General features: G+C 40.3%; 2 protein-coding genes and 1 long non-coding RNA gene across 10 annotated transcripts; 1 reads left to right on the top strand and 2 right to left on the bottom strand.

Moving 5' to 3' along the window:
* Nucleotides 1-6940: 6940 nt before the first annotated feature.
* Nucleotides 6941-41576, bottom strand: LOC143017867 (putative methyltransferase-like protein 25). Of its 6 annotated transcripts, XR_012965717.1 has the most exons (9): nucleotides 41350-41576; nucleotides 40120-40232; nucleotides 32226-32343; nucleotides 30916-31064; nucleotides 27345-28247; nucleotides 26088-26246; nucleotides 9471-9604; nucleotides 9209-9355; nucleotides 6941-8611 (listed from the first exon to the last, which is right to left on the bottom strand). XR_012965717.1 is itself a non-coding variant. In XM_076172862.1 (8 exons), the coding sequence occupies exons 1-8, from the start codon at nucleotides 41564-41566 to the stop codon at nucleotides 8525-8527; spliced, it is 1893 nt and encodes a 630-aa protein (XP_076028977.1). In that variant the 5' UTR covers nucleotides 41567-41576; the 3' UTR covers nucleotides 6941-8524. The 6 variants fall into 6 exon arrangements, 5 of the variants coding, with proteins under 5 accessions (XP_076028977.1, XP_076028978.1, XP_076028982.1 ...); XM_076172862.1 differs by lacking the exon at nucleotides 9471-9604; XM_076172863.1 differs by lacking the exons at nucleotides 9471-9604; nucleotides 41350-41576 and adding an exon at nucleotides 40908-41307.
* On the top strand, nucleotides 26230-39662 carry LOC143017869 (uncharacterized). Its single transcript, XR_012965718.1, has 3 exons — nucleotides 26230-26347; nucleotides 26518-26685; nucleotides 39120-39662. It is a non-coding gene; the product is annotated as an uncharacterized LOC143017869 (long non-coding RNA).
* Nucleotides 41473-57600, bottom strand: LOC143017868 (uncharacterized). Of its 3 annotated transcripts, none has more exons than XM_076172870.1 (4): nucleotides 57470-57600; nucleotides 56178-56374; nucleotides 55677-55921; nucleotides 41473-41749 (listed from the first exon to the last, which is right to left on the bottom strand). In XM_076172870.1, the coding sequence occupies exons 2-3, from the start codon at nucleotides 56341-56343 to the stop codon at nucleotides 55692-55694; spliced, it is 396 nt and encodes a 131-aa protein (XP_076028985.1). In that variant the 5' UTR covers nucleotides 56344-56374; nucleotides 57470-57600; the 3' UTR covers nucleotides 41473-41749; nucleotides 55677-55691. The 3 variants fall into 3 exon arrangements, with proteins under 3 accessions (XP_076028985.1, XP_076028984.1, XP_076028983.1); XM_076172869.1 differs by lacking the exon at nucleotides 57470-57600 and adding an exon at nucleotides 57381-57465; XM_076172868.1 differs by lacking the exon at nucleotides 57470-57600 and adding an exon at nucleotides 57102-57340.
* Between the last annotated feature and the right edge of the window lie 14489 nt (nucleotides 57601-72089).

A 72089-nucleotide genomic window follows, 5' to 3' on the forward strand; every position in this document is an offset into this window, starting at 1 on the left:
TAGACGTTCTTATCTTCTGCAAGTGTGCCTTTTGTTTGGATAGCTTAGGCATGGCTAATATCTTCAAATATCTCTTCACTGAAAAATAGATGCGAATTTCACACGGCAAATTAGTGAATGCGGCAAGCTAACGTGTACATGTCCTTTACTTTGTAAGGCTCAGGCCACTGCCAGTCGTGCAGGCTGAACTTCCTCACACCACATACTCACGTGCATGCCGGACGTAAGAGAAAGCTTTATGAGTGTATCAAACGCAAAAAAAAAAAAAAAAAAAAAAATAGGGTAAAATGTGGCCAAAACGTATGTAAACAATGGTCGTGCGCAGCATGTGGCTGCCGGGGGGAGGGAGGGTAGGCCCTTTAAACCCTTTAAAAATGGCGGTACGATAAAAACACTTTACCAGCATCTAGAGCAAGATCCCTATTATGTATTTATGAAATAAAGAAAATCGAATTTTTCTTAAATCTGGGGGCGGGGGTCCCCCCATGTCTCAGTTATTCCTATCATATCGAGATTTTCGCTTTTGACATACGCCTGTATTTCTTGAAATTTGTTCCTAATACTACGAGCATTAAAATACATCATTTTAAGAAACTCGTGATTATTTCTTTTTGACACATTCTCACACAGAACATCCATTACCCCAAAAATATGGGTCCATTACCCCACTGGAGTAATTTACCCTGGGGTTGGGAAACACTGTTTCATTGTTTACCTATATGGACCTGTCCCATATGCGGGTGGCTCTCTCGTGTAGATACATGTAGGGGGGGGGGCAACTTCTTCGTGTAGTGCTTGGACTGTTTTTACGTCAGGGTAGTGTGTGTTTGTAAAGAGTTTGAGTGCTTTGTTTTGAAGTGCTTGCAGTGTCTGCATGGGTGTCTTCGATAGTGTGTGTAATGGCATTACAAGGTATGTCAGCGTGCTCCGTATAAGTGCGAGATGCGTTTTTTTTTTTTTTTTTTTAAAGAGAGGTTTTTCAATTCTGCAGCCTTTGTAGACCGAGAGATGCAAGCGCCTTCCAGTTACGCACATGGGCAGCCTCACCATTGGTGGTAATCGTCCAACCGAGTATCTTGCCCTTATCAGAGTAGCTGCGCCTGCGTCTCTGTATGGGAATGATTGTGAATTTATCTGTGTCCGTATCATGTGGTCCGCTTGTATGCGTTTATTTGCTCGACTGCTTTCGCAGTCTTTATCGCGAGCATTCGCTCCGAGGGGCCAGGTTGTACTACAATTTGTGTGATATCGGCTGCGTAAATTATGTTGTGACAGTGAGCGAGTGGTGTGGGCAGGTCTTTTATATAAATGTTGTAGAGATGGGCTTAATACGCTTCCCTGTGGTACCCCACAGAAAGGTGCGAAATAAGCCCCGTGAGATGCGTGTGCAAGTGGTTCTGTCTGTGATGAAGCTACATAGTGTTCTTGTGAAGGTTGGGTGCATGTTCATGGAGACGAGTTTATGCTTTAACCCAGGCCAACATACCTTGTCGAAGGTTTTGCTCACGTCCCGCAAAAACAGATTAACCTGCATTTTGCGGGTTTTAGCAACAGCAATCGCCTGGTATGTTGTGGCAAGGGCTGAACGGCAGTGTCTGTGCAACGTAAGGCTCGGAGGCCGTGTTGGTTATGATGCAGTGTGTTATTGGTTCTAATGTGTGTTTGGAGGTGTCGGGTAAGGATTCTTTCAAACACCTTCCCGTGGGTTTCGAGTAGTGATACGGGTCAGAGGTTGGTGATGGAGCGTATATTCGTGCCTGTCTTTGGAATGAAAAAATCATAACCGCCGATTTGAATGCGTCAGGGAAGTATCCAAGGGCAAGAGCGGCACTGAACATTTCCGCTAAATTTTATGTGATTGAGAGGATTAGGAGAGGAACAAGGAACTAATTGGTGAGGAACAGTGTGGATTTAGGACAGGCAGGGGTTCTGTAGATCACATTTTTGTAGTAAGACAGATATGTGAAAAAGCTTTAGGAAAAGGTAAGGATGTATTTTGGGCTTTTAGGGATTTGGAAAAGGCTTATGATAGGGTAGACAGGGAGGTATTGCAGATATATGGGATAAAAGGAAAGCTGTTAAAAGCAGTCAACAATTTTTACGGGAGTAGTAGAGCTTGTGTTAGGATTAGAAATGGAGAAAGTGAGTGGTTTGAGGTAAAGGTGCGACTTTGTCAGGGATGTGTTATGTCGTCCTGGCTGTTCAATTTATACATGTATGGGGTGGTGCAAGAGGTGAATGCATGGGCAGTGGGCGAGGGATTGGAGATGGTTAAAGAAAATGGAGAAAAATGGGAGATAAGCCAGTTGTTGTTTGCTGACGACACTGCGCTTGTAGCAGGATCAGAGGAGTGATTGGGAAGGTGTGTGATAGAAGAAAGCTAAAGATAAATGTGGGTAAATGTAAGGTGATGAGATGTACAAGGGGAGAAAGTGGCAGCAGATTGGAAGTGAGTATTAAGGGAGAGAGATTGGAGGAAATGGATAGTTTTAGACACTTGGGTGCGAATGTGGCAGGAAAGGGAGGAGTGGAAGTGGAGGTAGAATGTAGATTGAGAGAAGCGAGTAAATGCCTTGGGGGATTAACAGGTGTAATGAGAAATAGAAATTTGGGAATGGAGGCTAAGAGGAGATTGTATGAAGGAGTGATTGTGCCGACAGCACTGTATGGGGCAGAAACATAGGACCTAAGAGAGGAAGAGAGGAGTTTGAATGTGTTTGAGATGAAATGCCTGAGAATTATGATAGTGGTTACTAGGCTAGATAGAGTGAGAAATGAGGTGAGGAGGAGAACAGGGGTGGTAAGGGAGTTGGAAGATAGGGTTGATGAAAGAGTATTGGGATGGTTTGGACACATGGAAAGAATGAGTGAAGAAAGATTAGTAAAAGAGGTGTGGAAGGTAGAAGTGGAAGGAGTGAATATGAGGGGGCGACCTAGGATGAGATGGATGGATGGGGTAAAAGGGGCATTGGGAAAGAGGGGAGTGTCTGTTGAGGAAGGGCGGGAGAGGACAAAAGATCGGGGTGAATGGAGAATGGTTGTGTATGGATGATGATGTGATGCTTGAGGGGGAGTGGGTAAGGGATGGGGGATGAGGGAGTATGTATGAGAAATAAATTGATGCAGCCCGAAGGGATTTCTCCTCGTCTTCTCCTTTTCTGCATGAGGGGATGGAGAGGGGGGGGGTTGCCGAATTAATGAAGCGGCCTTGCTGTGGATGTGCCGTGCCCTGCAACACTGCTTCTTACCCAGGGCAATGGACAAGATACAGGGATGACCCCTCATCCAGGAGGTGCCAAGATAAGAGGGAAGGAAGAGAGTGGAGTGTGATAGGGATGCATTGGGTGGGAGTGGTTTTTATGCCTTTGTTTTTTGGTTACCTCCCTTGTAAGGGGGAAAAAGCCTTTGGTATATGTATGTAGCAGGTAAGATACTTAGGTTAGTTGGGTGTTATGTGGAGTGTCTGAAGAAGTGAGGTAAAGTAATAATGGACCGGCTGGTGAGGTTGTTTAATCTCTTCAATACGAGTCAAATTCTCATGTGCAGCATTGGATGCCTAATGTATGATGCATCACACTACTTGCATTATAAAATATAAAGTCACTGCTGTATTACTCATTCTCTTTCACTCTGAGTAATAATAAACACAGAAAATGTGATCAAACCTATTCACAGAATTCGGGGGTCACTCAGCTACAACTATAAAATAAATATAATCATGATGCCAACACTGGCATTCTCGTATACCTACTCACACCTCATGATGCCTGCATAGGCATCATCATATCGAAGAGGTTAATGTGTGTCTAAGGTAAGGTAGAGTGCCAGAGTACTGGAGGAGTGCATGTATAGTTCTGCTTTACATGGGAAAAGGGCACAAATGTGAATGTAGTAATTTCAGAGGGATCAGTTTGTTGAGTGTAGGTGGGAAGGCTTATGGAAGGGTTTTGATTGAGAGGATTAGGAGAGGAACAGAGGGGATAATTGATGATGAACAGTGTGGATTTTGGAAAGGCAGGGGATTGTGTGAATCAGATTTTTGTGGTAAGACATATGTGAAAAAGCATTAGCAAAAGGTAAGGATGCTTTTTGGGCCTTTATGGATTTGGAAAAGGCTTGTGACAGGGTGGACAGGAAGGCACTGTGGGAGGTTTTGCAGATATATGTGATCAGAGGAAAGGTGTTAAGGGCAGTCAAGAGTTTTTACAAGGGTAGTAGAACCTGTGTTAGAATTAGAAATGGGGAGAGCTAGTGGTTTGAGGTAAAGGTGTCACATCACCATAGCTGTTCAATATGTACATGGATGAAGAGATAAATGCATGGGTAATGGGCAGGGGATTAGATGTGATTAAAAGAAATGGAGAAAAGTGGGAGGTAAACCAGTTGTTGTTTGTTGATGACAATGCGCAAAGGAGGGATTAAGGGAGGCTCAGAGGAGGGATTAAGGGAGTTAGTGATGTAGTTTGGGAAGGTGTGTGAGAGCACAAATTTGAAGGTAAATGTGGATAAAAGTAAGGTGATGAGATGTGCAAAGGGAGAGGATGGCAGCAATTTGGAAGTGAGTCTTACAGGAGAGAGGCTAGAAGAAGTGGATAATTTTAGGTATCTGGGGTCACATGTGGCAGGAATGGGAGGAGTGGAGGTAGATTGGAGATTAAGAGAAGCAAATGAGTGCCTAATGAGATTAAGAAGTGTCATGAGACATAGGCATCTGGGAATAGATGCTAAGAGAAGAGGGTATGAATGGGTGATTGTGCTGACAGCACTGTATGGGACAGAGACATGGAACATAAGAGAGAAAGAGTTTAAATGTGTTTGATATGAAATGTCTGAGAAGTATGGTAAGGGTTACCAGGTTAGACAGAGTGAGAAATGAGGTGAGGAGGAGAGCAGGGGTGGAAAAGGAAATGAGAGATAGGGTTGATGAAAGAGTATTGGGATGGTTTGGACACATGGAAAGAATGAAGTAAGAAAAATTAGTAAAAGATGTCTGGAAGGCAGAGGTGGATAGAGTGAACATAAGGGGCGACGGATGATGAGGTGGATGAATGAAGTAAAAGGGGCATTGAGCAAGAGGGGGATGTCGGTTAAGCAAGGTGGGGAGAAGACAGAAGATAGGGGCAAGTGGAAAATGGCTGTGTGTGGATGATATTGTGATGCAAGGTAGAGAGTAGGTGAGGGATGGGAGAGTTAAGGAGTTGTTATGTATTTACCTAGTTGTATCTTACAGTAAGGGGAGCTGTGCTCGTGGTGTCCTGCCTTTGTATCTCACAGTGTCTAGTTTGCTCTTAAATTTGTGTATGGTTTTTGCACACACTATTGTTTCATCCAGTTTGTTCCAAGTGTCCACCACTCTGTGTGGAAAACTGTTTTTCTTCAGATCTCTTCTATAACTATCCTTTTTGAGTTTCTCTTCATGTCCTTTTGTGTTTCTCTTGTCCCAATTTAGTATGTCTTCTCTATCAAGTATTTCCGTGCCTTTCATGATTCTATAGTTGGTAGGTAGGTCGCCTCTCTCTCTTCTTTGTTCCAAAGTTGGTATTTCAATTTAGCCAGTCTCTTCATATGACAAGTTTGAAAATGCTGGGGCCATTTTCGTGGTTGCTCTCTGTATTCTTTCAATTTTCTTTATACAGTGAGTCCTCCTTATACGGTAATTCTTTATCCTGCAAATTCACAGTTATGGTATTTGGCAATTACTACCCTCGATTCTATTTACGGTAAGAAAAATTTACAGATATGGTATCCGCTCGTGTTTTGAAAAGGAAAGAGCAGGAAGAAGGTACGTCTGCCGTATCCTATTACTGTATTACATGATATAATGGGTTTGGTATATGGTAATTTCAATTTGCGGTAAGGTTTTCAGGAACACATATGTATTGTATAATGAGGACTTACTGTATTCTTTTTGGTATTGGGTGACCATAATGTTGCAGGATACTCCAGTCTAGGCCTTATTAATATTTCTCTAATCATTGATATTTTGATGTTTCTGCATGAGGGGGCAGAGGGGAGGTTGCCGATTAAATGAAGCAGCCTTGCTGTGGATGTGCTTGTCTTACTGCATTGCTTCTGACCCAGAGCAATGGGTGAGATGCAGGGATGATGCATCATCTATGAGGAACCAAGATGAGAGGGAGCAAGGGGTGGAGGATGGAACTAGAATGACTGGGGATGAAATGGGTGGGAGTGGAATTATACTGTTTGATTTTGGCTACCTACCTGGTAAGGGAGAAAATGCCCTTGGTATATGTATGTATTCTATTTTTATTGATTTATCTATTCGCCGAATTTATGAAGTGGCCTTGCTGTGGATGTGCTGTGTCTTGCAACACTGCTTCTGACCCAGGTCAGTGGACAGGATGCAGGGATGACCCGTCATCCAGGAGGTGGCAAGATGAGAGGGAGGGAGGAGGGTGCAGGGGAATGGAATATATAGGAAATGGAATGGGTGGGAGTGGTTTCTATGCCTTTTTCTTTTTGGCTACATGTAGGGGGGAAAAAGCCTTTGGTATATGTATGTATGTATCTATTCTAACTGTTGTCTTGAGTTTTATAAAGTGGAAAACCTACAGGCTTACAGTGGCAGCAGTCTTCTGACCCTCCTACAGATCTATGGGAAGAAACTTGGGACTGTTGTCTTTGTTGTATTAGGGTAAGACTGTATCTCTGTCACCCACTGAAAGTGGTGGGGGAGGGAAGTATTCATCAGTTGTTAGCTCTCCATGTGCAAAAATGTTAAGAAATATAGTTGAAATTGATAGAGAGTGATCTTGGGCCCAGTCCAGAGAGTGAGTGTAAGCTCCTCATGGAGTTGATGAGTTTTGAAAAAGGGCAGCTTTGCTGTCCATCTTGCAAGACTGCCACATGCAGGTACCCATCATTGATCCTTCTTTCTGATGTTGATATAATAAATGAAAAGGGAATTTAAGCACATTGGTGAAAAATTAAACAATTTTATTTTATGTAAAAATTTGAGACATCACATACCCTGCACAAACAATAATATTTGATACCAGAGGTGGGCACCATTAACCAAAAAGTTAACTTTGTTAATTCTTAATCCATTAACCAAAAAGTTATTTCATTAATCATTACTCCATTAATTTAAAAAGAATGTAGCTGGAGTTACCATTCATCTGTCACTCCACTGGTAGTAGCCATGATACTAAAAGACTCTCCAATGGTTTCCTGGCATGCTTTCTTGGGAGATGAGGGTGAAAATTAGCTCAACAAAGTGCAGCTACTTGAATCTAAGGCAGCCTTTGCCTAGCTTCCCCACAAAAAGAACCTGCCTTCACCCCCTCCTCAAACTGTACAAACTTGGCGGTGTGGGTTCTCTTCATGTGCTATTTGAGATTGTTCAGACTTGACATGTGCCTCTTAATAAGAACAGACTTAGGCAGACAAATCTTGTAGCTGAAAATCAATTTCCTTTCCTTGAGAAAGAAGAAAGAAGTCCTCCAATTGGGTTTCGCAATAAGACATGTTTTACAAAGCTTAGTAATATGCAAAAACAGCTGAAATTGAGATATTGCTGGAATAGAAAATAGAAAATAAAAGCCATACTGATGGTAAACCTTGATTTTCTGGTTTGAATTTTATGTGTATAAAGATCTACAATGAATATCAGTTGGAATTATTGTGTTTCCTAATAGTGACCATTGCCCAACTCTTACCTTAACAGGTGGAATCAGACTAATTGCATTTCTTTGTTTTAAATTTAAATATGTGTTACTAGAGTAACAACATAAATCAGATACAAAAAAAAAAAAATGGTTTCTGTAATAAAAAAAAAAAAAAAAAAAAAAAAAAAAAAAAAAAAAATTGTTTCTTTAAAAAAAAAAAAAAAAAAAAAAAAAAACACGAGCAGGGCACAAACTCAGTATCAGTTGAAAAAAAGACATAAAAACAAAATCACTACTGAGTGATAGACCCCAAGGCTAGAGATGGTGAAGGACTTTTTTTTTTCTTCTTCTTCTTTTGCTCTGAAGTTTTTGGATGAGGAAAGGGGGCATATATGTGCACAAATGCAAACTGCAATAAAATAAGCATTTGGGCAAAACTCACACCTTCCCCTATTAACATAGCTACCATATGTCAGGCCTAATAAGGTGAGCTTATGTCAGTGAAAAGGAAATGTGTCATGTGCTCCAACAGATATATATTTATACTCTTTTTGTTTATTAATTTTCTGTGACTTATTCATTGAAGCACAGAAAATCTGTACTAAAAATCTGAAAATAAGGGAAAGTTTATGTATTAAGTTAATGGACTATTAACAGAAGTTACCAATTCAATAGAAGTTAATTAGTTCATTAATGATTTTCAAAGTTAACTTAAAAGTTAACCTGTTAATAAAAATTCAACTTTGTTAATTAATGATTAATGGATTAACAGACTGGTGCCCAGTTCTGTTTGATACTACCTACTTTAGGGTATTCCCATTTCTAGAGCAGATATTCAATATTTTACACTTGTTAGTAGCTTTATTCTTAACTGTTTAGTCTATTACTACAGTTATTCAGCCCCTAAAGGCAAAGACTGCATGACATCGAGGTGAAGTGACTGGATTAAAGAGCCGCACCAAATATGCAGCCTCTACACTTGTCTGGAAATGGATGAAATGTGATTAAGTTCCATATAAGTAATTCTGTCAAGAGTATATGACAAGAAGCTATACAACTTTTCACTCCCAATAACACAGAAAAATTACTAACTATCTTAAAGAATTAACATGCAGAGGAACTAATTGACAAGATTTCACTATCTATATACCAAATGGCTTCTTCCCCTTATAAAAGAGGTAGCCAGCCAAGGCATGTTCCCACTCTCCACCCATCCTACATACATTTGTTTCCATTCTAAAAATCTCTTAGCTCCTTGTGGATGAAGAACTATCCCTGCATCTTGCTCACTGCCTGGGTCAGAAGCAATGCAGTAAGACACACAATCTCCACAGCTGGGCCCAACAGCCAAAGCTTTACCACTACCAATTTATTACACAGCAATTCTCCCTCCTCATCTACTCATGATTAGAATCCATCTTCCTTCCTAATTAGTAAAATATTCATTTGGAATGTAGGCCCACTCACATTCTCACACATCTATTTTCAAGATTATGATCTTCACTGTCTACATATTTCCAATATTCATCTCAATTCCTTATAATAGATAAAATATATATTTTGAATGGAAGACCACTCACCTGCTCACACAAGAAGACAAGCCTATCCAGGAGAATAAGGCCCTCAATAATTGGTGCAAGACTTGAACGAAGGTAAAAGAACCTACACATATGGTCTTCTTTTTCCATGTACTTTGAGTGAAGTGCTTGAATATCTTCTGAGGAGTACTTTAATGTGAAAAAAAAATTGTAAGAGACACTGCAGTATAATTGTACAGTTAAATTCAAAATACATATATCATGAATCACTCATTTTCTATCCATCTCCAGTTATTACATATACCAAGGGCATTTTCCTGTGGTGGGGGAAAAGAATACTGCCACCAAAGTCTTCCACTTGGATCGTAAGAGGCGAGAAGAAAGGGACGGGGATTAGGACTAGGCATCCTTCTCCTTGTAGCCTCACAGGGGACATTCCTAAACAAAAAAAGAGAAGGCATAAGAGGGTCTGGGAGTTTTCGGAACAGCACCCTAAGGTTTGGGTCTTTTAATGTGCGTGGATGTAGTACAGATGAGAGTAAAAGGAAGTTGAAAGGAAAGGATGAGTGTAAGTTTGGGAGTGTAAGTGGGAGGTTATCAGGAGTGAAGAGAGGGTGAGGGAGGGAAGGGGTGGCTATTCTAGTAAGTGAAGAGATAGGTAAACGGGTAGTGGAGTGGAAGGAGGTTTCCTCAAGGATAATGTGGATGAAGGTGAAACTGGGAAAGGAGATGTCGGTCTTTGTAAGTGCATATGGGCCTGGCAGTGAGAAGAGTGTAGAAGAAAGGGAGGCCTTTTGGATAGATTTAAATGAGTGCATAGAGGATTTAGGAAGAAATGTCACTGTAATAGTACTGGGAGACCTTAATGCTAGGGTAGGAAATGGTCCAATCGATGGAGTGGTTGGGAAATGTGGAGTTCCAGGAAAGAATCGTAGTGGAGATTTGATGGTGGAAATGTGTCTAGAGAGAGAGTTGATGATAGCAAATACAGTATTTCAGAAGAAAGTCAAGCATAAGTACACATGGGAGAGGGTGGTGGATGGAAGGGTGGTAGAAAGAGCATTGATGGATTATGTAGTGGTAAATAGGATTAGGATAGGAAGAGTTAAGGATGTACATGTGCTAAGGGGAGAGGGTGGGGGAATATCAGATAAATTTTTGGTGGAAGGTAAGTTGAGAGTGGAGGATAGATGGAGAAAGAGGAAAGGGACAAAAGGTAGGGAGGTTCTTAGAGTGAACTCTTTGAATGAAAAGGGAAAGGAGAAGGAGTACGAAAAGAAGCTGAAGGAGGAGTGGGAGGGAGTAAAGGATAGAGTGGAGCTGGGTGTGGAGGAGGAATGGAGATGGTTCAAGGAGGGAGTCATAAAGTGTGCAAGGATGGTGTGTGGAACAAGAAGGACAGGGGGAAATAGAAGGAAGGGTAGTGAGTGGTGGGATGAGGAAACAAAGAAGGTTGTAGGAGAGAAGAAGCGAGCTTTCACAGATTGGTTACAAAATAGGACGAGGGAGTCATATGAGAGGTACAAAGAAAAGAAAAGTAAAGCAAAAGGTAAAGGAGGCAAAGAGGAGAGCAGATGTGAAATGGGGTAAGAGTATGACAGAAAATTTTGAAAGTAATAAAAAGATGTTTTGGAAAGAAATTAAGAGAGGAAGAGGAGGCGAATCAAGTAGAGAAGAAAAGGTAAAAGGTGCAGATGGAGAGATGATAATGGAAGAGAAGCAGTAAGGGGAAGATGGGCAGAATATTTTAGGGAGTTGCTAAATGTGAAGGAGGATAGGGAGGGAAAGATAGCTGCAGTGGGAAATGGTAAGAAAATGAGAGTGATGAGTGAGGAGAATGGAGAACAAATAAGGAAGGATGAGGTGAAGACAGTTGTTAAGATGATGAAAGCAGGTAAGGCACCTGGTCTGGATGGATGCCATGCAGAATGTCTGAAAAAGGGAGGTACAGTGATGGTGGACTGGCTGGTGAGGTTATTTAATGTTTGCTGGAGAGAGGGTAGAGTGCCGGAGGACTGGAGGAGTGCCTGTATAGTTCCTCTTTACATGTGAAAAGGGGATAAGTGTGAATGTAGTAGTTTCAAAGGGATTAGCTTGTTAAGTGTAGTTGGGAAGGCTTATGGGAGGATCTTGATTGAGAGGATTAGGAGAGGAACAGAAGGAGTAATTGATGAGGAACAGTGTGGATTTAGGACAGGTAGAGGTTGTGTAGATCAGATCTTTTGTGAGAAAGCTATAGGAAAGGGGAAGGAAGTTTTTTGGGCTTTTATGGATCTGGAAAAGGCTTATGATAGGGTAGACAGAAAGGCACTGTGGGAGGTTATGCAGATATACGGGATAGGAGGAAAGCTTCTGGGAGCTGTCAAGAGTTTTTATGAGAGTAGTAGAGCTTGTGTCAGGATTAGAAATGGAGAGAGTGAGTGGTTTGAGGTAAAGGTGGGACTTCGTCAAGGATGCGTTATGTTGCCCTGGCTGTTCAACTTATACATGGATGGGGTGGTGCGAGAGGTAAATGCAAGGGTAGTGGGCAAGGGATTGGAGATGGTTGAAGAAAATGGAGAAAAGTGGGAGGTGAGCCAGCTGTTGTTTGCGGACGACACTGCGCCTGTGGGAGGATTGGAGGAGGGATTGAGGAAGTTGGTGGCAGAGTTTGGGAGAGTATGTGATAGAAGAAAGCTAAAGATAAATGTGGGTAAAAGTAAGGTGATGAGATGTACAAGGGGTGAAAGTGGCAGTAGACTGGAAGTGAGCATTAAGGGAGAGCGACTGGAGGAAGTGGATAGTTTTAGATACTTGGGTGCAAAGGTGGAGTGAAGGTGGAGGTAGAATGTAGATTGAGAGAAGCGAGTAAATGCCTTGGTGGATTAAAGAGTGTAATGAGGAATAGACATTTGGAATGGATGCTAAGAGGAGACTGTATGAAGGAGTGATTGTGCCAACAGCACTGTATGGGGCAGAAACATGGAACATAAGAGAAGAAGAGAGAAGGAGTTTGAATGTGTTTGAGATGAGGTGTCTGAGAAGTATGATGGGGGTTACTAGGCTAGATAGAGTGAGAAATGAGGAGGTGAGGAGGAGAACAGGGGTGGAAAAGGAGCTGGGAGATAGGGTTGATGAAAGAGTATTAGGATGGTTTGGACACATGGAAAGAATGAGTGAAGAAAGACTAGTAAAAGAGGTATGGAAGGCAGATGTGGAGGGAGTGAAGATGAGGGGACGTCCTAGGATGAGGTGGATGGATGGGGTGAAGGGGGCTTTGGGGAAGAGGGGAATGTCTGTTGAGGAAGGACTGGAGAGGACAGAAGACAGGGGTGAATGGAGAATGGTTGTATATGGATGATGTTGTGATTGCATGAGGTGGGATGGGGGGTGAGGTAGTATGTGTGAGCAAAATTTGACGCAGCCCGAAGGGATTTCTCCCCGTCCTCTCCTTTTATGAAATGGGGGGACGGAGAGGGGGGGGGTCGTCGATTTAATGAAGCGGCCTTGCTTTGGATGTGCTGTGTCTTGCGACACTGCTTCTAACCCAGGGCAGTGGACAAGGTGCAGGGATGACCCGTCATCCAGGAGGTGCTCAGATGGGAAGGAGGGTGGAGGGGTGTGGAGTGTATTCAGGGATGGAATGGGTGGAAATGATTTTATGCCTTTCCCTTTTTGGCTACCTCCTTTGTAAGGGGGAAAAAGCCTTGGTATATGTATGTATGTATTTTCCCCCCTACAAAGGAGATAGCCAAAGTCTGAAACATAAATCCACTCCCATCCCCATACACTCCACTCCCATTTACCACCTCTCCCTCCCTCCTTCAAAGGATTACAAAGGGGGAGCATGCCAACAAGAGACCTTTTGGTCCATGTCTAGGTCGGATGCGGAAAAAATCATAATAATAATAAAATAATAAATAAAAACTATAATAATGTAAATAACAAATAAAATACATGAATAAATGCATAGGTATAGATAAATAATAAGCAAACAGGTAAATAGTAAATAATAATAAATAAACATATAACTAATAATAAATGAAAATCAGACAGACAAATGATAACAAAACAAAAACAAATAATATAAGATAAATTATAATCATTACAGCATCTTGCTTAGGTGTTTATCTAAATGATTCTTAAAGCTTCGAACTGAACTACATTGCACTACCTGTGCAGGAAGTTTATTCCATTCATTAACTACACGGTTGGCAAAGTTGTTTCTACCTACTTCCAAATTGAATCTATTTCCGGACAGTTTGAGACCATTGTTTCTTGTCTGATTCTCATTCAATGTGAAAATTTTGTCACTTTTGATGTTGTCAATTCCCTCTAGAATTTTAAAGACCTGTGTCAAGTCACCTCTGAGTCTACGCTTTTTTAGGGAAAACAGATTCATATGCTTTGGTCGATTTTCGTATGATTTATTTTTGATATTTGGAATCAGTTTTGTGGCTCGCCGTTGTACTTTTTCCAGTGTGTCAATGTCTTTAATGAGATTTGGTGACCATATGGAAACAGCATATTCCAAATGTGGACGAACTAACGATTTATATAGCTTGTTAATGAGTGATGGACTTTCGAAATCAAAAGATCACGCAATCAGTCCTAGAATCTTATTTGCTTTCTCAGAGGCTGAAATACACTGCTTGGATGATTTGAGGTCATTACTGATAATTATGCCGAGATCTTTTTCACTATCCACTTTTGTTAACGAATTTCCAAATAACTTGTAATCGTACTTACCTCTTTCCTTTCCTTCTTTCTCCAATCATTACATACATACATATACCAAAGGCTTTTTCCCCCTTACAGGGGAGTTAGCCAAAAATCAAAGGCATAAAAACCATTCCCACCCATTCCATCCCCAATACACTCCACTCCCCTCCACCCTCTACCCTCCATCTTATCTTGGCACTGTCTGGGGTATTGGCTGCATGTTGTTGTTGCAAAGTAGCATGCAGTTGGTACTTTAGGGTCTCTATGGGGTGCCCCTGTGGACCAGAGCCACACATCATTTTGTCTGTGATAGAGGAGGACTCTGCACACAGAGAAATGATGAAACGTTTATTATACTGCTACTGTCCCTCTGTTATGCTGTTCCCTAACCCCTTGTTGCTGTCCTGTACTATTTCTCTGACTTTCATTTCCTTGTTTTGCCTAACCTGTGGTGGGGGGAAAAATTGCTGCCACCAAGTATTCCCCACTTGGATTGTAAGAGGTGAGAAAAACAGGACGGGGATTGGGACCAGGCATCCTTCTCCCTGTAGCCCCACAGGGGACATTCCTAAAAAAGGTAAAGGCATAGGAGGGTCTTGTCACATGTTCTGATGTTCATGTGTTTTCTTTCTTTGTAGTGATGGTCGCAAGTAGTCAACCAGCATGCAGTTTTCACCCCCCTCCCCCTTTTTATCGCCCAGCTGTGGACCTATTCCCTGTGGTGGGGGAAAAGAATACTGCCACCAAAGATTTCCACTTGGATCGTAGGAGGCGAGAAGAAAGGGATGGGGAGTGGGACTAGGCATCCTTCTCCTTGTAGCCCCACAGGGGACATTCCTAAACGAAAAAGTAAAGGCATAAGAGGGTCTGGAAGTTTTCGGAACAGCACCCTAAGGTTTGGGTCTTTTAATGTGCGTGAATGTGGTACAGATGAGAGTAAAAGGGAAGAGATAGGTAGTATGTTTGTGAGAAGAAAGATGGATGTGTTGGCTTTGAGTGAAACTAAGTTGAAAGGGAAGGGTGAGTGTAAGTTTGGGAGTGTAAGTGGGAGGTTATCAGGAGTGAAGAGAGGGCGAGGGAGGGAAGGGGTGGCTATTCTAGTAAGTGAAGAGATAGGTAAATGTGTAGTGGAGTGGAAGGAGGTTTCCTCAAGGATAATGTGGATGAAGGTGAAACTGGGAAAGGAGATGTGGGTCTTTGTAAGTGCATATGGGCCTGGCAGTGAGAAGAGTGTAGAAGAAAGGGAGGCCTTTTTGATAGAGGATTTAGGGAGAAATGTCAATGTAATAGTACTGGGAGACCTAAATGTTAGGGTAGGAAATGGTCCTATTGATGGAGTGGTTGGGAAATGTGGAGTTCCAGGAAAGAATTGTAGTGGAGAGTTGATGATGGAAATGTGTCTAGAGAGTTGATGATAGCAAATACAGTGTTTTGGAAGAAAGTCAAGTACAAGTACACATGGGAGAGGGTGGTGGATGGAAGGGTGGTAGATAGAGCGTTGATGGATTATGTAGTGGTAAATAGGACTATGATAGGAAGAGTTAAGAATGTACACGTGCTAAGGGGAGAGGGTGGGGGAATATCAGATCATTTTTTGGTGGAAGGTAAGTTGAGAGTGGAGGATAGATGGAGAAAGAGGAAAGGGACAAAAGGTAGGGAGGTGCTTAGAGTGAACTCTTTAAATGAAAAGGAAAAGGAGAAGGAGTACAAGAAGAAGCTGAAGGAGGAGTGGGAGGGAGTGAAGGATAGAGTAGAGCTAGGTGTGGAGGAGGAATGGGGATGGTTCAAGGAGGGAGTCACAAAGTGTGCAAGGATAGTGTGTGGAACAAGAAGGACAGGAGGAAATAGAAGGAAGGGTAGTGAGTGGTGGGATGAGGAAACAAAGAAGGTTGTAGGAGAGAAGAAGCGAGCTTTCACAGATTGGTTACAAAATAGGACGAGGGAGTCATATGAGAGGTACAAAGAAAAGAAAAGAGAAGTAAAGCAAAAGGTAAAGGAGGCAAAGAGGAGAGCAGATGTGAAGTGGGGTAAGAGTATGACAGAAAATTTTGAAAGTAATAAAAAGATGTTTTGGAAAGAAATTAAGAGAGGAAGAGGAGGCGAATCAAGTAGAGAAGAAAAGGTAAAAGGTGCAGATGGAGAGATGATAATGGAAGAGAAGCAGTAAGGGGAAGATGGGCAGAATATTTTAGGGAGTTGCTAAATGTGAAGGAGGATAGGGAGGGAAAGGTAGTTGCAGTGGGAAATGCTAAGAAAATAAGAGTGATGAGTGAGGAAAATGGAGGAGAAATAAGGAAGAATGAAGTGAAGGCAGTTGTTAAGGTGATGAAAGCAGGTAAGGCACCTGGTCTGGATGGATGCCATGCAGAATGTCTAAAGAAAGGAGGTACAGTGATGGTGGACTGGCTGGTGAGGTTATTTAATGTTTGCTGGAGAGAGGGTAGAGTGCTGGAGGACTGGAGGAGTGCCTGTATAGTTCCACTTTACAAGGGAAAAGGGGAGAAGTGTGAATGTAGTAGTTTCAGAGGGATTAGCTTGTTAAGTGTAGTTGGGAAGGCTTATGGGAGGATCTTGATTGAGAGGAATAGGAGAGGAACAGAGGGAGTAATTGGTGAGGAACAGTGTGGATTTAGGACGGATAGAGGTTGTGTAGATCAGATCTTTGTGGTAAGACAAATATGTGAGAAAGCTATAGGAAAGGGGTAGGATGTTTTTTGGACTTTTATGGATCTGGAAAAGGCTTACGATAGGGTAGACAGAAAGGCACTGTGGGAGGTTATGCAAATATATGGGATAGGAGGAAAGTTCTAGGAGCTGTCAAGAGTTTTTATGAGAGTAGTAGAGCTTGTGTCAGGATTAGAAATGGAGAGAGTGAGTGGTTTGAGGTAAAGGTGGGACTTCGTCAAGGATGCGTTATGTTGCCCTGGCTGTTCAACTTATACATGGATGGGGTAGTGCGAGAGGTAAATGCAAGGGTAGTGGGTCAGGTGATTGGAGATGGTTAAAGAAAATGGAGAAAAGTGGGAGGTGAGTCACCTGTTGTTTGCTGACGACACTGCGCTTGTGGCAGGATCGCAGGAGGGATTGAGGAAGTTGGTGACAGGGTTTGGGAGAGTATGTGATAGAAGAAAGCTAAAGATAAATGTGGGTAAAAGTAAGGTGATAAGATGTACAAGGGGTGAAAGTGGCAGTAGACTAGTGAGCATTAAGGGAGGGCGACTGGAGGAAGTGGATAGTTTTAGATACTTGGGTGCAAATGTGGCAGGAAAAGGTGGAATGAAGGTGGAGGTAGAATGTAGATTGAGAGAAGCGAGTAAATGCCTTGGTGGATTGAAGAGTGTAATGAGGAATAGACATTTGGGAATGGATGCTAAGAGGAGACTGTATGAAGGAGTGATTGTGCCAACAGCACTGTATGGGGCAGAAACATGGAACATAAGAGAGGAAGAGAGAAGGAGTTTGAATGTGTTTGAGATGAGGTGTCTGAGAAGTATGATGGGGGTTACTAGGCTAGATAGAGTGAGAAATGAGGAGGTGAGGAGAAGAACGGGGGTGGAAAGGGAGTTGGGAGATAGGGTTGATGAAAGAGTATTAGGATGGTTTGGACACATGGAAAGAATGAGTGAAGACTAGTAAAAGAGGTATGGAAGGCAGATGTGGAGGAAGTGAACATGAGGGGACATCCTAGGATGAGGTGGATGGATGGGGTGTTGGGGGCTTTGGGGAAGAGGGGAATGTCTGTTGAGGAAGGATGGGAGAGGACAGAAGACAGGGGTGAATGGAGAATGGTTGTATATGGATGATGTTGTGATGCATGAGGTGGAATGGGCGGGGGGATGGAGGGTGAGGTAGTATGTGTGAGCAAAATTTGACGCAGCCCGAAGGGATTTCTCCCCGTTTTCTTTTATGCATGGGGGGACAGAGAGGGGGTGTCGCCGATTTAATGAAGCGGCCTTGCTTTGGATGTGCTGTGTCTGGCGACACTGCTTCTGACCCAGGGCAGTGGACAAGGTGCAGGGATGACCCGTCATCCAGGAGGTGCTAAGATAATAGGGAGGGTGGAGGGGTGTGGAGTGTTTTCAGGGATGGAATGGGTGGGAATGATTTTATGCCTTTTCCTTTTTGGCTACCTCCCTTGTAAGGAGGAAAAAGCCTTGGTATATGTATGTAGCTGTGGACCAAGTTTGACACACCCAGTTTGTCAACAATGGTCAAACCAGCGGCATCTATTAGTAATCCCTTGCCCTCAGGTCAAGTAGCTGAGAGCATTGGGCAATGGGGCACATCTTGCCAAATTGTTTTTGAGTATGTTTTCTTTCTTTTTGTCTATGTACTTTTTTTTCTGCTTAGTTATGGATGGAATGTAGGCAGCATTCCATCAACTTTTGTGTATCTCTGTACCATATGATGGTAAGCAAGCCATACTCACAATCGTTGTAACTTTTATATAATTGATTGTCTTTGTATGGCAACAGTTCTCAATTGCCGGCCGACTGGCTGGACATGTAGGTGCGCATGTCAAATTGCCACTTTTTTTTTTTTTTTTTTGTAACCCTTTCTACTGTAATTTTGTGTTAGTATTAAGGTTTTTATTATTATAAATTCTTGTGGGTTTTAAGGTCATGTAGTGGGTTAGGCTTATATGCCATTTCCAAGTGGGATAGGGAAAACTCCCTATTTGTCCTTTTAGCCTTATTGACATTCGGTGACCACACCTCAGGTCAATTGTCGACCCTTTAAATAGGGAAGGTCAACCTTTCTCAGTGCTCTTTCTTCTTCTTTTCAATGAGTTGAGACCGGCCGTTTAGGTTTCCATTTCAGGGAGATGTCCCCCCTCACCTAAGGTATGTAAGGCACCTAGGTTTTTAAAACATAAGTGTTTTTTTGTAGGAAGTACATCCTAAGTTTGGGTGCGAGGGTTAGGATCCCCTTTTTTAAATTAAAATTTGAATCTGGTGTGTTGAGTTGGGCTTTTTGGCAGATTTCTTCCCTAGTCCCGTGGTTTTATTCCTTTGGGAGTTTTTTTTTTTTTTTTTTTTTTTTTTTATTGACATGTCAATTAGGCTTTTGTCTTTTCTTCTTTCTCATGGGTGACCTTTTTCTGCTATTCCCGTGGTTTTTAACCTTTGGGGAATAGGTCTTAGTCCTCTGGTTTCCAGTGCCTTTTGGGATAGATTTTGAGTTGGCGTATCTATTAGACTATCATCAATCTCTGTATTCTCCACCCTTTTTAATTTCCCATTACTTACGTGTATCATTACGGGGTTTTTACTAGTTGATAGGTCACCTTTTTGGGTTTATGAATTAAGAGTGTCAATCTGGCTTTTTCCTTTTCTTTCCCGTGCGTGATCTTTTAAATTACCTTTTGTTTTTACACAAGTGTTATTTTCACAAAAAAAATTTTTTTTTGTTAATCTTTAATCTTTTTCTGTTGTCTCACGTGAATTTTGTCTTATTTAAGTGTATAAAAAGTACATGTCTGTGATCAAATGTAATAGGGTTGTTTTGTAAATAAAAGTTTAAAACACACTCTCTTTTCCGAACCTGGATTGGATTGGCTATGGGATTGGGATAAAATAAAAACTTAAATTTCAAATCATAAAAACATCTTCCCTCCCCCTTTCTGTCACCATCCGTTACAGTCTCCAATTATTACTTAGGAAAATCTATAATGACCTGCCTAGCTAATGGATGTGAAAGATATATATATATATATATATATATATATATATATATATATATATATATATATATATATATATATATATATAATATATATATATATATTCATCCTACATGCTATTTCCTCTCATCATTGCTCCTCATGGATGACAGGTCATCCCTGTATCCGTTCCATTCTGCTGCCCTGGGTCAGAAGCAATGTAGCAATGTAGCAAAACATCCACAGCAAGGTCACTTCATTTCATTGGCAAAATCCCCCCACCCCATCCCCTACTCTCAATCCCCTTATGCAGAACATGAGAAGACAGGGATAAATCACTTCGGACTGCATCAAAATACCATTAACACATAACCACTCCCTATCCCCCATCCCCCACACCCCTCATTTCACCATATCACAGTGTCATCCGCACAGCCATTCTCCACTCACCCCTATCTCCTACCTTCTTTTTTCCATGCTCAACAGACATTCCTCTCTTGCTCAACATCCCTTTCACCCCATTCTTGGTTGTTCCCTCAAGTTCACTCCCTTCACCTCTGCCTTCCACACCTCTTTTACTATTCTTTCTTCATTAATTTTTTCTGTGTATCTAAGCCATCCCAATACTCTTTCACTGACCCTATCTCATTTTCCACCTCAGCTATCCTCCTCACCTCCTCATTTCTCACTCTATCCAACCTGGTAACCCCTACCATACTTCTCAGACATTTGATCTCAAACACATTTAACCTTTTCCTCTCTCCCACTCTAAGTTCCAGATCTCTGTCCTATACAAATCTGTCAGCACAATCACCTGTTCATATAATATCCTCGCATCCATTCCCAGATGCTTATTTCTCGTGACACATTTTAATCCCCAAAGGCATTTACCTGTACTTGTTTCTCTCAGTCTACATTTCACCTCCACCTCCACTCCTCCCTTTCCTGCCACATGCAACCCCAAGTACCTAAAACTATCCACTTCCTCCAGACTCTCTCCTTTAAGACTTCTTCCAACTCACTGCCATCTTCTCCACTTGTATATCTCATCACCCTACTTTTACCCACATTTACATTCAACTTTATCCTATTGCATACCTTTCTAAACTCCATCACTAACTGTCTTAATCCTCCCTCTGACTCTGCCACAAGTGCAGTGTTGTCAGCAAAAAAAGACTGGCTCACCTTCTACTTTTCTCCATTTTCTTTAACCATCTCCAGTCTCCTGCCCATTACCCTCACATTCACCTCACATACCACCCCATCCATGTACTCATTATACAGCTATGGCTACATGACACATCCCAAATACAGCCCCATCTCCACCTCGAGCCACTCATTCTCTCCATTTCCAATTCTAACACATGCTCTACAACTTTCAAAAACACTTGACTGCCCTTAGCAGCTTTCCCCCAGTCTGCAAAACCTCCCACAGTGCCTTTCTGTCTACCCTGTCATAAGCCTTTTCCAAATCCATAAAAGGGAGGTTTTGTGGATATACGGGATAGGAGGAAAGCTTCTCGGAGCTGTCAAGAGTTTTTATGAGAGTAGTATAGCATGTGTCAGAATTAGAAATGGAGAGAGTGAGTGGTTCAAGGTAAAGGTGGGACTTCATCAGGGATGTGTTATGTCACCCTGGCTGTTCAACTTATACATGGATGGGATGGTGTGAGAGATAAGCAAGGGTGGTGGGTCAGGGATTGGAAATGTTTAAAGAAAATGGAGAAAAGTGGGAGGTGAGCCAGCTGTTGTTTGCGGACGACACTGCGCTTGTAGCAGGATCAGAGGAGGGATTGAGGAAGTTGGTGACAGAGTTTGGGAGAGTGTGTGATAGAAGAAAATTGAAGATAAATGTGGGTAAAAGTAAGGTGATGAGATGTACAAGGGGTGAAAGTGGCAGCAGACTGGAAGTGAGCATTAAGGGAGAGTGACTGGAGGAAGTGGATAGTTTTAGATACTTGGGTGCAAATGTGGCAGGAAAGGGTGGAGTGGAGGTGGAGGTAGAATGTAGATTGAGAGAAGTGAGTAAATGCCTTGGTGGATTAAAAAGTGTAATGAGAAATAGACATTTGGGAATGGATGCTAAGAGGAGACTGTATGAAGGAGTGATGGTGCCAACAGCACTGTATGAGGCAGAAACATGGAACATAAGAGAGGAAGAGAGAAGGAGATTGAATGTGTTTGAGATAAGGTGTCTGAGAAGTATGATGGGGGTTACTAGGCTAGATAGAGTGAGAAATGAGGAGGTAAGGAGGAGAACAGGGGTGGTGAGGGAATTGGGAGATAGGGTTGATGAAAGGGTATTAGGATGGTTTGGACACATGGAAATAATGAGTGAAGAAAGACTAGTAAAAGAGGTATGGAAGGTAGATGTGGAGGAAGTGAACATTAGGGGGCATCCTAGGATGAGATGGATGGATGGGGTGAAGGGGGCTTTGGGGAAGAGGGGAATGTCTGTTGAGGAAGGATGGGAGAGGACAGAAGACAGGGGTGAATGGAGAATGGTTGTATATGGATGATGCTGTATTACATGAGGTGGAATGGGTGGGGGGGATGGGGGGTGAGGTAGCATGTGTGAGAAAAATTTGACGCAGCCCGAAGGGATTTCTCCCCGTCTTCTCCTTTTCTGCATGGGGGGACGGAGAGGGGGTGTCGCCGATTTAATGAAGCGGCCTTGCTGTGGATGTGCTGTGTCTTGCGACACTGCCTCTGACCCAGGGCAGTGGACAGGGTGCAGGGATGACCCATCATCTAGGAGGTGCTATGATAAGAGGGAGGGTGGACAGTGGAGGGGGGTGGAGTGTATTTAGGGATGGAATGGGTGGGAATGGTTTTATGCCTTTTTCTTTTTGGCTACCTCCCTTGTAATGGGGAAAAAGCCTTGGTATATGTATGTATGTATGTATAAAAGGGAGGAGTGGGGGTGAAGGTGGAACGTAGATTGAGAGAAGCAAGTAAATGCCTTGGGGGATTGAAAAGTGTAATGAGAAATAGACATTTGGGAAAGGATGCTAAGAGGAGACTGTATTCACCTAGTTGTATTTTACAGGATGAGAGCTATGCTCATAGTGACCTACTTTTGTATCTTTCAGCATCAAGTTTGATCTTAAATTCTTGTATAGTTTTTGCACTCACTGTTTTCTCATTCAGTTTGTTCCAGACATCTATCACTCCATGTGGGAAGCTATTCTTTTTCAGATCTCTTCTGTAACTATCCTTTTTAAGTTTATTTTCATCTCTTTAGTAAATAATTTCTATCAAGGACTTCCATTCCTTTCATAATTCTGTAGATGTTTAATAGATCTCCTCTTTCCCTTCTTTGTTCCAGGATTGGTAGTTCCATTTTGGACAATCTTTGTTCATATGTCAGTTTGGAGAGTGTTGGTGCCATCTTTGTCGTTGCTCTTTGAATTCTTTCTAATTTCTTTATGTTCTTTTTAGTACTGGGTGACCATAGTGTTGCAGCATACTCCAATCTTGGTCTTATCAATGTAACTAATACTTTCTTTACCATTTCTTCATCCATGTTGTAAAAGGCCATAAGTTATTCCTAGGTCCCTTTCTGAGTTGACTTTTTTAACTTCCTTTGTACCAATTTTATATTGTCCTCATATTCTATTTTTGCTTTTTCTGAATTCCATTATACTACATTTCTTGATGTTGAAATTCACTTAACACTTCTGACTCCATTTCCAGACTTTGTTCAGGTCTTTTTTGAAGTGATTTACAAGCTTCATCTGTACTTACTCTCTTTAGTAGTTTTGCATCATCTGCAAAGAAGTTCATATAACACTCTACACCTTCATCCATTTCATATATATGGCAAACATTATCAGAGCCAATACAGAACCTTGTGGGACTCCACTTATCATTTCTTCCCAGTTTGAGTTCTTGTCTCTGAGTACCACCTTCATTTTTCTCCCATTCAAAAAATCTTTCATCCATTCCAATAACTTTCCTTGTACTCCATCTATTGTTTCAATTTTTCTTAGTACCGTATTTTTCGGACCATAAGGCGCTTCATACCATAAGGCGCACCCGTAATTTACTATTCCCCGTCCTTACATAAGGCGCATCTGACCATAAGGCGCACCTGGTCTCATCATCGGATAATCATGCATGATGACTGACGACACGAGGTCGATCGATCCCGCATCCACACAAGGCAGGCCGTGGACGACAGAGCTGTCTGGCTGGCATGACCAAATGGCACAATAAAGTACTCTAGATTTTAGGCTATCCCAACAATTATTTAGCACTTTTTAGTATCGCATAGCCTTACTTAAAACTTTTCATCCATCATGTCCCCCCATCCACACTGACTGCATCATGCATCTCATACGGTTTACCATGTTTACAGCATGTATGACATGTATGATGCACAGCATCTGTTGTCGTCGTTGTTTGCAATTCCACACATTACGGGGATTGTGGGGAATAAAACCAACATTAGCAGTTTTATTCCCGGAATTCTTGATTCACTTGAAAACACAAGATTTAAGATTTAACAAATGACTACAGTCTGAGTGGAGCGAGACTAGACCAATGCAAAATGGCTGTCTGTGTTGTGGACGCTATCATGTCATAGCCATGATAGCGTGAATGAATGTGGTGGCATGGACTCGAAAACTGTCGAAGTTTTCGCAATTTTCTTGTCAAGATACATGCATCTTGGTTATAACTTGGTTGTAACTTTTGCCAGGCCTATGCACTGTCGCTGTCAGCAGGCTGGCTACGAAATGTGTCAAAATAGTATGTCACTGTCCGAAGCATTTTTTTGCACTGAAGCCACACATAAGGCGCACCACCCGATTTTAGCCAATTTCAAGGGATTTTGCCCATGCCTTATGGTCCGAAAAATACGGTAGCTTTTTATGTAGTACTTTGTCAAATGCTTTTTGTAAATCTAAGAAGGCACAATCTGCTCATCTGTCCCTTTCTTGTATTATTTCTATGTATTTCTATGTATGTATGAAGGCATGATTATGCCAACAGCACTGTATGGGGCAGAGACATGGAACATAAGAAAAGAAGAATTTAAATGTGTTTGAGATGAAATGCCTGAGAAGTATGGTAGGGGTTACTAGGCTGGATAGAGTGAGAAATGAGGAGGTGAGGATGAGTTCAGGGATGGAAAGGGAGTTGGGAGATAGGATTGATGAAAGAGTATTGGGATGGTTTGAACATATGGAAAGAATGAGTCAAGAAAGATTAGTAAAAGAGGTGTGGAAGGCAGAGGTGGAAGGAGTGAACATGAGGGGGCGACCAAGGATAAGATGGATGGATGGGGTTAAAGGGTCATTGGGAAAGAGGGGAATGTCTGTTGAGGAAGGAATAAGATAGGGGTGAGTGGAGAATGGTTGTGTATGGATGATGCTTCGATGCATGGAAGGGAGTGGGTAGTGGATGGAGGGGTCAGGGAGTATGTGTGAATGATATTTTGATACAGCCCAAAGGGATTTCTCCCTGTCTTCTCTTTTTCTGCATGAGGGGACAGAGAGCGGGGGTTGCCGCTTAAATGAAGCGGCCTTACTGTGGACATGCTGTATCTTGCTACGTTGCTTCTGACCTAGGGCAGTGGGTGAGACACAGGGATGATCCATCATCCAGGAAGAGCCAAGATAAGAGGGAGGGAGTGGGGTATGTGGGGATGGAATGGGTGGGAGTGGATTTTATGCTTTTATTTTTGGCTACCTCCTTTGTAAGGGGGAAAAGCCTTTGGTATATGTATATAAAAAAGCCTCCAAAAATCCTTATCTTTTGCTAAAGCTTTCTCACATATCTGCCTTACAACAAAATTCTGATCCACACAACAACTATATTTCCTAAACCCACACTGTTCCTCTCCTAATCCTCTCGACTAAAACCCTTGTACAATCCTTCACAGCTACACTCAGCAAATTATTCCTTCTGAAACTACTACAATTACATTTGTCCCCTTTTTCCTTGTAAATCAAAACTATATAGGCACTCCTCCAATCCTCAATCCTCTGGCACTCTACCATCCCTTAGACACACATACCTCACTAACCAGTCCACTATCACTGTACCTCCCTTCTTCAGACACTCCACATGACATCTCTCTAACCCAGGTGCCTTACCTGCTCTCATCATTTTCAAAACAAATTGCACCTAATCTTTTCTTATTTCTCCTCTATTTCCTCTCCCATCAGTCATTTTCTTAGTGCCACCCACTACTACCACCAATCTCTTCCTATCCTCCTTCACATTCAACAGCTCTCTAAAATACTCTGCCCATCTTCCTTTAATGTCTGTCAATCGATGCCTTTTACCTTTTCTCTTCTACGTGACTCACCTCCCCTTCTTCTCTTAACTTCCTTCCAAAACACCTTTATACTCAGCAAATAAAAGAACCCCCAATTCTAAGGTGTTGACTAACATGCCAACATATACAATACATCTCATAGGACCACTTGCAGGTACCCACTGTTGGCTCCAATTTAGTCGATATTACTGATTTATATACATGTTCTTTAGTGATGATCAACACTTTAGTTATGAATGTACAAAAATACATAAAGATATAATCCAGCATACCTCTAAACCCATCTCCAACTTCTTGAATGCTGCTGTTGTGTACTCATGGAAATTACTGCACTTTGCAGCTATCCGTCCCACATGTGCTGATGTGTCCATGCCCTTCTCTTGCATCAGGACTTGTAGTAGAGCTCTCCAGAACAAAGCTGTGCCTCCAATCTATGAAAACAATGATCAATCAATGAATCGTTGCCTTTAGCTTGTATATCCACATTTCCAACAAATATTTTTCAGTACAATGTGGACTTAGTAACAATGTGGTAAGTGCTGAAAATATTGTTTTTTTTTAAGAGAAGATTAGATAACTTTATGAATGTGAATGAAAGGTGGTAAGGGACATGGAACTGCTGACTGTAGGCCTTATTGTCTCTTGCAGTTTCTTACATTCTTATGTTCTTATGACTCCTAATTTTATTCTGGATTATTCCAGATGATTCTAATCAGTTGAGCTGTCAATGCCAAGGTAAAGGGATTAAGACACCTTCCATCCACCCCTTTGCTATGGTGATACCATGTAGAGTCTATTCGAATACATAAGGATTTCATTCTCCTGACGGAATATCACAGTAAAAAGTTTGATGATGTATTACATGGAAAGGTAAGACTGTAAAATCCTCTAACATAAGTTACTACTCCTAGGGGATATTTTGAGTTCCTGCTACATTTTTTCAACCTTACACCCAAATCAAAGAGGAATTTTGAAACAATACAGCACATAAAAAAAAAAAATAAAAAAAAAATTAAAATCAAAAGTTTATTTGAAGTTCACTAAAAACTTTAGATAGCTATTCTTCATAATGATTTCCCCAATCTTCTCTTTTTCTATATGAGGGGACAGAGAGGAGGGTTGCTGATTAAGTGAAGTGCCCTTGCTGTGGATGTGCTGTGTCTTGCTGCCTTGCCTCTGACCCAAGGCAGTGGGAGGAATACAGGAATGATCTGTCATCCATGAGGAGCTAAGATGAGAGGGAAGAAAGGGTGGTGGAAGGGAATGGAGTGGGTAGAAGTGCAATGGGTGGGAGTGGGTACTTGCCTTTTGACTTGGCTTTCTCCCTTGTAAGGGGGAAAAAGCCCTTAGTACAAAGATGGATAGAATTTTATTCTGATTCAAGCCAGACAATCTTATTCAACAAAGAGAAACTTCCATGCTTCATAGAGTTCATGAGATGGTGGAAGAGGAAGTTGTATGGTAAAGATACTTAAGAATCTTTATAAAAATTCCAGAGACAAATGATTGAACAATATATTGATACTCACATCTTTATTATGTGCTAGCCTGTCAGCAGGCTGAGCTGCCAGCATTCGAGCATTTCGGCCAAGGGCAAACTGCTGCTCCAGTAAATAAGAGCTCATTGGGAAGGCCTTGGCTTGAGGTGTTGAATTTCTTGATGGATGCAGTGGGTCAAGTTCCGAAGATGTATACCTGATGTCTGTTGATGGTCCTGGGGAACTGTTATGTCTGGGAAAGTCTTGGTCCTCATTCATTTTCCTATTCATAAGTGGTGAACTCTCTACTTTGTCTTCAAAAACTTTAGAATTATCAGAACTTTTTTTAACAATAAATGGGTTTTCACAAAATTCTTCATCCATAAGGTGATAACAACAGCCAACATTACATAAAAATTTTACATGTAAATTTGAACAAAATATCCTGAGACTGCTGGCTGCAAGGTTACCACATGTATGTAAGCCAACTAAACTTGTCTTGTCAATTGCTGCAACTTCATCACTTTTTCCTTCCTTTTTTTGAGTACACACATCAAACATGTTCTTATCATAATCATACTCCAGAGTTTGTGTTTCACAATCACAGTTCTGTAAATCCACATTATCAATGGACACCTTTTCAATACCATTTACAATAGTACTACCTTCTCTACAATTTTCCTCATTATATGAATGTAAACCTTCTACTAATAATGCCATCAAGTTTGTTTCTTCTGTGACAAATCTTGTCACCCCAAGAAGTAATGCTTGGGGTGCATTAATCATATCTCCAAGCACTGGATTTTCCTCTCTGCTTTCATCTACTTGATGTTCAGTGTTGGTTTCAACCTGCTTCTTTTTTGAATGCTTCTTTTTTCTCCAATTCTTTCCTTTCTTGACAACCCCAGTAGCCAGAAACTCCTTCTCATTCCTGACTACACTTTTCCAGTATTTCTGCAATAATACTATTAATATTAATATTAATAATAATAATAATAGTAATCATAACAATGAATAATAATAAAAAGAAATACATTTGCATATCTTGAAATTAAAAAACATACATATGTATAACAAAAAGCGCTTTCCCCCTTATAAGGAGGCTGGCCAGCCATGGCATGCATAACACACTTCACCTATCCTAAACCCATCCCTCACCCATTTGTTGTCCCTTTTATCTTTGTTCCTTGTGAGTGAAGGGTCATCCCTGTCCCCCACCCACTGCTCAGGTTAGAAGCAAAGCTTCAAGACAATGAAATAAATAAATAAATTTAGAATACACACATTCATTGATGGGTGTACATTAAGGGCAGTGGACAGGATGCAGTGATGACCCGTCATCCAGGAGGTGCCAAGATAAGAGGGAGGGAGGAGGGTGGAGGGGAGTGGAATATATAGGAAATGGAATGGGTGGGAGTGGTTTCTATGCCTTTTTCTTTGTGGCTACCCCCCATGTAGGGGGAAAAAGCCTTTGGTATATGTATGTACGTATGTATGTATGTATGTATGTATGAAAAATATGTAGTGAGGCAAAAGATAGAAGAGACACAGCTTGGAAAAGATGGAAAAAAGAAAAAAAATAGGTAATTAGCAAATATACATCAAACTAAGAAATGAATATGTGAAAAAATGCCGGAAAAAAACAAAACTATGAAAAAGACATAATACATAAGTGTAAGGATCAACCTAGATTATTCTGCAGGTATGTGAATAGTAAATTGAAAAATAAACAAGAAATAGTAAAACTATGTCAAGGAAAAGAGGAATATAAAGAAGATGTAGAAATGGCAGAGGTTATGAACAAACATTTTAAGTCTGTATTCACAATAGAAAATGCACGTAATTGGGAAGAAGAAAAGGTAGAAAGATCTCTCCAATGAAAGAAAGAAATGTAACACAAAAAGAAATAAGGGTCTAAATAATAAACCTTGTTGTCAGAAAATCACACAGTCCAGACAGAATTGCAAATTGGATACTAAAAGAATGTATAGCAGACAAGATATGTAAAATAATAGATTTTTCACTCAAGGAAGAAAAGGTACCAAAAGATTGGAAAAATGCAAATATTGTACCAATATATAAAGGAGATAAGGAAGACCCAACAAACTATAGACAAGTCTCCCTTACAAGCATACATACATACATATACCAAGGCTTTTTCCCCCTTCCAAGGGAGGTAGCCAAAAAGGGAAAGGCATAAAAACACTCCCACCCATTTCATCCCTAAATACACTCCACACCCCTCCCACCCTTCCTCTCATCTGAGCACCTCCTGGATGACGGGTCATCCCTGCACCCTGCCCACCGCCCTGGGTCAGAAGCAGTGTCGCAAGACACAGTACATCCACAGCGAGGCCGCTTCATTTAATCGGCGACCCCCCCTCTCCGTCCCCCTTTGCATATAAGGCGAGGACGGGGAGAAATCCCTTCGGGCTTACAAGCACACTAGCTAAAACATGTGAAAAAGTTATCAAAAGTATATGGATTAAACATCTGGAAGAAGATAAGATACTGAATCTAAAACAATTTGGCTTTTGACAAGGAAGATCTTTTGCCACCAACTTGATTTGTTTTTATTCAAGGCTAATAAGACATAATACAAGAAGGGATGGATGGGTGGATTGTGCTTTTCTAGATTTACAAAATACATTTGATAAGGTACCACACAAAATACTAACAAGAAAATTTGTAATAGGAGGCGTACAAGGAAAATTAATTAAATGGATGGAAGATTTTTGAACGGGAGAAAACTAAGGGTGGTAGTTAGAGACAAAACTTCATCTGGGAACAAATGATAAGTGGAGTCCCACAAGGTTCTAGACTAGCTCTGATAATGTTTGCCATATATATAAATGACATGGATGAAGGTACAGAATGTTATATGAACTTCTTTGCAGATGATGCAAAACTACTAAAGAAAATAAGTACAGAGAGATCTGGACAAAGTCTGGAAATGGAGCCAAAAGTGGGAAATGAACTTCAACATCAAGAAATGCAGTATGATGGAGTTTGGAAAAAGTAAGAATATAATATCTGGGCAATATAAGGCTGGTGCAAAAGAAATAAAAAAGTTAGCTCAGAAAAGAACCTAGGAGTAATTATTGGCAAAGACAAGCATATCAACAAAATAGTTGGAGAAACCTACAATTTGCTAAGAAAAAGTTGGCCTTTAACTACATAGATGAGGAAATTGTAAAGAAAATATTAGTCATGCTGATAAGACCAAGATTGGAGTACTGTGCAACACCATGGAAACCAACAAAAAAAAAATATATATATATATAAAGAAATTAGAAAGAATCCAAAGAGCAATGACAAAAATGGCACCAACATTTATTAAAGTGGGACAGAAGAAAAACAAGAGGACATGAAAAGAAACTCAAAAAGGATAGTTATAGAAGAGATCTAAAAAAGAATAGTGTTCCACACAGAGTGATAGATGTCTGGAATAAATTGGATGAAAAAAATAGTATGTGAAGAAACCATATAGGAATTTAAGAACAAATTAGATGCTGAGAGATACAAAGATGGGTCACTATGAGCATAGCTCCCTTCCCATATAATACAACTAAGTAAATACACAATTAGGTAAGTGCATGTACGCAACGGCTCTATATATTACCTGCAATCTCTCTTTCCTCACAAGAGCTACTTTGGTGTTTGTGTTGCTAGAGTCAATAGCAAGGACATTGATGCCATGTTGGACAACCAATGAGGTACTCAAGTAACCTTTGCCACTTCCTAGATCAAGAACCCACTCTATCCCACTTCCTGAAAAAGAAGAAAAATACTCAGTGAAATTCATCTTCAATCAGTCAATCAATCTGTTGCCCCAGGTTTCTTACAGGAGACCCACAGCTTCCAGGTAACTGGTAATAGCCACCAGATTAGCCCATAAGTCACTCAAGGAAGAAATGTGCTATTGTCCTGGTATGGCTAGGGTAAGGCAGTGTAAGATGAGGTATCTGATGTCCTATGTGTGGCAATTCATTTCTGAACTGGATGGTGACCTGAATGCAAGCATGCTAGTGTGGTTCTTAGTTCTCTTGGGAAGGCTTTTTATGTGGGCCTTTTTAACTGGAGGGATTTGATGAAGCAGGGAGTTCGGTGGTCATTCTTGAATAATTTGTTTTGTAATCTGATTATGAATGTGTTTTTGTGTGCATCTGTTGTGTATCTATCTAATTGTAGTATACAGAAAAGGAGCAGCACTCATTGGGTCCTGTCTTCTACTCTCCAGTTTTATCAAACCTATCCTCAAGTACAGGTGGAAGGTTGCTGTAGATGTTAAGAGGAATATCCTGCTGGTGCTTTTATTGATAAATTTTTATTCTTCTTCTTATTATCATCATTATTATTATAATAATAATAATAATTATTATTATTAAGTTCGTGAGGCTTGTGAAATGTAGTGTGAAGGGTGTTTGATGTTTACGGTTCTGGCGTAGAATTGTGTTCCTGTTATTTTCATGTGTCCTATGGGGAAGATTTTGGTTTATGGGTGCAGGTGTTCTATTAGGGTGGTTTTGGTGTATTTATTTATTATTCTCAGTGCTTTCTCTTATATAACTTATGAGGTGTCTATTTGTTTTCCTGATTCTTGGGAACCATGATGTGGAAGCATAGTTGAATGAGATTCTTAAGAAATGTAGACTATAATTAGGGTTTCCTTCTACTGAGCAAAACATATGCTTATGATTAATTTTGGTATGTTTATTTTCTTGTTGAGATTCACTGTTAAATCTTTGACATGTAGACTAAAAGTCATGCAAGTATCAAAAATGAAGTAAAGAATGAGACAGAGAGAGAGAGAGAGATTACATCAATGACAACAACGTGGCACCCTGCATGTTCAACTGAACATGGCAGAGTTTAAGTCATAATGAGATCCTTGATCTTCCTAACTCCATTACAAAACACAAAAATGTTCACCTTGAGTCAACTGTGCAATAGCACTACTCATCACTTCCACTTCATGACTTTTCTTCTCTGACATAACATTCTTCATCTGTAGTGCTGAAACATCAGTGCCTTTATGGTTATCCAGAATCTGTGTAAAGGAGCATAAATGTAATGATTTATTCAGACATATGAGGCTACCTCCCTTGTAAGGGGGAATAAGCCTTGGGTATATGTATGTATGTATTAACCTGATCCCCAACATTTGTGGGTTCCATGTTTGCTGTTCACATTTTTTTCATAGGTTATTTTCTATTGAGGAGGGTTTATTTTTTATGCTTTTGGTTGATGTTGAAATTTATTTAGTTGCATCCTGGTTATTTCTTTATGCTTTCCATGAGTCTGGGGCATTTGGAAATTATTCTATGCCCTCTAACCACACAAATGTTAGAGTTCAGGTGTAGTCAAATGAATATACAAATTACAAATATTTATCAAAACTTGGTGACAGACACCTCAATTATTAACCTAACTTAAATATATATACCAAAACTACTTAAAAAAACATTATGGAATATCTATGAGGTGGAATTTTTTTTTTTGGAAACTAAATCCAAAGCATATATACAGTACAAGGATGCACATACTGCTAAACTGAGCAGTAACTGTCATCAATCAGTCTGCTGACTGTCACTGTTCTGTGAACTTCGTTAACTTTGCCACTGAAGTTTTGGTGACAATGTGCATAGGCACATTTGTGATTTCATTATAGAGTGCAAACTAAATTGGAGACAAAACATCAAATTCTGGGTCAAACTTAGCAAATCTACAATGGAGACCTGTGGCATGATTCAGCATATGTATGACAATGAAACAATGAGTTGTACGAAATGTTTTGAGTGGCATACAAGCTTGAAGAGTGCAGAACATCACTAGAAGATGACAAAAGGTCAGGACAACCTTTCATGGGCTGAATAATTGTATTTATCCAATTGTAGTATTCAGGAAACAAGCAATGCTAGTTGGGTCCCATCTCCTACTCTCCAATTTATCACCTTGGCTCTTCCAAATATTTATGCATCTATATGGAAAACTGTATTTTTTCACATCCTTTAGACATAGTCTTCCTTAATTTGTTATTGTGACCTCTTGAAGCCCTCCTATCTTTAAACATGAGATCTTTTGTAAATGTAGTCTATTCCTTTTAGTGACCCAAATAATGTAATCATACCTCTTTCTCTTCAATCTTTCAAAGTAGGCAGATCCTGTGATTTTAGTCTTTCCTTATATGGTTTATCTGCCAGGTTGGGAACTAGTTTGCTTGCTGCGCTTTCTATTCTCTTGATTTTGCTTATATCCTTCACTCTGTACGAGGACCATACCATTGATGAATTTCCAGTCTTGGATCGATAAGGATTTAAATTAGTTTGTCATCATCTCTTTGTCCATTTAATGAAAATCCACTTTAATCTTCTACTACAGTTACAAAGGATGAGCATACCAACAAGAGACCTTTTGGTCAATAACTAAATCAGATGCAAAAAATTCATACATATACCAAGATCTTTTTTTCCCCTTAAAAGGGAGGTAGCCAAAGTCAAAGGCATAAGTCCACTCCCACCCATTTCATCCCAACATACTCCACTCCCATTCACTACCCCTCCCTCCCTCCCTCTTTTCTTGGCTCCTCCTGAATGACAGATCATCCTTGCATCTCACCCACTGCCCTGGGCCAGAAGCAATGTAGCAAGACAGCACATCCATAGCATGTAGAAAAAGAGAAGACAGGGAGAAATCCCTTTGGGCTGCATCAAAATATGATTCACACATACTCCCTCACCCCCCATCCCCACCCACTCCCTTCCATGCATCACATCATCATCCATACACAACAGTTCTCCACGAAATGGATGTGAATTTTTTTTTTTATAAATAAATGGATAAATAGAATAAATAATGATAACTAATAAACAGATAATGATATATACATGTTTAAAAAATAATTGTATATATTCACATCAACAGTGTGTGTTAGTGATATGTCTGTCAGGTGACAGGTTGTCTTTAATCAACACTCCCAAATGTTTCTCTTCTTTTGCTTTTGTAGTGTATTCACTTCCCAAGGAATAGTGTAAAGATGGTCTTTAACAGCTTTTGCCCATTTCCAGTACTTTGCCTTCTTTGGTACTGAAATTTATTTCCCATTCTTGGCTTGGCTCCATGCAGCAAAAATAGTGTCTAGATCTTTTTCCAACAGTCTACAGTTCTCCTTGTTTTTCATTCTTATTATGATTTTTCCCCATCTGGGGTATTGGATGCATGTTGTTGTGGCTAAGTAGCATGCAGCTAATACTTTAGGGTCTATATGGGGCACCCCTATGGACCAGAGGCACACATCAATTTATCTGTGCTAGAGGAAATCTCTGTTCATAGAGAAATTATGATATCTTATTATACTGCGGCTGTCCCTCTGTTATGCTGTCCCCCCACCCCTTCTTACTGTCCTGTACCAATTCTCTGAATATTCATTTCCATTTTTCGCCTAATATTCCTAAAAAAAAAAGTATAGGCATAAGAGGGTCTAGGAGTTTTCCAATCAGTACAGATAAGAGTAAAAGGGAAGAGATAGGCAGTAAGTTTGTAAGAAGAAAGATGGATGTGTTGGCATTGAAAGAAACTAAGTTGAGAGGGAGGAGCAAGTGTGAGTTTGGGAGTGTAGTTGGGAGGTCCTCAGGAGTGAAGAGAGGATAAGGGAGAGAAGGGGTGGCTATACTAGTAAGTAAAGAGGTAGGTAAGCGTGTTGTGGAATGGAAGGTTTCTTCAAGGTTAATGTGGATGAAGGTGAAACTGGGAAGGGAGATGTGGGTTTTTAAGTGCATTTGGGCCTGTTAGTGAGAAGATTGCACAGGAAAGGGAGGTTTTTTGGATGGATTTAAATGAGTGCATAGAGGGATTAGGGAGAAATGTTCATGTAGTGGTATTGGGAGACCTTAATGCTAGGATGGGAAATGAACCAATACTTGGAATGATTGGGAAGTGTGGAGTTCCAGGAAAAAATTGTAGTGGAGAGTTGATGATGGAGATGTGTCTAAAGAGTTGATGATAGCAAATACAGTGTTTCAGAAGAAAGTCAAATATAAGTACACATGGGAGAGGGTGGTGGATGGAAGGGTGGTAGTGTGTTAATGGACTATAAAATGGTAACCAGGATTATAGTAGAAAGAGTTAAGGATGTACATGTTCTAAGGAGAGAGAGTGGGGGAAATATCTGATCATTTTGTGGTGAAAGGTAAGTAGAGAGTGGAGGATAGATGGAGAAAGAGGAAAAGTACAGAAGGTAGGGAGGTGCTTAGAGTGAACTGCTTAAATGAGAAAGAAAAGGAGTACAAGAAGAAGCTGAGAGAGGAGTGAAGGATAGAGTAGAATTAGGAGTGGAGGAGGAATGGGGATGTTTCAAAGAGGGAGTGACAAGGTGTGTAAAGATGGTGAGTGGAACAAGGAGGATGGGAGGAAATAGAAGAAAGGGTAGAGTGTGGTGGGATGAGGAAGCAAAGGAGGTTGTAGGAGAGAAGCAGGCTTTCACAGATTGGTTACAAAATAGGATGAGGGAATCATATGAGAGGTACAAAGTAAAGAGAAGAGAAGTAAAGCATAAGATAAAGGAGGCAAAAAAGAGAGCAGATGTGAAATGGGGAACGAGTATGACAGAAATTATTTAAAGTAATAAGAAATTTTTTTGGAAAGAAATTAAGAGAGGAAGAGGAGGCAAATTAAGTAGAGAAGAAAAGGTAAAAGGTGCAGATGGGGAGATCATAATGGAAGAGAAGGTAAGAGGAAGATGGGCAGAGTACTTTAGGAAGTTGCTAAATATGAAGGAGGACAGGGAGGGAAAGGTAGTTGCAGTGGGAAGTGCTAAGCAAATGACTGTGATGAGCGAGGAGAATGGAGAAGAAATAAGGAAAGATGAAGTGAAGGCAGTTGTTAAGACAATGAGAGCAGGTAAGGCACCTGGGTTGGATGGATGTCATGTAGAATGTCTGGAAAAAGGAGGTACAGTGATAGTGAACTGGCTGGTGAGGTTATTTAATGTTCAAGAGAGGGTAGAGTGCTGGCGGACTGGAAGAGTGCCTGTATAGTTCCACTTTACAAGGGAAATGGGGACAAGTGTGAGTGTAGTTCCAGAGGGATCAGCTTGTTAAGTGTAGTTGGGAAGGCTTATGGGAGGGTCTTGACTGAGAGGATTAGGAGAGGAAAAGAGAGAGTAATTGGTGAGGAACAGTGTGGGTTTAGGACAGGTAGGGGTTGTGTAGATCAGATTTTTTGTGGTAAGACAGATATGTGAGAAAGCTATAGGAAAAGGTAAGGATGTTTTTTGGGCTTTTATGGATTTGGGAAAGGCTTATGACAGGGTAGACAGAGAGGCACTGTGTGAGGTATTGCAGAGATATGGGATATGGGATATAAGGAAAGCTTTTAAGAGCACTCAAGAGTTTTTATGAGAGTAATAGTGCTTGTGTTAGGATTAGAAATGGAGAGTGAGTGGTTTGGGGTAAAGCCGATATATCATCAGGGATGTGTTATGTCACCCTGGCTGTTCAATTTATACATGGATGGGGTGGTGCGAGAGATAAATGCAAGGGTAATAGGTCAGGGATTAGAGATTGTTAAAGAAAATGGAGAAAAGTGGGAGGTAGGCCAGTTGTTGTTTGGTGACAACACTGTACTTGGAGCAGGATCAAAGGAGGGGTTGATGAAGCTAGTGACAGATTTTGGGAGAGTGTGCAAAAGAAGGAAGTTGAAAATAAATGTGAGTAAACATAAGGTGATGAGATGTACAAGGGGAGAGAGTGGCAGCAGAGTGGAAGTAAAAATTAAGGGAGAGAGACTGGAGGAAGTGGATAGTTTTAGATACTTGGGTGTGAATGTGGCATGAAAGGGAGGAGTGGAGGTGGAAGTAGAATGCAGATTGAGAGGAGTAAATGCCTTGGGGGATTAAAAAGTGTAATGAGAAATAGGCATTTGGAATGGATACTAAGAGGAGATTGTATTTACCTAGTTGTATTTTACGAGAAGAGAGCTATGCTTGTACTGACCTATCTTTGTATCTTTCAGCATCAAGTTTGTTCTTAAATTATTATATAGTTTTCGCACTCACTGTTTCCTCATCCAATTTATTCCAGATATCCACCACTCTGTGTGAGAAACTATTCTTTTTCAGATCTCTTCTATAACTATCCTTTTTAAGTTTCTTTTTATGTTCTCTTGTTTTTCTTTTATCCCATTTTAGTAAATCATCTCTATTGAGGACTTTCATCCCTTTCATAATTCCATAGATGGTCAGTAGATCTCCTCTCTCTTCTTTGTTGCAGGGTTAGCAGTTTGAGTTTGGACAATCTTTGTATGTCAGTTTGGAGAGTGCTGGTGCCATCTTTGTCACTGCTCTTTGGATTCTTTCTAATTTCTTTATATTCTTTTTTGTGTTAGATGTCCATAGTGTTGCAGTGTACTCCAGTCTTGGTCTTATCAATGTAACTAATATTTTCTTTACCATTTCTTCATCCAAGTAGTCAAAGGCCACTTTCACTGATCTTAGTAAACTGAAGGAGTGATTGTGCTGATGGCACTGTATGGGGCAGAAACATGAAACATAAGAGAGGATGAGAGAAGGAGTTTGAATGTGTTTGAGATGAGGTGCCTAAGAAGTATGATAGGGGTTACTAGGCTGGATAGAGTGAAAAATGAGGAGGTGAGGAGGAGAATGGGGGTGAAAAAGGAGTTGGGAGATAGGGTTGTTGAAAGAGTATTGGGATGGTTTTGACACATGGAAAGAATGAGTGAAGAAAGACTAGTAAAAGAGGTGTGGAAGGCAGGGGTGGAAGGAGTGAACATGAGGGGGCGCCCTAGGATGAGATGGATGGATGGGGTAAAAGGGGCATTAGGGAAGAGGGGATTGTCTGTTGAGGAAGGATGGGAGAGGACAGAAGATAGGGGTGAATGGAGTGTATGGATGATGCTGTGATGCATGAAGGGGAGTGGGTGGGGGATAGGGGATGAGGGAATATGTGTGAGAGATAAAATGATGCAGCCTAAAGGGATTTCTACCTGTCTTCTCCTTTTCTGCACGAGGGGACGGAGAGGGGGTGTTGCCGATTTAATGAAGCAGCCTTGCTGTGTATGTGCTGTGTCTTGCGACACTGCTTCTAATCCAGGGCAGTGGGCAAGATGCAGGGATGGCCCATCATCCAGGAGGTGCCAAGATAAGAGGGAAGGAGTGGATGGGAGTAGAGTATGTTGGGGATGGAATGGGTAGGAGTGGTTTTTATGCCTTTGTATTTTGGCTACCTCCCTTGTAAGGGGGAAAAAACCTTTGGTATATATATTATGATTTTTGTATAATCTACAAACATGTCATACTTTCAATTATAACATGACAGACAAAAACCATTATTGGTGCAAGCATGAAACCTTGTGGTACTCCACTCATTACTGCTCTCCATCCTGCCATCTTATCTTTTACTACTGTCCTTATGTATCTTCCTTTGTGCACTTGGATTGTTGGAGATCCATTAATGATGTTGCTGTCATTGTCTGCGTGTCATGTGAAACAGTATAGGTATGCCTTACATCTGACTTGAACCTGCACTGCATTACTGGAAAGATCATGACCTGGTTTCTGACCCCCTGAACATCAGGAGCGATGAACCTGTCTGCCACAAGTTCTATCAGTATGCCTTGGATGACCCAACCTTTACATAGAAGGTCATCACTGAGGACATGGCATCTGCAGGGGGGGAGGGGCCAAGGGGAATTTATGGTAATAAACAATTGATAAATGTATGTGGTATTTTATTCATTTTGCATTTTCCATGTAATTTTTCATTCAATTTGTATTTTCCTTGCATTTTTTTTATTTTCCTTAAATTTCAGGTGCAGATGACCATGACTGACGACAGAATTTGGGTGGACAAGTATGACCCAGAAACCAAACAATAGTCTTTGCAATGGAGGAGCCCCATATCTCCATGACCAAAGATTGTAAGATGGTCAGCAGTATTACCATGAGCATGGGCATCATTTTCTTTGACATTTGCAAGGTTGTTACTTGTAAATTCATTCCCAGGGCCAGACCATCAATGACATGTTCTACTACAATGTTCTGAGGCACCTGAGGGAGAACATTTGGTGGAAATAGCCTGAAATGTAACACTTCACCCCATACTATTCAACACATTGTGGAAGACTGCAGTATACACAATCATGCATGCACACAACACAACATACACTCAATAAAGGATTTGTGGGAAAACCCTGGTTCGGCCGTAGCATTCCTTGGGGAGACAGGACTGCTCGAACAGACAGTCTAGGGAACAACAACAACAACAATGCAACCTCTCACTGAATTCTTGTAATACACGAGTTCCTTGGCCACAAGAGCATGGTCACCCTTCTATACCTGCCCTGCTCACCAGATCTGGCCCATTGCAACTTCTTCCTGTAGATGAAGCTCCAGCTGGAGATGAGCTATTTTGACACCATGAAGAAGATTTGGTATGGATCACAAAGATGTCTCGACACATTTTTAGAATAACATATCCAAAATGTATTTCACAAATAGTAACAGTCCTAGGAGTACTGTATCACTGCTCAAATGTGCTATTGTGAAAAAGGATGGTCCCCAAACTTACATCAAGTACTTCCTTGTATATCAGCCAAGACTCAGAACTTTTTTAAACCACCTTGTACAGATTACATGATACAATATAAAACATTGATTCATGCACACACACTTACATTTGAGATATGTACTACAATTACAAATTACTACAGTTTAAAAGCAGTGTAGCTAAATATGTTTTTAAATTTTGAACATATATGAACTAAAAATACATACAAACATGCTTCAATTATTCTAACAGATATGACTTGCCTCTTGTATATCAGTCAAAACACCCAATGAACTAAGTTGGTGTTTTCTTAATTCAGTCAAAAATCTACTTAAAGAGCAGCTTTCCCAGTTGAATCCTGTTACTGCATCTACATCTGAAAAAATAAATTGTATTTATTGTATGTATGCATATATGTATGTATTCATGTATACATGTACATGGATGTGAATACTGATTTAATAGTCCCTCTGGCAAGTTTCTTGATTTTAACTGGGTGCTGTTCACTCTTAGACCTTTTTGTATGTTGACAATAAAGAATAATACAAACAAATAGATTTTGTCTGAATTTGTCATTTTGTGTAGGATGGTTGTAGAGTGGGTGTATGCTTTGACTTGACCACTACTTTCACATAGGGGAAAATACCTTTAGGTGCATGTATATGTGTGATCTATGAGCATACCTCTTTGATTTATATATACATCCATTTATGCATATGTATATATATGTATATGAGAGAAGAGAGCTAAAAGTAAATGTGGGCAAAAGTAGGTGATGAGATGTAAGAGAGGAGAGGATGGCAGAGAATTGGAAACAAGTCTTATAGGAGGGAGGCTGGAAGAAGTGAAAAGCTTTAAGTATTTAGGGTTACAGGAAGCATGGAATGGAGAAGTGTGTGTTAAGGTAAATTAAAATAAGGGAAGGAAGTAAATGTCTTGGGGAAATGAAAAGTGGCACCTCCAGATGGAGGTGAAGGTGTTGATGGGATTTGAAGATATGCATCGGGGAGATGAATCTCTTTGACATTTGTCACATATCATGAACAGGTACCTATTGTTGGTCTACATATGGTATACATCTTGGGTGGATTGTGTCTGTTACCAGGCTGGTTCTGTGTTGATACAGTTTCATTGCTGGGTGGTGTAAGAACCAGAGCTGGGCTTCTATGATTTTTGAAGGTCTTGAGAGTGTTTTTTCTTCTGGATGTAAATATGGTTCAGCTTGTCCAAAAATGAAACTGTTTAGATTCTTGACCATAACTTGGGAACTAATGAAGTTATAAAAGTAGTAGCTACAAGACACAACACAGCTAAGTTTGCAGACATGAAAATTAATACATAAAGAGGAGTTTAATAAATCAGGAGGAAAATGGGTTTGTCAATTCAGAATATTTAGGTGACAATATAAACAGAATGACATTCTCAAAGTATAATCAGAGGTAAACAGAACAAAGTAACAGGCACAAAATTTTAACAGTACATGTAACCAGCACCTTTACTTTCTTCAATTTGAAGAGAAGCAGAAGGAATCAAGCAGAGCTGGTCTGCTGGTACTTGAAGAAGCTCCATCCTTAAGTCTGGAGACAGAAGATTATCCCAATGGTTGTGCGTAATGAAATCTACCATGTGGCAGTTGATGAATGGAAGTATTGGCTGAAGAAAAGAAGACACTTGGCACAAGGCCAGCTTAATCTTTTCCAAAGACTTCATTCTGATTATGACAGTTTCTTAGGAAGTGATGAGGTTTGATTCCAACTTTGATTAGATTAAAGCTGGTTCCTTGGGGATGCTACATCAAATTCTGGACTTTTAAAGGATAGAGTTGATTCAAACTTTAAAAGCTGGTTCCTGATCTGATGAGGTCTGGTGGTGACTCCAATTACAACTGGTCTCCTAAATAAATGAAAAGAAAAGAAAATATAACTCTAGACTGAATTATTAACCAATCAATCAGCCACTCTGAGTCCACTGCTGAACTAAAACCTCTCCCAACCTCATCCATGAGCTGCATGACAATACCAACCTCTGCCATATCACTCTTGCCAACTTCTCTATCTCATCTCTTCACCTGTCTTGTCTCCTTCTTCCATGCTTGCTATCTTGTGACATCTTGTCTGCTCTATTATCTAAATTCCTTTCTGATTACCTCTCCTGCCCAATTCCACTTCCACTCCTTTACCACTTCAAGAATATCTCTCATGTTGGTCTTCTCTCTTACTCAACTCTTTCCTGTCCAAAAATGTTATTCCCAGCATTGATCTCCTTGTGACCCTAGACTGAACTACATGACTAACAATACTATTTTCTTAAAGTTTTAGTTACAGAAAAAACATGTACAAAAATATGTATACAGTCGTACCTCGGTACTCGACCGCCTCTATACTCGACCAAATCGGTGCTCGACCAAAAAATTCGAGTAGAAAATGCATCGGACCTCGAACAGATTTTCGGTACTCGACTAGCTCGAACAGCGGGTAAACGTCAGTTCGACTCAGACCGCCAGCGGAGTAAGACGTACGCAGTTTGTTCGAGTATTTCTTCCCAGATTTAAACTTTTCGTGTTGCTCTAGCCCTTAATAATGGGTCCAAAGAAAGACAGTGATAAGGGGAAGGCAAAGAGGAAAACAGTGAGGACCACTATTGAACTGAAGAAGGAAATTATAGCAAAATATGAAAGTGGTGTACTTTCCATTATTTCTTATGGGAAAATTGGTTTCGGTGTTCGAACAAATCGGTGCTCGACCACCACCTCAGAACGGATTATGGTCGAGTACCGAGGTACGACTGTATATAAAATTACCTACCGTGTATACTCGCATATAGGTCGCACTTTTTTAACTAGATATTTTGCCAAAATCAGGGGTGTGACCTACCACTTGACATTAACCTCTTCACTCTGGGGCACATCGCACGTCTGGCAGCATTAGCTGCCCGACGTGCGATGTTGCGTCATAATAATTGCATTATAAAAAATAAAGTCAGTGCTCAATCGTTCGTTCTCTTTCACCCATGAATTTTGATAACCATAGAAAATATGATGAAGCCAGTTTAGAGAGAATGGAGGTTACGTAGGTACGACTACAATAAATATAATCAAGACGCCGATGTCGGCATCATCGCGTACCCACTTGCTCCTTATGACGCCTACGTAGGCGTCACCGTATGGAAGTGGTTAACGAGGGACAACACTACTCTGTCACCGAAGTCTCAACAATTGGTGGTTTCAATATGACAATGACATGGAATTTCAGTGGTGTTCGCACAATATGCATTGGAAAGCTTTCTAAGACTTTTGTATGCATAATATATATATATATATATATATATATATATGTATATATATCAAAGGTTCCTACTGACTCACTGCTTTAAACTGAACTATTGCTGCTAGAAAATCATATATCAATTACAATAAAATCATAAAATATTCTCTTTTCCAACTCTTTTGTATGTTTTATAGTGTTTATAAGCAATGCGACCTTGACCCTTTGTTTACTGTACGTTACCATACATCACCTGTTTCACTTGTGGCTGCGTTTCTATATGTGCCATAAGGGTGTGGGACTTTATCAAAAGCTTTTTGTAAATCTAGGAAAGCACAATCAGCCCATCCATCCCTTTCCTATATCTACTAATCTCGAATAAAAACAAATCAAGTTTGTGGCACATGATCTTCCTTGTCTAAAGCCAAATTGTTTTGGATTCAGTATATTTTCTTCCAGATATTTAGTCCATGTACTTTTGACAACTTTTTCACATATTTTAGCTATTGTGCTTGTAAGAGAGACCAGTCTATAGTTTATTGGGTCTTCCTTATCACCCCTTTATATATGGGTACAATATTTGCATTTTTCCAAATTTGCGGTACTTTTCCTTCTTTGAGTGAGCAATCTATTATCTTATGTATTTTGTCAATTAGTTCATCTATACTTTCTTTTAGTATCCAATTTGCAATTCCGTCTAGGTTGTGTGATTTTCTGACATCAAGGTTTATTATTTGGTCCCTTATTTCTTTCTATCACAATTATTTCTTTCATTGGAGGCGGGGATCTTTCTCCTTTTCCTTCATTCCAACTCTGCATATTTTCATTTGTGAATACAGATTTGGAATGTTTGTTCATAATTTCAGCCATTTCTACATTTTCTATATATTCATCTTTCCCTTGATGCAATTTCATTATTTTCTGTTTATCTTTTAGTTTACCATTCACATACCTGTAGAATAGTTTAGGTTGGTCTTTGCATTTGTCTACTATGTCTTTTTCATAGTTTCTCTTTTCTTCCCAGCATATTTTTACATATTCATTTCTTAGTTTGATATATGTTTGCCACTTACTCATTTTTTTTTTTTTTTCCATCTATTCCAAGCTTTGCCTTTACGGGGGGGATGGGGGGTGAGGTAGTGTGTGTGAGCAAAATTTTGACGCAGCCCGACGGGATTTCTCCCCTTCCTCTCCTTTATATGGGGGGACGGAGAGGGGGGATCGCCGATTTAATGAAGCGGCCTTGCTGTGGATGTGCTGTGTCTTGCGACACTGCTTCTGACCCAGGGCAGTGGACAAGGTGCAGGGATGACCCATCATCTAGGAGGTGCTAAGATGGGAGGGAGGGTGGAGGGGTGTGGAGTGTTTTCAGGGATGGAATGGGTGGGAATGATTTTATGCCTTTTCCTTTTGGCTACCTCCCTAGTAAGGGGGAAAAAGCCTTGGTATATGTATGTATGTATTCCAAGCTTTGTCAATTTTTCCTTTAGCCTCACTACATTTTTTGTTGTACCAGCACTTAATGTATACCCTTTTTTGCTTCTGCTTTGGTACATATTTGTCTATTCCCTCTTTATAAATTTCTTATAGCACAGTATGTTCCATTTCTCTTCCATCTTTGTTTTTTTAATTTAAGTTTTTCCAATTTACATTTTGAATGAATTTTCAGTTTCTCAAAATCCATTTTGTTGTACATTAGTTTTCCTTTTCTAAGTTTCACATTTCTTCTCAAATCAATTTGTTCTTTTAGTTTGAACTCTATTAGTATGTGGTCACTCTTCCCAACTGGTGTCTTGTATTCCATTTTATCCACAATTTCATGTTCTGATGTAAATATTAAATCTAGTCTCAACAGTTCTTTATTGTTTCTATATCTGGTATTTTCCTTTACCCATTTCCTTCATTGTTTCTATATCTGGTATATTCATTTGCCCATTGAGTCATCATGTATTCAATGGTTATATCCAGTAGTATATTTCCCCAAAGGTCTTCTCCACCTTTCACTGACATTTCTTCCCAACATATTTCTTTTGAGTTAAAGTCACCCATAACTACTATGTTTCCTCCTTCTTTCAGTAATTCAATTAATGCATTGTGTCTTCCAACATTTTGGAATGATCACTTTCTGTCCAAGAGTATGTTTTTGGGGGCACATATGTTACTACAAATTTTCTACTTTTCATATCACTGTTTTCAACTTTTATCATAATCAGTTCCACATTATTTTTTTCTTCTGTTATCTTTGTCACATTTCAGCATTTCTTAGTCAAAAACATGACTCCTCCACCCTGTGTGTGTGTATTTACCTAGTTGTATTTTACGGGAAGAGAACTATGCTCGTAGTGACCCGCTTTTGTATCTTTCAGTATCCAGTTTGATCTTAAATTCTTGTATAGTTTTTGCACACACTGTTTCCTCATTCAATTTATTCCAGATATCTACCACTCTGTGAGGGAAGCTAATCTTTTTCAGATCTCTTCTGTAACTATTCTTTTTAAGTTTCTTTTCATGTCCTCTTGTTTTTCTTTTATCCCACTTTAATAAATCATCTTTATCAAGGACTTCCATCCCTTTCATAATTCTGTATATGGTTAGTAGATCTCCTCTTTCTCTTCTTTGTTGCAGGGTTGGTAGTTCCAGTTTGGACAATCTTTGTATGTCAATTTGTAGAGTGTTGGTGCCATCTTTGTTGTTGTTCTTTGAATTCTTTCTAATTTCTTTATGTTCTTTCTAGTACTGGGTGTCCATAGTGTCACAGCATACTCCAATCTTGGTCTTACCAATGTAACTAATATTTTCTTTACTATTTCTTCATCCAAGTAGTCAAAGGCCACTTTCATTGATCTTAGTAAATTGAAAGTTTCTCCTACTATTCTGTTGATATGTTTGTCTGGTGCCATGTCATTGCTGATAGTTACTTCTAGGTCCCTTTCCGAGTTGACTTTTTTAACTTTCTTTGTACCAATTTTATATTGTCCCATTATTCTATTTTTACTTTTTCCAAATTCCATTATACTACATTTCTTGATATTGAAGTTCACTTCACACTGTTGACTCCATTCCCAGACTTTGTCCAGGTCTTTTTGTAGTGATTTACAATCTTCCGCTGTACTTACTTTCTTTAATTGTTTTGCATCATCTGCAAAGAAGTTCATATAACATTCTACACCTTCATCCATAACATTTATATGTATGGCAAACATTATTGGATCCAGTACAGAACCTTGTGGGACTCCACTTATCATTTCTTCCCAGGTCAAGTTCTTGTCTCTAAGTACCACCCTCATTTTTCTCCCATTCAAGAAATCTTTCATTCATTCCAATAACTTTCCTTGTACTCCACCTATTGTTTCAATTCTTCTTAGTAGCTTTTTGTGTGAAAGCAAATAAAGTTTGTGGCACTTGATCTTCCGTGTCTAAATCCAAATTGTTTTGGATTTAGTATATTATTCTCTTTCCAAATGTTTAATCCATTTACTTTTGATAACTTTTTTGCATATTTTTGTTATTGCACTTGTAAGTTGGTTGGATTTTCTTTGTCCCCTCCTTTGCATATTAGTACAATATTTGCATTCCTCCGATCTTGTGGTACTTTTCCTTCTTTGAGTGAGAAATCGATTATCTTGTGTATTTTGTATGTTAGTTCATCTATACATTCTCTTAATATCCAATTTGCAATTCCATCTGGCTTGTGCAATTTCCTGACATCAAGATTTATTTGGTCCCTTATTCCTTTCTGTGTCACTGTTATTTCTTTCATTGGGGGGATCTTTCTCTGTCCTTCCTTCCAATTTTGTGAACTTTCAATTGCGGATAGATTTAAAATGTTTGTTCATAATTTCAGTCATTTCTACATCTTCTATATATTCATTATTTCCTTCATGCAATTTCACTATTTCATGTTTATCTTTTTGTTTGTCATGGAACATAAGAGAGAAGGAGTTTGAATGTGTTTGAGATGAGGTGTTTGAGAAGTATGATGGGGGTTACTAGGCTGGATAGAGTGAGAAATGAGGAGGTGAGGAGGAGAACAGGGGTGGGAAGGGGGTTGGGAGATAGGGTTGATGAAAGAGTATTAGGATGGTTTGTACACATGGAAAGAATGAGTGAAGAAAGACTACTAAAAGAGGTATGGAAGGCAGATGTGGAGGGAGTGAACATGAAGGGACGTCCTAGGATGAGGTGGATGGATGGGGTGAAGGGGGCTTTGGGGAAGAGGGGAATGACGGGTGAATGGAGAATGGTTGTATATGGATGATGATGTGATGCATGAGGTGGAAGGGGCGGGGGATGGGGGGTGAGCAATTTTTTGACGCAGCCCGAAGGGATTTCTCCCCGTCCTCTCCTTTATGCATGGGGGGACGGAGAGGGGGGGGTCGCCGATCTAATGAAGCAGCCTTGCTGTGGATGTGCTGTGTCTTGCGACACTGCTTCTGACCCAGGGCAGTGGACAAGGCGCAGGGATGACCCGTCATCTGGGCGGTGCTAAGATGAGAGGGAGGGTGGAGGGGTATGGAGTGTATTCAGGGATGGAATGTGTGGGAGTGATTTTATGCCTTTTCCTTTTTGGCTACCTCCCTTGTAAGGGGGAAAAAGCCTTGGTATATGTATGTATGTATTTAGATATCTGTAGAATAGTTTAGGTTGGTCCTTGCATTTTTCTATTATATCGTTTTCATAGTTACTTTTTTCTTCCCTGCATATTTTTACATATTTGATACTTAGTTTGATGTATATTTGCTGTTTGGTATTTTTTTTTTTCTTTTTCCATCTTTTCCAGGCTTCGTTTCTTCTATTTTTAGCTTCACTACACTTTTTGTTATACCAGCACATTATGTACACTCGTTCTTCTTCTTTGGTACATATTTGTCTATCCGCCCCTTGTAATTTTCTTTTAATATGTTCCATTTCCCTTCCTTGTTTCTTCATTCCAGAAGTTTTCCCAGTTCGCATTTTGAAAAAAAATTCTGAGTTTCTCAAAATACATTTTGTTGTACATTAGTCTTCCTTTTCTATGTTTCTCATTTCTTCTCAAATCAATTTTAGTTCAAACTCTATTAGTATGGGGTCACTCTTACCAAATGGTGCCTTGAATTTCATTTTATCCATGATTTCAGGCTCTGATGTAAATATTAAATCTAGTCTCAATGGTTCTTGTTTCTATATCTGGTATTTTCTTTTACCCATTGAGTCAATGTATATTCAATGGTCATATCCAGTAGAATATTTCTCCCAAGTTCTCCTCCACCTTTTACTGTCATTTCTTCCTAACATATTTCTTTTGAGTTAAGTCACCCATAATTACTAATGTTTCCTTCTTCTTTCAATAATTCAATTAATGCATTCTTTATGTCTTCCAGTATTTTGAAATTATCACTATCTGTCCAAGCCTGTGTTTTTGGGGGCATATATATTACTATAAATTTTCTACTTTTCATGTTTCTGTTTTCAACTTTCATCATAATCAATTCCACATTATTTTTTCCTTCTGTTTTCTTTGTCACCTTTAAACCTTATTTAGTCAAAAACATGACTCCTCCACCCTGTTTCTCCATTCTATTTTTCGCCCAATGGTTGTATGGACCTTGTCCCACAGTATTTAATGGTAGTACATTTTAATTTTGTCTCCACAATTCCCATTATGTCTGGTTTCTCTACTGACAGATAGTCATTTAATTCATTTAGTACTGTACTGAAATCATGCCATCTATGTTAATATATGTTATTTTTAATTTTTTTTCTCTTTTTTTGTTTATGTTTTCTTTTTTTGATGTACCATTTTTTTAGCCTCAGGTCCAGTACTCTCCTTAAAAAACTCATTCTTTTCAGTCTCCGTTCTTCTCTTTTTTTTTTTTTTTTGCGTTTGTTTAATTTCCAGGTGTCTTTTCTTTCTCTTCTTCTTCATCACCCATTTCCTTTTTTATCCATACATTTTTGTAATTTTCACTATTTGCCAGCTTTGCTGCTTTTGATAGTACTTCTTTAGCTATCAATTGAGACCTTAGTTTGATTTTTAGTGGCCTATACTTTTTTCTCTAGAGTACTATCCCTTCCAATGCACTTCTTCAATCTTTTTGTCCAATTCCTGTCCCTCCTCTTGAACCTCTTTCATTATTGCCTTTGCAAAATTTCTCTTCTTTTTCTCTTTGGTATTTGTATACATTAAATTTTTCTCTAATACCATAAAATACAATGCACTTTTTCTATCCACTGTATCTCTTACTCATTTTTCCTTTGCTTTAATTACCATTTCTTTAGCATTTTCCTCTACCTGCTGTTTGATTATTTCTTTAAATGTTATTTTCTGATTTTCTTGTTCTACCTTTCATTGATATTTTATTTCTACGAGATCCGTCTCCTAAATTGATTCTCCAACTTTTTCAACACTTCATTTTTGTTTTTATCTTCATTTTTCATTCTTTCGTTATCACTTCTATTTTAATTCATCTTTTAGATCATTAAGCTCTCTATTCATCTCTTCATTTGCTTTTCATAGATAGCTTTTCTCTCTGTGCATTGCTCTATAATCAATTTTCAAATCTATTAGTTCCTCCATCAAGTCAGTAACTTCCCAATTTCTTGGTACATTGTTATACCTAGTTTCTCTTTCTACATCTAAACCTTTACCTAATAATCCTCTTTCTCTTGGAAACCCTGAAAAAATATTGGTGTCCCATCCTTTGAGTTGATTTTGGGGTATCACTCAAACAAGATTTTTTCGGTATCACCCCCAGTGGTGACTCATCTCTGCTCATGTCCAATTCTCTCTTCATTGATTCATTTGTCCTTTTTTTTCCTTTTCCATCCTCCACTTTGTGTGTTTAATACACTATATCAAACTGGATACTTATTTTGCCATAAAGGTCACATGAAAAATACAACTGCTTCTCTTTCGTGTGTATTTACCTAGTTTTACACCGGTTGTATTCCGCAGAAAAAGAGCCACACTCATAGAGACCCACAGTTGTATCTTTCTGCATCCAGTTCTTTCTTAAATTTATGTATAGTTTTAGTACTCACTGTTTTCTCTTTCAATTTGTTCCATGTATCTATTACTTTCTGCAGAAAGCTGTTCTTTTTCAAATCTCTTCTGTAACTGTCCTTCCTAAGTTTCTTCTCGTGTCCTCTTGTATTTCTTCTGTTCCATTTAAGTAGATCATACCTATCAAGGATTTCAATCCCTTTCATAATTCTGCAGATGGTTATCAAATTGCCTCTTTCTCTTCTTTGTGTGTGTGTATTTACCTAGTTGTATTTTACAGGACGAGAGCTATGCTCGTAGTAACCCATTTTCATATCTCTGCATCCAGTTTCTTTTTAAAATCTTGTATAATTTTGGCAATCACTCTTTCTCCATTTAGTTTGTTCCAGACATCAATCACTCTATGTGGGAACTCTCCTTCTTTAGCTTCTTTTCATGTCCTCTTGTTTCTCTTCTGTCCCATCTATCAAGAATTTCCATCCCTTTAATAATTATATAAATGGTCAACAAATCACCTCTTTCTCTTCTCTGTTCCAGTATTGATAGATGTAATTTTTCCAGTCTTTGTTTGTATGTCAAATTTAATAGGGTGGGTGCCATTTTTGTTACTGCTCTTTGAATTCTTTCTAATTTTCTTATGTTTTTTTGTGTGCTAGGTGCCCATAGTGCTGCAGCATACTCCAGTTTAGGTCTTATTACTGCAACCACTATTTTCTTTACCATTTCTTCATCCATGTAGTCGAAGGCCACTTTTATTGATCTTAATAAGTTAAGTATCTCCAACTAATTCATTGACATGTTTATCAGGTGTTAAGTCACTTGAGATAATCACTCCCAGGCAGGGAAAAAAATACTTTTTTATTTTCCAGAGCCATTTTTCATTTTTTTTCTAATTTCACCAGCCATTTTTTTAATTACCAGAGCCATTTTTGATACTTCCAGAGCCATGTTTTTGCAGGTTCAATTTCTTAACATGTTGGCTTCCCAGTTGAAATTGATCGGTAGACACAGTGCCTCTGTTTCCACTGGCAGTGGTTGGGAGTGGAAATGCACAACAAGCCTTGCAGTACGCCGTTAGAGTACCATCACTGCTCTGATCCATTTCAAGCTAATCTAGGTTCCACGAGCGTATAGTAGATTCATGCTTTACTGGTTTTCGTTTTCCTTGGCCCTTGCCCGTAGATTTTTAATTAGGCTTTGCAGGTCCAGAGGCGGTTCCTGCCGTCAAAACACTCTCCCTCGATTCTGAAAAGACTGAATCTGAGGGCAAACCATCTTCACTCGCTTCACTAGAAATCACTCCATGATGTACGATCATCGAAAGTTTGGCATGGACGTGACGTACGAATGTAGACCTAGCTACCGTAAACCTAAGCTAGCTAACGAATCATTTTTTATTTTTTTATTTTTTATTCTCCCTCCAAAGATCCATATTTATGAACTAAATATATAATTATCAAATGTTCATATTTATACTTAAATTTATTTACTTTCAGTTACTAACCAAACATTTGATTCTATTTTGTTTTCTCATAAATACGCGAACAAGGTTATAAATGGGATTTCCCAGTTTCCCTCCTAGGCCTCGAGCGAGTTTGCATATGTACAGTGTACGTATGCATGCGGTGATGTGGTATTGGGTATGGTGCATTGTATATGTAGTCAGCGCATTGATTGGGCAGCTAGCTGCATGCAACCAATGAACTTCCCTGCATACAGGTACCATGCAATTTGCAAATAGCGACATTATGTAGCACGATAGTCATGTAGAGTCTAGTCAACATGTAGTATACGCGCGCATGCAGCTGATATGAAGCTAGGCTAGGTAAGCCATTGAACTCTAGCAGCTATACCGCGTACACACACGTACGAACATCAATAAATTAAAGTTGATTGATGCGTTGCATTTATGATATCGATTGATAATGCAATGATTGATCACAGGTAAGTTGTGTTTGCTCTGATCCTTTCATCAATGGTGATGGGATTCAGGGATTGCCAAATGATTGATAATGCATGAAAAACGTTGAATCTTGCCGCGGGAGCAATTTTTTGTGGGGGATCGCTCCCGCTATTGGATTTGCGAGAGTGACATTGGAACTTTCCCGAGCAAAATCGCTCGTTGCTCCCGTGTATTTTTTCAGCTGCTCCCAGGTCTCTTTCTGAGTCGACTTTTTTGACTTCCTTGTTACCAATTCTATATTGACCCGATATTCTATTTTTGCTTTTTCCAAATTCCATTATACTACATTTCTTAGAGATAAAGTTCATTTCACACCTCTGACTCCATTCCCATATTTTGTCCAGGTCTTCTTGTAGTGATCTACAATCTTCTTCTGTGATTACTCTCTTGAGTAATTTGGCATCGTCAGCAAAGAAGTTCATGTGACACTTCACTCCCTCATCCATATCATTTATATATATGGCAAACATTAAAGGAGTCAGTACAGAGCCTTGCAGGATGCCACTTATCACATCTTCCCAGTTCAAATTTTTGTCTCCAAGTACCACTCTCATTTTTCTTCCCCTTAAGAAATCCTTCATCCATTCCAGTAGCTTCTCTTGTATTCCTATTATTTCAATTCTTCTTATTAACTTTTTATGTGGTACTTTGTCAAAGGCCTTCTGCAAATCTTTCTTGTATTATCTCAATTAATCTTGAGTAAAAGCATATTAAGTTTGTGGTGCATGATCTTCCATTTCTAAAGCCAAATTTTTTAGGGTTTAATATTTTATTCTCTTCAAAGTGTTTGATCCATTTGTTTCAGATTACCTTTTCGCATATTTTTGCTACTGTGCTTGTAAGGGATACTGGTCTGAAGTTTGTAAGGTCTTCTTTGTTTCCTCCTTTATATATTGGTACTATGTTTGCATCTTTCCAATCTATTGGTAGCTTTCCTTCTTTGAGTGAAAAGTCTATTATCTTGTATAAATTGTACATCATTTCGTCTATACACCCTTTCAGTATCCAATTTGCAATTCCATCCGGTCCATACGATTTCCTAACATCTAGGTTTTTTTTTATTTGGTCTCTTATTTCTTTCTGTGTTACCTTTATTTCTTTCATATTAGGGGATATTTCTCATTGTCCATCTTCCCAAATTTGCAAGCTCTCAATTGTAAAAACAGACCTGAAATGCCTGATCATAACCTCTTCCATTTCTGTGTCAACTATATATTCTTTATCTCCTTCACGCAGTTTTACAATTCTGTGTTTGTCTTTTAATTTATCATTTACATATATGTACAATAGTTTAGGTGTGTGTGTGTGTATTTATCTAGCTGTATTGTACAGGAAGGGGAGTTATGCTTGTAGTGACCCATCTTTGTATCTCGCAACATCTAGTTTGTTTTTAAATTCTTGTATGGTGTTTGCACTCACTATTGTTTCATCCAATTTGTTCTAGATATTCACCATTCTGTGTGGAAAACTTTTTTTTTCAGATCTCTTCTATAACTATCCTTTTCAAGTTTCTTTTCATGTCCCCCTTATTTTTCTTTTATCCCACCTTAAAAAGTCTTCTCTGTCAAGGACTTCCATGACTTTCATGATTCTATAAATGGCCAATAGATCGCCTCTTTCTCTTCTTTGTTCCAGGGATGGTATTTCCAGTTTAGACAATCTTTGTATTATACAAGAAGTTTGTTCTTAAATTCTTGTATGGTGTTTGCACACACTATTGTTTCATCCAATTTGTTCCAAACATCGACCACTCTGTGTGGAAAACAGTTTTTTTTCCAGATCTCTTCTATAACTATCCTTTTTGAGTTTCTTTTCATGTCCCCTTGTTTTTCTTTTATCCTAGTTTAATAAGTCTTCTCTGTTGGACTTCCATGCCTTTCATGATTCTGTAAATGGCCAATAGATCGCTTCTTTCTCTTCTTTGTTCCAGGGTTGGTAGTTCCAATTTAGAGAATCTTTGCTTGTATGTCAATTTTGAAAGTATTGGGGTCATATTTGTTGTTCCTCTTTGGATTCTATTTTCTTTATATTCTTTTTTGTTCTAGGTGTCCATAGTGTCACAACGTACTCCAATCTTGGTCTTATCAGTGTGAATAATATTTTTTTTTTACCATTTCCTCATCTAAGTAATTAAAAGCCACCTTTATTGATCTCCGTAAATTGTAGGTTTCTCTAACTATTTTGTTTATATGTTTGTCTGGGGACATGTCTTTGGTGATAATTATTCCTAGGTCCTTTTCAGAACTAACTTTCTTTACTTCCTTTGCACTGATTTCATATTGTTCTGTGTGTGTGTGCAATCAGCCTTAAGCTCCAGTGCAGAACCTTTGATGATACAGCCTCTGTCCCTCATCAGAGTAGTTTATTCCAGCTTGGTAATGTTGTATAGATTATGTAAAATGCATGTTAAATGTCATGTATATCGGAATGGCTGTGGTTGTGAATGAAGTCTGTAGCCAGTATAATCAACTTGATCATACTGATTAGGTGGTCATACTCAAATGCAGCCCACTGCACCACTTTTGACATCTGCAATTACAGAATGGGGTTGGGGAGCCATAAAAGTGTAATATGAACAAATGCATGACATTTCCTCTGGCTCAAACATCCAGCCCTCCCAAAGTTGAAGCAGGAACAATACCCATGGCCACGAGTGCAGTGGTGCCAGATAGTCAGAGCGCTCCTTTGGCTACCTCTCCAAGTGGGTGGTGACTGGTGGGATGGTGGGGGAAGGAAGAGAGGAACAATTCTATCTTGTTTTTTTATGGCAAAATTAAATCCTGTAATCTGTTTTTTTTTATTGTATACAGAAACATGATAGGGATGGCAGGTTTCTGTCCAGCCTTCCTACATCTTTAAAATTGGCACTGCATACCCTTGGCTTAACAGGGATCCCAATTGAATAACATACCTGGTCAAATTCCCACTGAGCAAAAATTCCTAAACTGAAGAAGGATTATGATCTTCATAGGAAAGGCATGTTGATTTATATGAGAATAGTTACTGTTTCCCTTGGGAATAAATTAATTCAGCCCATTTGAAGATGAAGTCTTTCTTTTTGAGGATGGAGTTTGAGGGCAGGATGGTGCACCATACACACAAGGTTGACCAAAGGGAAGCACAATGCCAAAAAAGTTAGGGAACAACTATCCAAGAGATTATAAGCACTTATCTTAATAATCATGAAGACTAAAAAAGGAAAGAATAATCTCTATCAAAGAAGAAAATAAATATACAGTCGTACCTCGGTACTCGACCATAATCCGTTCTGAGGTGGTGGTCGAGCACCGATTTGTTCGAACACCGAAACCAATTTTCCCCTTATCACTGTCTTTCTTTGGACCCATTATTAAGGGCTAGAGCAACACGAAAAAGTTTAAATCTGGGAAGAAATACTCGAACAAACTGCGTACGTCTTACTCCGCTGGCGGTCTGAGTCGAACTGACGCTTACCCGCTGTTCGAGCTAGTCGAGTACCGAAAATCTGTTCGAGGTCCGATGCATTTTCTACTCGAATTTTTTGGTCGAGCACCGATTTGGTCGAGTACCGAGGTACGACTGTATACTTATGAACCCATATGATAAAAAGACATACAAGAGACATAAACTTACTATCACATATGGAGCTTAAAAAGTGGCATCAACATCTGTATCTTCAAATCTTGCATCTATTTTCAATTTACAAAGAACAAATTTTGCCTTCATCTGCAGGTTTCTAAGATTTGCTTCAAGTAAATTCTCATCCCCATCTTTGCATTTGGTCATATTCCTAGCTAAGGTTAAAATTTTCTCCACATGTTTTCTTGTTCGTGGATCCAATTCATTTTCACAATTACATAGGAGAGCCATCAATAAACCTATATAAAATTATAAAATATTCATAACATCACCAAACTAAGCACATGTATTGATCAACAAATACAACTCATCTGTACATTTACTCAGATAAGCCATTAAAAAAACTAAATTAAATCCAACCACATAAAAATTCTCCTCACAATCATCATAAATGCATTACTTAAGCATGTTTTGATTGATGACATACACTACTCATATTCACACATTCAAGTAATGTCACATGCTATCAAATCCATGCAAATGCATAATGCAAACCTTCCACTCTGCCGACCTCTTGTCTCAAGTAAGATACTTGCTGCCATCCAAGCTGGAACCCTTCTTCAAATTCCCTTTGCTGACTCTCTTGGCAACCTTCATTATAGCCAGCCTTTTGTACTGATTTCTCTAATTCTTCAACTGCATCAAAGATATCATCACACATATTGAAGTTCTGGTAGTTTCAAGTTATCAATCTGATAAAAACAAAAATATCTATGACTTGTGCTGTTATCCTGCTCTTTATAATAAATGTTGGTGTAATGGCTGTATCTGACATAGAATGTGAATTCTCAATTTGGAAGTGGATTCTGTAATCTAATGATGTTCATCAAGTAGTATGAACACAAAAGACATGTGGCAAAATATGAAATTTCAGATAAAGAAATGGGTTTTTAGATGGGTGCATGCTTTGGCTCAGCTATCACACTTATAAGGTGGAATGGGGCTTTTGATAAATATATGATATGTATATTTAATATTGTTTCGTATCTTCATCTCCCCATCCTAAACACTTCAATTTCCCATATCGTAGGCAGGAAGGTGGAGGATTACAACTCATAAACCATTTGTGACAGAAAAATGTAAATCAATTGTATGAAACATATAAAAGAAAATCATTATTGCTTAGAACTATTACTATATACAAATACAAATTGCACACTGGTTTAACTCAGACTCAGTCAACACATGGAGCACCACCAAATGAGCGCAGCATAGAATCGTCGACAACTGGACTGCGATATATACAAGAGTGTATATGTAAATGAAAAAGAAGCACGAAGCTACAAGATTATTAAAAATGCCTTAGATATTGTACCTATACTAATAGTAATACTTTATACTGTCTATAATCATGATAATCATGATATAATCATGACGTAAATGTACACAAATCCTGACGGTTGTCAATGAAAACCATACCTTTTTGGATTTGCTGTTATTTTTCCATGCACACAACCCACAACTGCGCTTAAGATTACAAAAAATTATGTGTGAGAATCGAAAGTGAGTGTGGAATATGCTAAATTTACGTCTGCTTCTGGACTTAACTTTCACACAACGCTCGTGTTTTTGTATGTCGTCTGCATGTTTACAATTGAAAAATCAGCTGATCAGCGACAGCCATTCAAGCTTGTGTTGAACCCCTAAACAAATAGATTAATAAATAAATACATAAATGAAATATAAAAAGTAACATACAACAGGATACAAATGTATTGAGATAAGTTTGGGGATATTTTCTTTATGGTCTAGAGTCAATGACAAAAACACGAACAGATTCCACTCACCTCAATCATTTTTTGGCATATGGTAACGCCGACAAGTGACAACGACCTATCTATCATTGGACTAGCAAATAAATAATGGTCATATTAGAGATAGATAGAGAAAGAAAAAAAGACCTAGGTGAAGACTGACGACGCCACATTTGGAGGGGAAAATTCATATATGAAATCCCCAAATCCTCAAGATAATTTTTTTTTTTTTTACATAATAGCGGAATAATATATCTATACACAACTTAATTATGATAAAAGAAAAAGAAGATAAATGTGAATATGGTTATGCAATTATAACTGTGACACATGCTCTAAAATAGTATAATCAAATACATGCATAGGAATTGATAAACTATTTGCAACTTAGGATTCTTAGGTATATATTTGATATGAAAATTTACCATGAAGTGTAATTTTCTTGTACAATTTTCAACTATCCTGATTATTTATCGGACTAAGGCACAAATAAAAGAAAACGAATTAAATTGGGCAACCTATAGAAGTACAATTCGTGAGGAGTGTCACAACTTTGGGTCGTGACACACGGCCTACCCTTACTTTTCATTTTCTTACGTCTGCTCTCAAACCAGTTACCAAATACTTTCGCTCATGGGCCTAGCCGTCGCAGGTTCCACAGTCTTTCGTTTCCTTTTTCCCCGTTTCGGCCATCAATTCCCTATACTCTTGGAAATCTCCGGAACTCTGACCTATAGTAACTACTTCTTGATATTTTTCCTTCTCCTTATCCTCATTAACTATTGTGCCAACTTGACAATCAGTTACAGTGCCTTAACGAATTCGAGAGAGACTTCTAATTACTCAGGGAAACCCTCTCCCCTCCCATTAGTTCCAAGTGTTTACGTAGGCCTACGTGCAAAGTCACGAATGTTTAATATTAAGTGTGGGATTCCACAATTTCTCAAGTTTACTGTTTCTTATTGCAGTTGTAAGTTGCTACTTTACGAATAGAATAAGAATATTTCTTACAATGTTACCGTTCGAATTAGGTCTAACGGTTATACCCCTCCTGCGCGCTTGCCATTTATTGTTTAGGCTAGTTTTAATTAGACTAGTTAGGATCATATCTTCCACTCTCGTGAATAGTGTCTACCCTCAAGGAACAATTGGAACTGTTTCAACTTCCACATAAACATTGCATGGCGCTCCCTACGGAACTATTGAATTGACATTGAGAAAAACGGCAACGGTGTATGACATGCAGTATGGGAGGTGATTGACCGGTCACAGCTTGACCAGCAGTCTAGCTTGGGTCTACACAGAGTGAGGTGGGACACACGTGTCCTCGGAAGGTCCAAATGTGCATCATTCACTTGTAGAGTGGTCACTGCAAATTCCACTCATTAATACGAACTGTTTAATCACCGTCAACCATACACGGCTGATTAACTATAAGTGACTAGTGCCCGGAGAACTCGTGAATATCAGTGCCGCCGTGACCAGGAACGTGGTGGCGAAGTGTGTCGTCTTCGGCGTCTATCCAAGTAATTACAGACGCAGTATTGCCACCTTCGGGACATCCTGACTGGAAAGGAACTGGCGTGATTACGAAGAGATGCCTGCGGCACCGATCTCACCTCCGCCGCGACGAGGAGGAGGAGTTTGAATGTGTTTGAGATAAGGTGCCTGAGAACTATGGTAGGGGTTGCTAAGCTGGATGGAATGAGAAATGAGGAGGTGAGGGGGAGAACAGGGGTGGAAAGGGAGTTGGGAGATAGGGTTGATGAAAGACTATTGGGATGGTTTGGACACATGGAAAGAATGAGTGAAGAAAGATTAGTAAAAGAGGTGTGGAAGGCAGAGGTGGAAGGAGTGAACATGAGGGGTCGACCTAGGATGAGATGGATGGATGGGGTAAAAGGGGCATTGGGAAAAAGGGGAATATCTGTTGAGGAAGGACGGGAGAGGACAGAAGATAGGGGTGAATGGAGAATGGTTGTGTATGGATGATGCTGTGATGCATGAGGGTGAGTGGGTGGGGAATGGAGGGGTGAGGGAGTATGTATGAGAAATAAATTGAAGAAGACCGAAGGAATTTATCCCAGTTTTCTACTTTTCTGCATGAGGGGACGGAGAAATGAAGCGGCCTTGCTGTGGATGTGCTGTGTCTTGCGACACTGCTTCTGACCCAGGGCAGTGGACAAGATGCAGGGATGACCCATCATCCAGGAGGTGCCAAGATAAGAGGGAGGGAAGAAGGTAGAGGGGAGTGGAGTATGTAGGGGATGGAATGGGTGGGAGTGGTTTCTATTTTTTTCTACTCCCGTGTAAGGTGGGAGATAGCTTTTGTTATATGAATGCATTTATATATATATATATATATATATATATATATATATATATATATAAAAACAAAAAAATATATATACATATATATATATATATATATGTGTGTGTGTGTGTGTGTGTGTGTGTGTGTGTGTGTGTGTGTGTGTGTGTGTGTGTGTGTTTACCTAGTTGTACCTAGTTGTATTTTACGGGAAGGGGAGCTATGCTCGTGGTGTCCCGTCTTCATATCTCATTTCATCTAAACTATTTTTAAATTCATGTATTGTTTTTGCACACACCACTTTCTCATCTAACTTGTTCCAACTGTCTATTACTCTGTGAGGAAAGCTGTTCTTTTTCAGATCTCTTCTATAGCTGTCTTTTTTTATTTTCTTTCCGTGTCCTCTTGTATTTCTATCATCCCATTTTATCAGATTCTCTCTATCAGTAATTTCTATGCCTTTCATGATTCTGTAAATAGCTATCAAATCTCCTCTCTCTCTTCTTTGCTCTATTGTCTGTAGTTCAAGTTTTGCTAGTCTCTCTTCATATGATAGTTTTGAGAGTGTTGGTGCCAATTTTGTAATTGCTCTTTGTATTATTTAAAAATAAATTATACATAATTGTTGTACTTGGTGACCATATCGTTGCTGCATATTCCAGTCTTGGTCTTATCAGGGTGATTAGAATTTTCTTCACCATTTCTTCATCCAGGTATGTAAATGCAACTTTGATTGTTATTATTAAATTATAAGTTTCTCCAAAAATCTTATTTATATGTTTCTCAGGTGACATATTATTCATAACAATGACTCCCAGGTCCTTCTCATTTTCTACTTTTTTTATTCCTTCTTCTCCCAATTTATATGATCCTGTTATTCTGTTTTTGCTTTTTCCAAATTCGATTATACTACACTTTTTAGTGTTGAACTCCATCTCCCACTTCCTACTCCATTCCCATACTTTATTTAGATCACTCTGTAGTGACTCACAATCTTCTTCCGTTTTCACTCTTTTCAGTAGTTTTGCATCACCTGCAAAGAAGCTCATATAGCTTTCAATTCCTTCATCCATATCATTAATATATATAGCAAACATTATTGGGGCCAGAACTGTTCCTTGCGGAACACCGCTTATTACTTCATCCCATTTTGAGTGTTAGTCTCTTATCACTACTCTCATTTTCCTTTCATGCAAAAAGTCTTCCATCCAATTAAGCAGTTTGCCCTGTATTCCTTCTTTAGTTTCTAATTTCTTAAGCAACTTCTTATGTGGTACTTTGTCAAAAGCTTTTTTTAGGTCTAGAAATGCACAATCAGCCCATCCATCTCTTTCTTCTATTATATCTATTATCCTTGAATAGAAACATATTAAATTGGTGACGCATGATCGTCCTTGTCTGAATCCAAATTGCCTTGGATTTAACACTGTTTTTTTCTAAATATTTTACCCATCTACTTTTGATAATTCTTTCACAAATTTTTGCTATTGTACTTGTTAGAGAGACTGGTCTATAGTTGGTAGGGTCTTCTTTATTTCCTCCTTTATATATAGGTACTATATTTGCTTTTTTCCAATCTTCTGGAAATTTTCCTTCTTTCAAGGAACTGTTTATTATACTATGTATTTTGTCTGCCAGTTCATTCCTGCATTCTTTCAAAATCCAGTTTGCTATTTCATCTGGTCCATGCGATTTTCTGACATCAAGATTACTCAAGTGTTTCAATATTTTGTTCTTTGTTACTTCTATTTCTTTCATGGGAGGGACTTTCTCTTTCCATTCGATCTCTTCAGGTTGTATGTTCTCCCTTGTAAACACTGATTTAAAATGTTTGTTCATAATTTCCGCCATTTCAATTTCCTCTGTGTATTCAACTCCTCCTTGTCTTAATTTCTCCAAGTCTTGTTTGTTTTTCAATTTGTTGTTTACAAATCTGTAGAATAGTTTTGGTTGATCTTTACACTTTTCTATGACATCTTTTTCATATTTTCTCTTTTCCTCTATGCACGTTTGTACATATTCATTTCTATAACAATTATATATTTTCCATTTTTCAGGCCTTCTGTCTTTTTTCCATCTGGTCCAAGCTTTGTCTCTTTTGTCTTTTAACTCCCTACAACTTTTATTGTACCAGCATTTTACATATTCTTTTTCTTGTTTTTGTTTTGTGACATACTTTTCCACTCCTTTTTTGTAAATTTTTGTCAAAATATTCCATTTCTCTTCCATTGTTGTTTCTTCTTTGTATATTTCTTCCCAGTTTTCTTTTTGAAAGAATTCTCTTATTTTATCAAAGTTTGTTTTTTCATACATCATTCTTCCTTTTCTGTATTGTTAATTTCTTTTCATGTATTTTTCTTCATTTAGTTCTAGTTCAATCAATATGTGGTCACTTTTACTTATTGGTGTTTTATATTCAATCTTTTCCACTATTCTAGGTTCAGATGTAATTATTAGGTCTAGTCTCGATGGTTCTTCTTCATTTCTATACCTAGTGTTCTCCTGTATCCACTGTGTCATTGTATTGTCAGTAATCATCTCAAGTAGAGCGTTTCCCCATGAGCCGTCTCCACCCTTTACTGCCATCTCTTCCCAGCAGATTTCTTTACAATTAAAGTCGCCCATCATAACTATTCTTCCTCCATCTTCCATTATCTCATTTAATGTTATCTCTGTGTCCTCTAACATACTTTTATGTTCACTCTCTTCCCACGAGGCTGTTTTCGGAGGCACATAATTTATCACAAACTTTCTGCTCTTCCTATCTCTGTCTTCCACTTCGTTCATAATCATCTCTACTGTATTCTTTCCATATGTGACACACCTCACGTTTATATCCTTCTTAGTCAGGAACATAACTCCACCCCCTTGCTTTGTCTCTCTGTTTCTAATCCAATAATTATATGCATCATGTCCTACACTGTTGGGTGGTAGTGGACCTTTTAATTTTGTCTCTACAATTCCCATTATGTCCGGTTCTTTTTCCTTCAAATAATCATTCAGCTCATTCAATCCTGTTATTAATCCATCTATATTTGTGTAAGACACTCTTAGTTTTCTGCCACATCCATTGTGTTCTCTGTTTCCCTTTTGTTTTTCTCTTGTATGTCGAATTTCCTTACTTTCATATTCACTACTCTCCAATAGAATCTCTCTTTTTCTGACTCTGTTCTGTTCTCGTTTTTTTTCCCTTAGCTTCAAGTCTTTTCTCTTTTTCTTCCTCTCTTTCCTCTTTATTCATTTCCCTTTTTATCCATACCTTTTTATATTGTTCACTTGTTGCTAGTATCCCTGTTTTGGATAAGATATTCTCTGCCGTCGTTTGTGACCTGAATTTAATCTTAATTGGTCTGGTCTTATCTGTACTATACTTTCCGAGTCTGAACTTCTCTTCGATTTGTTTCATTATTTCTGGTTCATCTTCCTGAACTAATTGTAGTAAACTATTTACTTTTTCATTTTCCTCTTTGATTCTTGAGGTTCTATCTGGGTTATGTTTCTCTTCCATTCCTAATATAATTATACATTTCTTTTTGTCTGCTAAGTCTCTTGCAATATTCTCATTCTGTCCCATCACTTTGATAACTGAGTCTTCAGTTTGTTCTTTCATTTGCTGTTTAATTATATCAGTAAATGCAACTTTACTGTTTTCTTGGATTGTCTTCCAACCCTTAGCTTCTTTAGCTATGGCCTCTTTGTTTTCTTTATTATTCCTCTTTAATTCTTCATTCTCCTCTTTTACTTCTTTTAACTGTCTTTTTAGTTCTTCTATTTCCTTAATTAAGTTTTTGTTTGCCCTCTCTAGTGCTTCTAATCTTTCAACCTACTCTCCCAATGTTCAGTCATTTGTTCAAGTTTTTCTTCGAGTCTTGCCAGTCGGGGGAGGTTGGTATCCTCCCTCCCCCTCCTTAAATCCCTGGAAATTATTATCCTCACCTTCTATTGTGCTACTCATATCTATGTTTCTAATCTTTACATTTTTGTTAGACCCTTCATCGTCACTAAACTGGTCCGGCCCTCTTTTGTTTACATGGCGTCTGCCTGCCTGGACCAAGTCCTCTCCTTCCTCATTTCCTTCCATTTCCCTCAGTAATCCCTTTCCTTCTCCTTTTTCCTCATTTTCCCACTACACCACGAGCAATCCCCCCCTGTAAATACAATAGGTACTTCCTTTGCTTTGGAATCCACGAAAATTTCACTTTTTATTCAGAACGTCCTCTGCGCCGTCCGTCCGGTGGAGTGTGTGTGTGTGTGTGTGTGTGTGTGTGTGTGTGTGTGTGTGTGTGTGTGTGTGTGTGTGTGTGTGTGTGTGTGTGTGTGTGTGTGTGTGTGTGTGTGTGTGTGTGTATGTATAACCCAGGGGATAGGGGGCTCTCGCTTCGCTTACAGGGAAGTATTGGAGGATGGGGCGGGAGTGTAACAGATGGACCTTGGTTTTCGAAGCGTTGTTGTTCCCTCTCTAGTTGCATTTTTTTTATATTGTCTTCATCATCATCATCATCATCATCATCATCATCATCATCATCATCATCATCATCATCATCATCATCATCATCATCATCATCATCATCATCATCAACATCATCATCATCATCATCATCAACATCACACTCATCATTGTTATCATTATTATAATTATCATAATCACATCTTCATTATTATTATTATTATTCATGTCACTTGTGGCGATTCCCTAATCAGGTTACTTTTAGTGATGCTCTTTTTAGGGTACATTTTCTAGCCCTTAATCAATGTGGGGTGAACAAAGGCTCAGAGTGGTTCTGTATAGGGCTGCTCAATTGTGTAGACTGTTGATGAGTTTTGCTGTCCTCCATCCTAGTGCAAGACGTCCACTGAGCTTACACTGCCTGGTGTTGGGGTTGTGCTTATGGGCTTTCAGATATCACCATCTCTTGCTTCCACCATCGCCGGTAGACTTCTGGTTGTTAATTTGAAGAATTAAGTTGTTGTTGGTGGGAAAGACGAGGATACTGACAGTCTCGGTCACTTCCTCTCGCCCTCGGCTCAATTTAGGAACACCCCTTAAAGGTAGCAGATGGTTTTCCTTCAACCTATTTTTGCCGTCCATTTTGAGATCTTGAAATAAATTGATAGCAGGCAAGAAAAACCTAACCCCGTAAAGAATGAAGAGTATGATGAGCAGAGGTTAATAAAAAATCCAAGATGAAACCCACAATCTTATACTGAGTGCATAAAGCTATGGTCACACTAGTCAACGGAATACCTGAGGTCCAACCCTAGCATTCGTCCATCCAACGCTATCTTTGAATGAATAGAAAGAAATTATATTATTATTGTTCCTTAGTATAATCAGGATACCTCACATCCCAAAGCACCTTTTGAGGTCGTATTTTCTTCAGTATAGCATGGATAATTTTAGTATTCCACTCCATGACGGCGAGAAGCGTTTTCACGCGTAAATACCAAGCAAATGGCGAGAGGATTTTTCGCGCGAAAACCAAGCAATATTTACAACACAGCGGTAGTCAAACGACTGCTTGATTGTTGTCACTATATACATCCCATACTATTGAATAATTTACCTTTTATCACTGAATAAGTTGTATACTTTTTCAAATATGTCGTAAATACTGTTAATATACATCTTCATTTTTTTCTCTTGGATCTCTTCCTATCAAGGTACTTGAGAAAGCTGCAATAACAAGCGAAACGTCGTACTAATAAACGCTCCTTCCTCACATGGCGTCTATTTCGATAGACTTGTCGGCAACTGCCGCTTTCATACAAGAGATGGATTCCAACGGTATTGGGTTGGGCATCTTTCCTCCAACCCTAGGCTTAGACTCTAAACCAAATCCTCCAACATTGGACGAAATCCAACTGAGTCATTGGAACTCACCGAATCAGATGGATTTTGTCCAGGGCTGGAGGATTTGGGTTGGAATCCAAGCCTAGAGACGCCCAACCCAACACCGTTGTAGTCCATGCCTTGGAAGAGATCCGAGGGAATAAAATTGTTGACATATGTTAACAGTATCTATATTTACGACATACTTGAAAGAATATATACAATTTATTCAGTAATAAGAGATGAATTATTAAGAAGAATAAAATAATATTTAAATAAAAAGAAATTTTATGGGATGTATATAGTGTTTGCCTACCGCTGTAGTGTAAACACTATTCGACTTTTTACGAGCGATGATTATTCCCGCCATTTGCTTGGTATGCACACTTTTCACTGTGATGGAGTGAGATCGTCATCTATACTCTAACAGAGGAGATACAACCACAAGAGGCGCTTTGGGATGTGAGGCATCTTGATTATACTAAAAAAGTAATTATTATATAATATTTATCTCTCCCTGAGTCCGTCCTTCAATTACCATTCTCTTTGGATGACAAACGTCCTCTGCCTAGTGTTCGATATTTGATGAGTGTATACGTGTGTGTGTGTTCACTTGGTCTTTGGATCACGTGTTGGACTCGTGATCGACAGCTATTTCCCTCCTGGAAGAGAGCTCAGAGCTCGTAGGTCCGATCTATGGGTAATGCTATGACCTTGCACACACACACACACACCCAACTCCCCGCCCACGAGAGTCAGAGTAACGACCCGAGGCACAGCGATACCGAAATAATTTCGGCCCTGGGCAGGATTCGAACTGGGTACTGGGAGCACTTCTACCTCCCAGTTCAGCGCTCTACCAACTGTGCCACCGAGTCGGTGTGTGTGTGTGTGTGTGTGTGTGTGTGTGATTCACCATGGTCTTGGATCACATGTTAGACTCGTGATCGACAGCTATTACCCTCCCGGTTGAGAGTTCAGAGCTCATATATGCTGTGACCTTACACAAACACACCCATCTCCCCGCCCACGAGAGTTGGAGTGACGGCTCGCAACATAGCGATACTGAAATTATTTCAGCCCTGGGCAGGATTTGAACTTGGACCATTGGAATGGTGGTTGTGAACATTACCACTTTGCCGTCGAATCGTGTATATGTGTGTGTACAAGAGATGGAAAGATCGTCAAATATGCATGTTTAGAGAGATCGCGAATCGTTCAAAGTTATTTGAAGTAAAATATTTGAGAAACTGGCATAGTGTAGGCTCTACCAATGAGAGTTCCTCATTCTGGGTAAAGGGTAGGGCATGGTGTACCTTATTTTACGTGATTGGTAGGTGTCACAATTTTAAATTGTGACACCCAGCTCGTTGTCTCCCTTCCCATTTTCTCGTCTGTTTTCTCTCCGTATCAGCCCTTAATTCCCCAAAGTCGGGGGAATTTCCAGTCCTTAAGACTACTAGTAGCAACATCCTGTCTTTTCTCCTCGTTATCCTCTTTATTTGTCATGTCATTTTTGACAACCAATTCAATGCCTTAACGAAGGGAGAGACTTCTAATATCTAGAAACACACCCCCCCCCCCTTTTGATTTGTGTTCTCGGAGCCATGCTCAACGGTGTTACCCACACAAAGCACTCAAACACACCCCCTCCCCCCCCCCTGCGCGCTGCCACATATTTGATTAAGCTAGGCAATTAGAATTATTAGGACTGTGTTTAACCCGCTCGTGAACAGTGTCTACCTCAAAGAACACTTGGAACTGTGTCACCCTCCCGCATGAACATTATTCGTAGTACCCTTCGCAACTAGGGACGGAGACATAGTACTATTGGCAACGTCGGAAGCCGGCTAGCGGACATCGTGACCTGACCTGTCGCAGGACACGGGCAGTCTAAGCATCGAGTTCGAAAAAGGAGGTCAGACCGCTCGATCTCGGATTAATAAGCGCGTCCTTTCCTCCCTCAAGTGACTGTTGGGGATTTATATCCTCTGGAATAAATCGAGTGACGATTATTTGGGTATAAACCCCTCAAGCAAAAACTGAGTGTAGTGCGATGGACCGGGAAAAGTACGCCGACGAAGTGAATTACAACCCCATCGCAGCGCGCCCAGGCCGTCCACTCCCCGCCCCCACCAAACGAAGTGGCGCCGATCGTAGCTCAGCAGGAGATCAGGCTAATTGAAGACGTCTCCACAAGCAAGACAATCATAAGTACACATTAACCAACAATTTCTTAAACTAGGAACGCGCGCAGGGAATAGATAGGATGTATGTATGTATGTGAACCCAACTGTTAAAACCCTTATTTAATGTCAAGTAGCTTAATTTTAGTGTTTAATTATCCAATTCATTAAAACTCACAATAGGAGTTCTGGGTTTCATTAGCCTAGGACGGTTCTCTTTATGAGTTGTCCCCACACCCCTCTTTGATTTACTCACGCTTGCCTTGGAGGGAAGGCGAGTGGTCCCGAGATGTGATAAAAATCACCTGGACTTCGGTTCCCCAACTGCAGCTATCTTCCCCCTCCCTTCATCAATCACTTAAGGTACGTGTTACCCACACCACCTCATCTACCACCTTCTTCCACTGTCCAGGAATTTGCGTCACGTGCTCGCTAGTGGTCCTTCGAACCGGATATTCATTCCATTACCTATGTACAGAACTCGTAAATTAATGCGACTTCACTAGTTCAATAATTAGTATGACAACTCATGAAGTAGATCACAACATGTTTCCCTGCGCATAGGTTAGCAACTCAATGCACTGTACAGGAGTCACTCCTGCTCGTTAAGGCACGCACTAGGTCAACCATGATATAGTAATTTTATGTCACATTAATTTACCATTCCTACTTTTACCTTTCTCTTGTGCAACATTTCGCCCCCTAAGTAGAATTAGATTGTGCTGAAATTACACTGGTCCCTTTTTCACGGGTAATTCCGCCCGGCCTCTTCATTCAGCGGCATCCTCAGCCGCACATCGTAATTTTAAGTTCAGCCATTTTCGGCTTAATTTAGTTTCGGCTCGGCCCAGCCTTCCAAAGCGGCGCAAATACCCCCCCCTTTTGGCGCCATCCGCCACCACGTCCTTGTGTTAAGCCTAGCCGTTACCGTTACGGATGACCTGACGCTAACGGCTCGCATCGGCCCGGATTCAAGCGGCCTTATTTTTAAACTTTCGCGGTTTCACGCGAGTATCCTCTCTCCCACCTCCTTTGTCAGACCAGCTCGTATGACAGCACAATCTTCTATAGTCACCCCCTTCGATTCTCCATTTTCGTCGTGCGATTCTTTCGCTCGACTCTGCATCGTTCTTTAGAGGGAGAGCGGACACCCCCCCCTCTCGGCTTATGATTCAGTGACCGCAAGCATACTCAGACGGCGGCCACCATGTCTTATTACAGCCCTAACGAAGACGCAATTACGAACGCAACACTGACCGAGCTCATTGCCATCACGCAGAATTTCCTTGACGCTGTCACGGAATATGCTGAAGCTTACGGGACTATCAACGTTGAGAGCCTGAGTCCCAGTGCGGCTACGGAAATTCTTCAAGAAGGTCAAGACCATCACCAAACATGGCGGTTATTGGAGCCCGCGTGGGCACGCCATCCTCACGAGGATCGGCTCACAAAACTGAAACAGGAACTAAGACCCCACAAGAAGGTACTATTAAACCTAAAAGTCCGAGCAGATGCGCGAGTGAACGGCGCAAATACCGCCGTTCAAGCGTCAAACAGCCAGCTTAATCAAAGCGCACTTGTCACATACATAAGGGAAGAAAATCATACCCCCTCTTTCGATGGGGATCTGGAAATGTTCTCCAGCTGGTGGAGCATTTTCAAGACAATTGTTCACGAAAGCAATAGGTACACAGAGGGAGAAAAGTTCAGCGCTCTCATGCGCTCTCTAACGGGGCGTGCCAAGCGTCTTGTTGGATACCCCGTGTTCAACAACACCGCGTATGAACACACCATCCGACGGCTGCATGATGCCTATGACAAGCCCTTGGCAGTACGAAGAAGTCTGAAGGAACGCCTCGTCGCCATTCCCGCACCTACGGACGAATGTGAGGACTTGTCGAGGTTCCTCGCCGATTGGGATGAGTTGGGCGAAAGGTACAGGAACGCAGTAGGACAAGCCCTCTCCGATGAATTTGTAGAGGATGTCCTAGTGCCGAAACTACCCCGACAGGTTCTTTCATCAATATACCTGTTCAAAGGCACTTCTGAACTAAGTGCACCAGAGCTTCAATCAGCACTCAAAGTTTACTCGGGTGCCATCACGGGCAGTCGACTCCATACCCCGGTGTTGGTACGCCCAGTTGCCGCAGCTACCCCCACACCCGTTCCTACTCAATCCTCAACACGCCAGCCTCGACAGACATTGACGTGTGCTCCGACGCCACCGAGGAGTCAAGGTCATACGTCCAGGCACAGCACTGGACGGCCTGTACCCACGCCCCCACAACCGGCATCTGCGGTCCCCGACGAAGCACAGCACCGCGCCAACTGTTTGTTTTGCGGCGGCCCACATAGGCCGTCACACTGTACCACGTACCCGGACATCTCCACCCGCACCGACAGACTTTTAGCACTAAACAAGTGTACCATTTGCTACTCGAACAGGCATCTGAAGAACCGCTGCGACTTCCAGGCAGGCTGTATGAAATGTGGCCAGCGCCACAAGGCCCCCCTATGCCCTCAAGCCATCAGCATAACAAGCAACGGCATCATCGTGTCCCCTACACAGAATGCAGTTCCTCCTCACCTCTGGAACCAGGCTCCGTTAAGCCACGCCCACACTCCCCCCTACAGCGCGGCTTCATCTCAGCCTCCTGCTGGTTACCCACAAGCTCCAGGATACCATCCGTATTACCCCCCCTTCTATCAGTATCCGGGGGCCTACCCCCCACATCACCAGTCCCCCTACCATCCGCCGTTGCAACCAGCGCCACTTGGCACGAGAGCAATACAAGATGGCACCTCAACTCCCACACCATCAACATCTACCAGCTCCCACGACGCCTGCAGAGCACCGCCAGAGGTAACCCACGCCCCTGCTTCCAACAGTGCTCCCTCTTCAATATACATGGCTCCCATCCTAGTAACTCCAACCGTCTTGGAACCCTCTTCAGCACCCACTGAAGCAGTGCTTGAGCACCCTCTGACGACCACAGTCCCCATCACGACGTCGGTTCAAACTTCCGCTGTACCTGACATCCCCTTGCATCAGGAACCGGAAACAGCACCAGTCCTCGTCATTGAGAATGCACAAGTTGCCACTGACACTCCAAGCTCTCAGAGCACCTCTGCTCCCACCACAACAACGTCTACTAGCGCTCGCCTCGACAGCTCCTGTGCCACACCCCCAAAAGGCCACGCCCCGGAAGTCGCCTGCACCCCCTCTTCAACGCACGCGGCTCCCGTCCCGCAAGCTGCAATCCGCACTTACACGGCACCAGATGCCACCTTATATCAGGACCCGGAACCAGTACCAGTCCTCATAGAAATTACTCAAGATGCCACCTATGCATCTACTTCATCCACGGCTGTCAGCTCTCAACATGACGGCTCCTGTGCCACGCCCCCAGTAGGCCACGCCCCGGAAGTCACCTACACCCCCTCTTCGTCGCACTCGGCTCCCATCTTACGAACTTCAGTCAGCACTTCCACGGCACCAGATGCCACTTTATCTCAGGACCCGGAACCAGCACCAGTCCTCATTGAGAATGCACAAGTTGCCACTGACACTCCAAGCTCTCAGAGCACCTCTGCTCCCACCACATCCACGGCTGTCAGCTCTCAACATGACGGCTCCTGTGCCACGCCCCCAGTAGGCCACGCTCCGGAAACCACCTCCACCCCCTCTTCATTACACTCGGCTCCCATCTTAGGAACTTCAGTCCGCGCTTCCATGGCACCAGATGACATTTCACATCCAGAACGGGAAGCAGTCCCGATCATCATTGGGACTACACAAATTGATAATGACGCTCGAGGTCCACACATACCACCATTTGATCCTGGAACCACTGTTTCGGTCCCCACAGAAGACGAGTCACAACCTACGACAACTCCTGACAACGCAACTGAGAACGCCGACCCAGCCCTCATCCCACGAGCAGTACCGAGCACTGTCGCTCTGCCTATTTTCACCGGACACCTCACTAAAGATCGCAAGAAATGTATCTCACAAGTACTCGCTGACAGCGGAGCTCAACGGACGTTTGTTCACCCTTCCGTCGTGGACCAACTTGACCTCAAACCAAAGGGAACCGTGCTTTGCCGCCTTGATTCCTTCAACAAGACTGAACTACCTCAGAGATTCGACATCGTTGAATTCAACCTGCACTTGGGCACTGAGAAACATCTCATCGAGGCGGTCGTGCACCCTTCAGTGAGTAAAGACGTCTCTATGCCCGGTTACCAACGTACAGTGCAGGTTCTCAAGTCGCAAGGCATCCCTATCGCAAATGAAGCTCCATCGGACCAAGCTGCCAATGTCAC

The sequence above is a fragment of the Oratosquilla oratoria genome, chromosome 33, assembly GCF_046742065.1.
Source record: "Oratosquilla oratoria isolate Oo_2021 chromosome 33, ASM4674206v1, whole genome shotgun sequence".
In the NCBI taxonomy this organism is placed as follows: Eukaryota; Metazoa; Arthropoda; class Malacostraca; order Stomatopoda; family Squillidae; genus Oratosquilla; species Oratosquilla oratoria.

Excerpts from the sequence above, each read along its gene's own strand:
- LOC143017867 (XM_076172862.1), bottom strand. The coding sequence starts at position 41,566 with ATGAAGTCTTTGGAAAAGATTAAGCTGGCCTTGTGCCAAGTGTCTTCT. Across the intron at positions 26,247-27,344 it reads GGCTAGCACATAATAAAGAT|ATTGGAGGCACAGCTTTGTT; the intron begins GTGAGTATCAAT and ends TTGTTTTCATAG. Across the intron at positions 8,612-9,208 it reads TTGTCTTCTTGTGTGAGCAG|ACAAGTGTAGAGGCTGCATA; the intron begins GTGAGTGGTCTT and ends ATCCATTTCCAG.
- LOC143017868 (XM_076172870.1), bottom strand. The coding sequence starts at position 56,343 with ATGTGTGATGATATCTTTGATGCAGTTGAAGAATTAGAGAAATCAGTA. Across the intron at positions 55,922-56,177 it reads AGAGGTCGGCAGAGTGGAAG|GTTTATTGATGGCTCTCCTA; the intron begins GTTTGCATTATG and ends AATTTTATATAG.